General features: G+C 34.9%; 1 protein-coding gene across 1 annotated transcript; it reads left to right on the plus strand.

Annotated features, from left to right (window-relative positions):
• The first annotated feature begins 21,364 nt into the window (after positions 1 to 21,364).
• Positions 21,365 to 24,344, plus strand: LOC131041690 (disease resistance RPP13-like protein 4). The gene has a single exon (XM_057974860.2). The coding sequence runs from the start codon at positions 21,529 to 21,531 to the stop codon at positions 24,265 to 24,267; it is 2,739 nt and encodes a 912-aa protein (XP_057830843.2). The 5' UTR covers positions 21,365 to 21,528; the 3' UTR covers positions 24,268 to 24,344.
• The last annotated feature ends 47,745 nt before the right edge of the window (positions 24,345 to 72,089 follow it).

A 72,089-nucleotide genomic window follows, 5' to 3' on the forward strand; every position in this document is an offset into this window, starting at 1 on the left:
TCCCTTGTTCCTCTCCTCTCCAAGTTCCACATGAGTGTAGCTCTCAGCTTTTAGCACTAGCCATGGATGCCATATGGAGATTCAAGATGGTTGAATATGATAAGCAAATGTTATGCAAGTGTAGATAGTGATGCTATGAAAAAGCTCTATGCTAATACTAGTATAACAACAATACTCTAATGCTTCCTCTTTGCTTGAGGAAAAGGGTTCTATTTATAGAAGAAATGGGGAAATGAAGGGTTAAGATTGAGTAATTTTAACAAGGGTTAGGATTGAAAGATATTCAATCCATGTGAGACTTTCAACTCAATCCCATGTTGACAAGTGTCACCATGAGGAGGCTTGAGAGGAGAGATAAGGAGCATTAAATGCTTTAGGGGACATGATGGTTAACCTAGTCAAAGAAATAAATGCTTTGAAGAGACACATGGGTTACATGAGGGTTAAGTTAGGGGTCAAAGTCCTTAACCATGGGTGCAAGTGGAATTAACCATTAATGGTCATGTAAGAGCCATAAGTGGTTTGGAAGACTTTAGAGGTTAATTTGTTGAACACACAAATCATTAATTGCTTTTCAAAGACTTTGGAGTCTTTGAGAAGTGACTCCAATTTGCTTAGGAATGTGACAATATTTAGGGGATGGATTAGGTTAATTAGGAAAGGTTTAGAAGAATCTAGAAGGGGTTTAGGCATGCAAGTGGATTTTGTAGGAAAATGCAAATGGGAGGAATTTTGGTATTTTCAATTAAAATAAAATCATTTATTTCAATTAAATGGTGTAATTTGCATTTGGATAAATATTCAAATAAATATTAATTTATTTAAATGAGAAAAAAGAAGATAAAGCATTAAAATGCTTGAAGACTTTGAGGGAAACCATTAAAGGCTTGAAGACTTTAAGGGAAGCAATTAAAGTCTTAAGAAGACTTTAAGGGAAGCCATTAAGTTTGAACACTTTAAGGGAAACCATTAAAGGCTTAAGAAGACTATAGAAGGAAGCCATCAAATTTGAAGACTTTAAAGCCATTAAGTTTTGAAGACTTTAAGGGAAACCATTAAAGGTTTCAAATGGGTGAGGATAAATAGGATTTTAAATAAATAATTTATTTAAAATAGTTGTGCAACTTGCATTTGTAGGAAAATTCAAGTGGGTGGAGGATAAATTAATAGGAGAAGAGGGTTAAGATGAATTAATTAAATATATTAATTTAATTAATTATTGATTGATGGTTAAATAATCAAATAAATACTAAATATTCATTTAATTAAATGGACAGATTTATGTGACTACATTTGCCCCTCTTTGAGACGGTGCAGTTTATCGCGTCGTTTCAAAGAAAGAAAAATAGGTGTGAAGAAATGCCCCATAAAATGTAAATTTAATGGGTGGTATGCCCCCTCGAGAGATGGGCTGAATTTTTTTGAAAAATCGGGCGATCTCTCGAAACAGAATGAAAAGTGGAGGGGAGGTAGAATAGAAGAAATTAGAACTAATGATGAAAGAATGGGAGAAAATGGAGTGAATATGAAGAAACAACAAGCCAACGAGTACCCTGAGGTCATGCAAGAGATACATAGCAGATGTAGTGTGCGGTTTGGATTGATGCTATACAATTGATCAAAATTGGTTGGACAATCTGGTGCAATCGGTTTAATTGCTCTGGTCAAGTCAAGGTGTGACAGTTGATGTCAGTTGGTCGCTTGGACATGATAAAGTCTGAGTAAGTGAATCAAAGTGACCTAATGTGACTTAGACAATTGATGTAATTGCCCGATGAAGTCAAGGTATATGAAGCAAAATACAAGTTGAGATGTAGACAATTGATGTAATTGTCCATTAGATTGTGTTTGATTGGTTGATCAATTGATAGTGTGTGTGTGTGATGGATGGTTGTGGGGAATCATGGCAACCCCGTTGAGTCTAGGTCATTATGATAAATGCCTGATGTAGTCTAGGATTACCATGATTGATTACCTGTTGAGACCTGAAGATACTTGATCAGAGTATCTGTTGATAGTCTAGGTGTGTGGGAGTCGATGTATCTGTGTAGATAGAGTAACTGGCTTAATTTTGTGGATGAGTGAGGATGGGAAGTGATGAAGGGATTAGGATGATGTTGATGATCAAGATAGGGAGGGTGAGGGGGGATTCGATGTTAGATAGAAGATATGGAGGACTAGGACCGAGTCCTATGGAAGAAGATGAGTAAAATAGAGTATGCATTATTATGACTGTATGCATGATATGCAGCTATTATGAATGTATGGATGGGTGGAATGCAATGAAATACAATATATACAGATGAGATGAGATGACGATCCATAGGGCTCTATTTTCATCATTGAGATTTAAAATGTTGTAAGAAAATACAAGCAACTTGACATAAAGATTCAAGATGACCAGAGTATTTCTTACATGGATTTGATATAGCAAGTTAATACGAGCAACTTGATATAATGGATCAAGTTGACCTGAGTATTGCTTGCGGAACAGAGAAGGATTATCTCCTTTCATGCATGACTTGGATCACCCTCCTTGATCTTAGGTTGATCATATCCTGAGACAAGTGCATACCGTAATAAGAGATAAAACCTTTATCCAGTTTGGATGAGGTAGGAGGAACCAAAGAAAGAGCATTGTACTTGCAAACAAACAGTATATACATAAAGAATAAAGAATATGGATCCTTGATAATGGTTCATGCTCATATGGTCGAGGTATATGCTGTAGTCAGCAAGCCGTAGTGATCTATGACTGTATTTTTGCCTATGATCACATAGCTTAGTGAACTTCCCACATAGACACCATTAGTACATGCCCCAGAACTTCATCGGAATAATGCACCGAAGATACACAAACAATGCTATAGGAACCTGATATAAATAACTAGCCCATAAATCAACTAAGTATTTGATAGCATAAATAGAATTTTCTTGTCAAATAAAATGTCATCTTGTCTTTGTTTTGGTAAGGAAGGATGCATCCTTGTTGAAGACAGTTTTGAGTGTTGATGTTGATTGTGTGGGCGATTGATAAGTGGTCATTTTGTGGAGTATATCACAATGTTTGTTTGGTATCTGTGCGGATGAGTATGTACAATGTGTTGCCATGTTTTTGATTGATTTTTTATGTTTTCTGATGTTTTTGGATTTTGTTGATTTGATTTCCAATGTTTTTGATATTTTGGTGATTGTTTTGAATGTTTTTTTGGATTTTGAATTGTTTTGAATGTTTTTTGGATTTTGTGAGATAGTTTTAAATGAAGAACTTTAATGAATCACAAGACAATGTAGAATCCACTTCCATCAATAGTTTAAGGGAATGGCCCCCAGTTTAGACATGACTATAAAAAAGCGGGATGCAGGATGCATGTAGTACTTTCTTGGATTTTGTAGATTTATAACAAGCCATGGTTGATAGATGGATGGATGTATGTATGAATTAGATGTGATCACAACAAGTTTGAAAGACAATGGAGCCATTGTCTTTACGAGTGGCGCCTATTTGCCAGGTTTTCACCATCGCACTTACCCAAGGTGCCACCAGAGTGGTTGTTCACTACATTTGGATGCATGATTTTTCTTTACTCTTTTGATGTTTTTGTGTTTTCTTCAGGTCATTTATCTGGATGTTTTTGGTATTTTTGCCAGTATATATGAGAGCCTGATACTCTGTGTAGCTTATGTGTAAAATTGTTTGAGGTGCATGTTGTTGATCGGATCTGCTAATGGTTCTCCTTCTGAAGTAGCCAACTGATATGCCTCGGACCCAAATACAATAGTGACAACATATGGACCCAGCCAATTTGATTCAAACTTTCCTTGATGTTCTCGATTTGGTTGGTTACGAGGATTTTCTCGAAGAATAAGATCACCCACCTCGAAGGTACGAGGCTTAGCTCGATGATTGTAGCTTCGGCTCATGCGCTATTGATAGGTTTTGAGGTGGTTGTATGTAGCTTGTCACTTCTCATCAAGTAGCTCTAAGTCTTGAAGGCGTGAGACTCTGTAAGCTTCATCATCTATCAGATTATGCAAGGAAACCCGTAGTGATGGTATCTCGACCTCAATAGGTAGAATAGCTTTAGCACCATAGACCAATGAGTAGGGAGTTGCACCTGTAGGGGTTCGAATACTAGTTTGATATGCCCATAGTGTTGGATTTAGTTGAACATGCCAATCACGGCCAGCATCATTGACTATCTTTTTTAGGATCCTCAATATGTTCTTGTTTGATGCTTCAGCCTGACCATTGCCTTGTGGGTAATAGGGGGTGGAAAAGCGGTGTTGGATATGAAATTTCTCACAAAGTTCACGGACATCCTGATTTTTGAAAGGAAGACCGTTATCTGTGATGATGGACATGGGTACACCATACCGACAGATGATGTAATTGAGGATGAATGAGGTGATTTGCTTGCCGGTGACTTGGGTAAGTGGAACAGCTTCGATCCACTTTGTGAAATATTCGGTGGCGGTAATAATGAATTTATGGCCATTGGATGAAGATGGATGAATCTTACCCACAAGGTCAAGGCCCCATTGTCAAAAAGGCCATGGTGTTGTGATTGGTTGTAGTTCCTGGGTTGGTGCATGTATTAGGTCACCATGAACTTGACATTTTTTGCATTTTCTGACAAAGTAGTAGGAATCTTTTTCCATAGATGGCCAATAGTATCCATTGCGCAAGAGTTTCTTGACTAGTGACGGACCGCTTGCATGAGTTCCACAAATTCCTTCATGTACTTCTTCTAGGGCCTTTGTTATCTCATCTTGTTCCAGACATCGAAGGAGAGTACCATCAAGACTGCGTCGGTATAGGGTCTCAGCAAAAATGGTATATCGAGTAGTTTGGTGAATGAAGGTTTTACGTTGGTTATTCGATTGGTTGGGAGGAAGGGTGTGATCGCGGAGATAGGTGTAGAACTCACCATACCATGGGGATTTAGAACCGACAAGGTGACATATCATTTCAGATTTGGGGATATCATAAGCGGGGATCTAAAGTTGTTTGACCAAGAACTCATAGCGTGTAGAATTCTGTGGAAGATCTAGGAGAGATGTGATGGTAGCCATAGCATCAGCAGCTCGATTTTGATCTCTTGGTATCTGCTCAAAAGTGATAGTAGTAAATGATGTCTTTAGAGTGTCCACCATTTGCTTATATGGCATGAGTTTATCATCCTTGGTCTGATATTCATCAATTGCTTGTTGAATGACCAGTTGTGAGTCGCCATATACTTGCAGTTCTTGTAATTTCCATTGTACGGCTAGCATGAGTCCTATGATCAAGGCCTCATACTTTGCTATGTTGTTAGTGCATGGAAATGTGAGCCTGTAAGACTTCGGGATGTTGTCACCTTGAGGTGTGATAAATAGAATGCCTGCCCCCGAGCCATGCCTAGTGTATGAACCATCAAAGTATAGTTTCCATGGTTGTGTTGTTGTGATCATGAATATCTCTTCATCTAGAAAATTGGAAATGAGAGGATGCTCATCTATGAGTGGTGCATCGGCCAAATGATCTGCAATGACCTGCCCTTTGATAGCCTTACGGTCCACAAAATCGATGTCAAATTCACTTAGAATCATCACCCATTTGGCCAAGTGGCCTATCAATGCTGCTTTGTTGAGTAAATACTTGAGTGGATCAATCTTTGCAATGAGTTGTACCTTGTGTGTTAATAGATAGTGCCTTAGTTTAGTGGCTGCCAGGATTACTACTAGGCAAGCTCGCTCAATAGGTGTGTAATTGAGTTCATAGCCCACCAGTGTGCGAGAGATGTAGTAAACAGCACACTCTTTTCCTTCTACATTATGTTGTGCCAGTAGTACACCCAATGTTGTAATTGTTGTTGAGATATAGAGTAACAACGGTCTACTTGGATCTGGTGGGATCAGCAATGGTGGATTCATGAGATAGTCTTTAAGCATCTGAAATGCTTGCTGGCATCGGGCATCCCACTGAAAGCAGATGTTCTTGTGTAGCAGGTGTGTGAATGGGTGACACTTATCAGCCAATTGTGCAATGAATCTTCGGATGGATTGAAGTCGCCCTTGTAATGTCCTTAGCTGACTGATATTCTTTGGTGGTGGCATGTCCATGATTGCTTTTACCTTTGCTGGGTCGACCTCAATACCTTTGCTTGAGACAATGTATCCTAGAAGCTTCCCGGAGGTCACTCCAAAGACACATTTATTTGGGTTGAGTCGAACATGATATTGTTCTAGTCTATCAAAGATTCTCTCTAATATGTCCAAATGACCTTCTCTAGTGAGTGATTTTGCTAGTAAGTCATCCACATAATCTTCCATCATAGTATGCATCATGTCATGGAAGATGGTGGTCATTGCTCTTTGATAGGTCGCTCCTGCATTCTTTAGACCGAAAGGCATTACATTCCAGCAATATGTGCCCCATGGACATGTGAAGGTTGTCTTATGTTGATCTTCTAGTGCGATCTTTATCTAATTGTATCCTGAAAAACCATCCATAAGTGAAAGCATGGCATGTCCCGCTGTCAGATCCACTATGATGTCGATATTTGGTAGGGGGAAGTCATCCTTAGGACATGCCTTATTTAGATCTCTGAAGTCAGTACAAATGCGGATGCCTCCTTTTGGTTTGTCGACAGGTACAATGTTGGAGATCCATTCAGCATAATCAATTGGTCTAATGAATCCAACATCTAGGAGTTTCTTGAGTTCTGTTTTGACTAGCATTGCAATTTGAGGATGCATCTTACGAAGCTTCTACTTGACAGGTTTGGCTCCTTCTGCTACGGTGAGGTGATGCATGACTAAATCAGGATCAAGCCCAGGCATGTCTGCATATGACCATGCAAAGTTGATCTGATGTTGTTGAAAGAACTCTATAAATTTAGGTTGTTCCTCTAGAGCGAGAAGAGATGTCAGATGTATGAGATGAGGATTTTCAAGAGTCCCCACATTGTATTCTTTGGTTTCCTTGATGAGAATCGTTGATCGTTCTTGTTGTGTACTAGTAGGGAGGATGTCAAACCCTTCATCCTCAGGCGCCTCAGAGAGGTTTTCACCGTTGGATACGCTCTTTCTTTTTACTTTTGTTGGATCAAATAGTGCCACAGTATGGTTTTCACTAGAAGATCCATGTTTTATTGTTATATTTTTGCAGCTGAAAGGTTTGGCATCCACCTCGAAGTATTTTGCGCTATTAAGTTCAATGGCGAATCCAGCTTTGTGATCCCCACTTGGTAGGTTATCCCTTAATTCCAAAAAGTCAATGATGGCCTCATCGTTTTGGAAGAAGTCAAGACATGGGGGATTTGGTTGGTTCCATTTGATGAGTTTAGGGTGGATAATGGGCATGACTTCATCGATTAGGTTAAGTGCATTAGATGTATCAGTGAGGGTTAAGATGTTATGGTGAAGGTCGTTAATGGTACTCTCCCTATCAGAATCAGGCGTAGGATGAGACATAGGGTCTGTGGAAGATGTTTCCAGTTCAGGAACCCAAGTGGTCTTTATCTGTGCTTCTCCATAAACAGGGATGTCTTTGCGTGGTAGAGGTAGTGATGCATCTTCCTCATCTGAAGTGTTAAGCTGTACAGAATCAAATTCCCACTCATGTGAGTCAGTCTCCGAGTCACTTTCCAACATCAGATTACTATACCATATTGGGATGCTTTTTGAATTAAATATTGCAGGTGTGATTGGTTGATGTACCTTTGTAGTGATTGGTGTTGCAGGAAGGTTGATGGGGATAAAATAATATGGTACGGGGAGTATCGGTAATATTGACTTAGTGGCTTCTGCTGGAACTGCTGGTGCCATAGATGCTGCTGTGGGTTCTGATACAGTTGTTGTTGCTAATGGTGTTGCTGATGGGATTACGGGTTCGTTTGGTGGGATGAGTGGCATTAGTGATGGTTGTGTTGGGATTCTAAGCCTCGGTGGGGCAGTTGTGATGGTGCTTGATGCTGCTTTGATAATGAAAGGTGTCCTTTTTGCAGTAGGCTGACATAATGGTTTGCTGGGTTTTCCTTTGAATTTGAGTTTAGGAAAGATCTCTTTTTCAAAGCCTAGGCCTGTATTACCTTTGGGCTTGAATTCCAGTAGTAGAGGTTCATGTCGTCCTTGTTTGCAATATCCCAAAGCACTCTGACCATCATACCCCATTCTTTGCATAATGAGGAGACCTTTGCCATATTGATCCATAGGAAGCTTAACTTGTGGTATATCAGTGGTGATGGGATCTTTATAGATCCATTCCGCTAAGTCCTCATCTTGGTTTTCTTCTTCTTGACTCTTTCCAAGGATAAAAGGCGTCAAAGCACATGCTGGCGTGATTAGTGGTTGTTGGAGTAAATGTTGTGGTTTACCATGTGTTCTAGGAGAAGTGGGCATTTGTCCTACACAAAAGAGTTGACTCAAGTTGTATTCCCCAGGACCTTCCTCTGCTACTTTCATCTTAAGCTTTTCTTGTTTTGGTATAGTGGTGTTTGAACTGGCAAGAGAGGCGGGACTTATATATGATGTGGAGGAAATGGCTTCTCTATTATTAGGAATGGTAATCTCTGGTTGATGGCTGATATTATGGCAATACGCAAAGGGATTTGCATTGCCCAGGATTGTGATCTCTACACCATTATGTGGGAACTTGATACATTGATGGTAGGTAGATGGAATGACTTGCAAGGCATGTATCCAAGGTCTCCCTAAAAATAGATTGTATGGCAGAAGAAGGTCCAGAACTTGACAGATGATGTGCTTTATCATAGGGCCCACTTGGATTGGGAGTACCACAGCTCCTTTGGATGAACACTCTGCATCGTCATAGGCTTTGATTGTGATCTTCTTGCGAGGATCCACTGATTCTATGGCATATCCCAATGCTGTGACCAACTGTAGTGTACAAATATTCTGGCCTGCTCCATTATCTATCAAGACTCATTTGATCCTATGCTGGTTGATAAAGCCTTCAATGTGTAGTGAAGCGTTATGAGGTTGCTGGAAGGAAGAGTTGTCACTTCCAGAAAAACTGAGACAAGGTGATGACTTTAGACTTCCAACCATGGCTTAAAATTGGTCTGTATTCAGATTTGCAGGAACTGACACCTCTTGGAGTGCTTGATCCAAGATATTTTTATGAGATGGCAATAGGTGCAAAAGCTCTAAAATGGATATAAGTGCAGGCGTTTTATCTAATTGTTCCACAAGATTGTATTGCTTTGGTATGGAGGTGGTGCCTTGTGGAGCTGCCTTTATGGTAACCTTGCCACAATGTGTAACAACATTGCAATTGGAGTAGGGATTTTTTATGGTTATAGTTGTAACTTGTTCATTGGCATCATACAGGTGATTTACAGTATAATTATACACAGCCTGTGTATAATCATTGGTATCAGTGCCTCTCCTAGAAGTGGAAGGACCCCTTTGATCTTGTGATGGAAGTGGATTTTTGAACATCAGATGATCATTATTTGTTGTTTTTGGGTCATGTCCTTCTATTTCAATTTCTCCTCGGTCAATAAGATCCTAAATAAGATCTTTCAATTGATGACAATTACTTGTCTTGTGTCCTCTCCCTTGGTGGAAATCGCAGTGTTCAGTATCTCGTCACCATGCGGGTTTGACCTGAAGTTCATAGTTTGATGTTTTAGGGAGAGTGACCAAATTTTGAGAAATGAGTTGTCGCAATACTGTTTCAATGGGTTCCCCTAAGGGAGTGTATGTGCGTTTTTGTTTTTGCTGACGAGGCCTTGGTTCATCGTGAGATGTGATGCGACCTTGATTAGAAGGAACATTTGTGTTATTCTAAGGTGGAGGATTCTGTCCTACAAACCGAACCACAGGTTGTGCACTTTGTATAGTCCTAGCATCCACAACCCCATCATTGACGATATTCTTGTTTTTGTTCCAAAAGCTTGGTTTATCACTATTGAAGCATGGGCGAGGACCATCCTTTGGTTCATTATAGATTTTGATGAGTCCTTTCTTGATGAGTGCCCGTTCACACTTCAAACCCTTGGTGATCATATCATTAAAAGAGTCTGTGTCTTTAACATCTAGGTGAAATTCCATTTCTTTATTTAAGTTGGAAATGAATATTTCCACTAGTTCTCGTTCAGGTAACTGAAGAGAACGCCTGCTAGACATTTGACACCATCGTTGCAGGAATACTGAGAATAGTTCACTTGGTTTTTGTTTAGTGTTGCATAGATCAGCCATGGTGATGTCGCCTTCAATGTTATGAGAGTAATGAGCTAGGAACTTCTGGATGAGTTCCTCAAATGTTCTAATGCCACCTGGTAGTCAGGAAAACCATGATGTGGTTGTTCCTCCCAAGCTTTGGGGAAAAAGGCACATTAGGTATGTGTCTTCATATGCCACTTCGAGATAAGCGGAATGAAATTCTCTGACATGATCATGAGGATCTCCCTTTCCTCTATATTTTTCAAATTTGGGTGTTTCGAATCCTCGTGGAAAGGGTGGCATATAAAGACTCCTATCAAAAGGATAGGGACAGATGTCATTGAGTGAGAATTGGTTAGTTTTGACACCACTATGAAGTTGTTGGGTGAGATTCGCGACTTGTTGCCACAACATCTCCATTTCATTTGGAGGAGGAGGTGGTGGGTTACCTCGAGGAATGTTATATCTGATGGGATCTCTACCTCTCTCCTCTTCATGGCGACTTTGTCTTTCTGATGCCTGTCTTAATTGGGCAAGATCAAAGTCAGAGGGGAGTTTTGCTCCTTCTTGAGCGAGCTTTAAGAAGTGAGCATCTGCATTGCTCCTGAGTATTTCGTCAAAAAGTCTATTAAAGAGAGGGTTATGCTGGGCCCTTTCTATTGTTGTAGGAGTAGGAGTACTTGGGTTTTTGTCATTTGCATTTCCTCCAAGTGCTTCTTGAAATTCATTGAGATTTTCCTCTTCTTCTTCCATTTCTATTTCTCATTGCCTTGATTGTGATCGGGTTTGGGCCATTTTGTTTACAAGCTTTTATTGAAGTTGTGTGAAAATGATGATGAGTTGTTGATGAAATGAAAGATTGATGGTTGGTGAATGGTTTTGCATGTAAATCTCTAGCACTTTTAAGGTAGATGTAACCGAAATTCCTTTTTTGAATTGCTTGTTTGTTTTTGATAAGGTTGGATGTGATAAGGTGTAGAGAAATCTGAGATGTGTTACAGATTTAACTACCTAGTAATGAGAGGATTCACTCATGAACTAGTTTTAACCTGCGTAGATGTGTCTCTTAGGATGAGCTTATCCTAGATGTAGAAACAATCTAAAAAGTGATGTGATGTGTTTGATTCAAGCAGTATCTAAAAAGAGAACTTGGGACAAGAACCTCTTAATGTTTTGAGAGTTGGAACAGATTGATGATAAAGTGATGATGGATGAATAAGATGATGAATGAAATGTTTTCAACTTCAATAAAAGCTTTGTGTTACAAATGGGACAAACTCTACCTCTTCCCTTTCAGGTGTTGGTGGTATTTCTCGACCTGTGTTGTATGTGATACAAACGTTTGGGAAAAAGTTGGGATTAATCTTACCTCCTTGGTTTTTGTGATAACTCAGAGCTCTATATTGCATAAAAGCTCTGCGGTTCAATGATTCTGAATCAAATTCATTTGTTTTGCCTTGAAGGTAGAGACGCATGTGACACAGAAAAACTCTATGAGAGACAAAGATTTGTCTATTGATATAGAAGAATTTCCTCCTTTTGATCAAAGCCTTTGAGCTTAATGGTCTTCTTTTCAAGTTGATATTCTGACGATGCTTCTTCTTTCGCAAGATGTGAAGAATGGTCATAAAATTTGACTCTTTGTTGTTTTCACTTTGTTTTTTATGTGTTTGGTTGTTTTGAAAAAAATGTTTGGTTGGATGAATACTTTGTTTTTCTTTTGGGAAGTGATTTTTTGATTTTTCTTTGACAAGAAAACAAAGCCAGCACACAAACACAAGAATGTAGCCTCAAAGGCACAAATGAGTATGGGTCTAGATCAACCCAATCCTTGGACTTTTATATGACCCTTCCTTTAGATGTATTTTAAGGTGTATTTCCAAAGCCTGAAGTCGGCTCAATTTGCACTTGGTCTTTAAAATGAACACGCTTCAAACACTTTTTATCCCTAAGGTCAAATGGCCAGTTGTGATAAATTTAGCCCACATCTTGATATTTTTTCAACTTTGGTACTACATACCTTATGAATCCTGCCTTGGCAAGTAAGGATGTGATATACTAAGTCTTGCATGAGCATAACAAATAGATGATCCCTATGATGGGGGAGTCACCAGTTTTATCAAGCCACAAGTGACCTTTCAAAAAGCTATGTTTCTACTCAAGGAAATATGTATGGTGAGTATCTTGGGAGCAAAACCATCTATGCTCTTGCACTGAATTATATCTCAAATATTCTCAATCAATAGAATGGGTGGGCTACTACTTAAAGGTGTTTAGTCATGTTCGATATTTTTGGACATAAGTTCATTCTGCAGTGACTCACTTAAGAGCCTTGTAACCAGTGGTGGGGCCCATTTGTCCTTTCAGTTAGTTACACTATAGGAACAGCTATACCCAAGGCTACAGCTTTCGCTCACACTTGATTTCTATAGCGGCTCAAAGGATTTACCGCTCGAGGTCATTCCCAAGAGTATCGATCCCTTGGTAGGCCTCTTTTAAAAAGATAAAATTTGAGTGTTACTAACACTTTTCTCTTTCACCTAGGACCACGAGAGCCAAGGGAGAGGATAGTGTGTGTTAGAAGTAGGACCACTCGACCAACTCTTTTGCACAAGTGTGCCAAACACAAAATTCACTTGTTCCTTTTAACTTGTCATCACAATGATTTTCTATCTATTTGGAGATGTTGCTCCAACAATCATGGTGTCCTTTTTAATTTTCAAAGGCAATTGTTTGAGTAAACTGGAATTTGAAAATCCTGGTCAACTTAATGAAAAACATGTTTGCATGAAGTAAAATTGCTTTAAAAATGAGACAAGTTGATTGTGAATTTTATTTGCACCAAAAATGGAAGTGAGGATTGTGAGTTTTATCTTGATGCAAGAAATAAAATTTGTCTTGTTGATTTTAAGCACCAAAAGAATTTGTTCCTAACTTTGCAAAAAAAAAAAATTTGTGTGTTTGTTTTTGTGATTCTTTTTAACTTTGAACAAGTGTGATTCTTTTTAGAAATCTAAATGAAAGATGTGGTTCTTTTTAAAACTCCAAATGAATGTGTAGTTGATTTTAACCCAAAAGGAAAATGAATTTATTTTATCCTAACTTGAAAGACGAAGTTAGAAATATGAACAAATTTATTTCCTAAGCTAAAATTGCTAAAAAATCCTATTGTAGGGGTTAGTTAAAACCTGCACAAAAGATAATTAGTTAGAAAAATCCGCATGTTTTGGTAGGCTTCTACAAGCCTAAAATTTTTGGTTTTCAGTTACAAGGAATTTTCTTACAACTCTCTGTTACAATAGCTCTACTTTGTGTGAAAACAGAAGTGCTATTTAACACGAAAGAGCAACAATATAGACAATAGTGCTAAAGTATCAATTTGCAAAGGTGCTAAATTGAGAACAAAAACGCAAGAGAATGACCTGTGTGTCAATTAAAACATTCAAAAGTTAGTAGTCTTCAAAATGATTTCTCTTTGATTCACGTCGGGTTCACCAAATGATGCTCTGCAAAAAGGATTAGAAAATTTGTTTGATGGCAACACACACAAGAGCACAAGAAACAAACGTTAGTGTTAGCAACAAAAGATTATCCTAAACAAGCATATCAAGAGAGATATTACGCATGAAATAGAAAGCATATAAACATAGAATAAAATAGCTAATCAAGGTGCTCATAGTTGCTTCTCCCTTGTTCCTCTCCTCTCCAAGTTCCACATGAGTGTAGCTCTCAGCTTTTAGCACTAGCCATGGATGCCATATGGAGATTCAAGATGGTTGAATATGATAAGCAAATGCTATGCAAGTGTAGATAGTGATGCTATGAAAAAGCTCTATGCTAATACCAGTATAACAACAATACTCTAATGCTTCCTCTTTGCTTGAGGAGAAGGGTTCTATTTATAGAAGAAATGGGGAAATGAAGGGTTAAGATTGAGTAATTTTACCAAGGGTTAGGATTGAAAGATATTCAATCCATGTGAGACTTTCAACCCAATCCCATGCTGACAAGTGTCACCATGAGGAGGCTTGAGAGGAGAGATAAGGAGCATTAAATGCTTGAGGGGACATGATGGTTACCCTAGTCAAAGAAATAAATGCTTTGAATAGACACATGGGTTACATGAGGGTTAAGTTAGGGGTCAAAGTCCTTAACCATGGGTGCAAGTGGAATTAACCATTAATGGTCATGTAAGAGCCATAAGTGGTTTGGAAGACTTTAGAGGTTAATTTGTTGAACACACAAATCATTAATTGTTTTTCAAAGACTTTGGAGTCTTTGAGAAGTGACTCCAATTTGCTTAGGAATGTGACAATATTTAGGGGATGGATTAGGTTAATTAGGAAAGGTTTAGAAGAATCTAGAAGGGGTTTAGGCATGCAAGTGGATTTTGTAGGAAAATGCAAGTGGGAGGAATTTTGGTATTTTCAATTAAAATAAAATCATTTATTTCAATTAAATGGTGTAATTTGCATTTGGATAAATATTCAAATAAATATTAATTTATTTAAATGAGAAAAAGAAAGATAAAGCATTAAAATGCTTGAAGACTTTGAGGGAAACCATTAAAGGCTTGAAGACTTTAAGGGAAGCAATTAAAGTCTTAAGAAGACTTTAAGGGAAGCCATTAAGTTTGAAGACTTTAAGGGAAACCATTAAAGGCTTAAGAAGACTATAGAAAGAAGCCATCAAGTTTGAAGACTTTAAAGCCATTAAGTTTTGAAGACTTTAAGGGAAACCATTAAAGGTTTCAAATGGGTGAGGATAAATAGGATTTTAAATAAATAATTTATTTAAAATAGTTGTGCAACTTGCATTTGTAGGAAAATGCAAGTGGGTGGAGGATAAAGGTGATTTAAATAAATGATTTATTTAAAATAGTTGTGCAACTTGCATTTGTAGGAAAATGTAAGTGGGTAGAGGATAAAGGTGATTTAAATAAATGTTAATTTATTTAAATGTGAGAGAAAATTTAATAAATAAATATGATTTATTTATTTAATTAATGGTCTGAATTTGGTTAAGTGAATTAAATCAAATAAATTGAATAATTTACTTAATTAATAGGAGAAGAGGTTTAAGATGAATTAATTAAATATATTAATTTAATTAATTATTGATTGATGGTTAAATAATCAAATAAATACTAAATATTCATTTAATTAAATGGATAGATTTATGTGACTACAGTTAATGTATATGGGTTCACATTTTCACTTTTATTGATGAGGGTTTGAGGACTTTAGAGTTCACTATTTCAAATGGCTTCAATGGTTTCAATGTAAATTGCATCAAGGGTTTACATTTATACTGTTTGAGAGAATCCAAAACATTGTATCAGTTGGAATCAAGGGTTTACACTTTCACTCTTTAATGGGTTAAGTTGAGCTATTCAAAACATTTCCTTCGCTTTCAAGGGTTTAAATATCAATTTTTTTAGGGATTCACTTTCACTGTCACTCTTTAAGGGTTTCGATATCAATTTTTGTAGGGATTCACTTTCACTATCACTATTTAAGGGTTCATAAATTCACTTTTATTGTTTAAGGGTTTGAGGGCTTCCGAATCACTATTTTAATTGTCATTAACGGTTTCATTTTCATTGTCTATGGGTTTACATTTCTACTCTTTTATGGGACAAGGTTACCTATTCGAATCTACTCCTCAAATTGAAGGATTTCAATTTCAATTGATTGAGGATTTCACTTTCACTATTACGGTTTTAGGGCTTCACAATTTCACTTTTCTCCTTTAAGGGTTTTGAGGGATTCCAAATCACTATTTCAATTGCCATCAACGGTTTCAATTTCATTGCCCAAGGGTTTAGATATACACTGGTTTATATTTGTAGGTGAACAATTTGAATATATTCCTTCGGGGTGAAGGGTCCCAATTTCAATTGTTTGAGGGATTCACTTTTCATTGTTTTTGTTTAAGGGTCCACAAATTTGCCTTTATTATTTAAAATTTGTTTGAGGGCTTGCAACTCACCATTTCAAATAGCATCAAGGGTGTACATTTCACTGCAAATGTGTTATATAAATAGTTCTCATGTTACTTCAATAGTTGTGAAGTGAATGAACTACCAATTACCTTTACTATAATAAAAAGGGTTTAATTCATACTTGGTTTCATTGTTGAACCTCTTTGTTTATAACTTTTATAATTAGTTGCCATGTTTCTTCAATAGTTGTGAACTGAATGATTTGACCAATTTCGTTCATTAGTTGTGAAGTGAATTAACAACCAATTACCTTTAATGTAATGAAAAGGGTTTAATTCATACTTGGTTTCATTGTTGAAGTTCTTTGTTTATTACTTTTATAAGTAGTTTCCATGTTTCTTCAATAGTTGTGAATTGAACGAATGACCAATTTAGCTCAATATTTGTGAAGTGAATGAAGGCCAATTACCTTTAATGTCATGAAAAGGGTTTAATTCATAATTGGTTTCATTGTTGAAGTTCTTTGTTTATTACTTTTATAACTAATTGTCATGTTTCTTCAATAGTTCGTTAACTGAATGAATGACCAATTTAGTTCAATAGTTGTGAAGTGAATGAATGGCCAATTACCTTCAATGTCACAAAAAGGGTTTAATTCATACTTGATTTGATTGTTAAAGTTCTTTGTTTATTACTTCTATAAGTAGTTACCATGTTTCTTCAATAGTTGTGAACTGAATGAACGACCAATTTAATTAAGTAGTTGTGAAGTGAATGAACGGCCAATTACCTTTAATGTCATGAAAAGGGTTTAATTCATACTTGGTTTCATTGTTGAAGTTCTTCGTTTATTACTTTTATAAGTAGTTGCCATGTTTCTTCAATAGTTGTGATCTAAAACAATGACAAATTTCCTTCAATAGTTGTGAGGTGAATGAAAGGCCGATTACCTTTAATGTATTGAAAAGGGTTAAATTGATACTTGGTTTCATTGTTTTGTTTATTAATTTTATAAGTAGTTGTCATGTTTGTTTTATAGTTGTGAACTGAATGAGCATCCAATTTCTTTCAATAGTTGTGAAGTGATTGAACAACCAATTACCTTTAATGTAACAAAAAGGGTTTAATTCACGCATGTGAAATTGAAAACCTTAACCCCTTAAACATTAACAATGAAATTGAAAACATTTACTGTCGAATTGAAATCCTTAAACCCTTAAAAATTAACAGTGAAATTGAAAACATTTACCTTCAAATTGAAATACTTAAACCCTTAAACATTAACAGTGAAATTGAAACCCTTAACACATTTGAGTATACTATTCCTTACATTGGTTTAAGGGTATACAATACACCCTTGTAGTGGCATCAACTACGCATCCCTTCTCTTTAAGTATCACTCCTCCATATAAATGAGGATACAACAATATATGTATACACACACGTGCATGCGTGCGCGTGCTCACACACACACACACACACATGAATGAGATTGAATCCCTTAAACTATGAACTAAAACCCTTAAAGCCAAGTTTGACATATCATGCATATATTTATGGACATGTTTATGCATAAGTGTATGTGCATGTATATGCATATATGTATGCACATGTGTGTGTGTACAATTCTGTATGTACATTTCCATACGTACACGTATGTATGTACATGTATGTTTGTATATAACTCGGTGCTGAAAATGAAACCCTTAAACCCAAGTTTGACATTTCTCAGGTGCATATACATTTCAATATATGTACATATATATATATATGTGTGTGTGTGTGTGTGTGTGTGTGTGTGTGTGTACACACATTTATGCATATACATACATGTATTTCCAAATACATATGTACATGTTTTTCACTATATGTATGTACATTTTGTATATATGTATGTACGTTCATGTATGTATATAGGGTAGAGGAGCCAGAACGTGCACACCCTAACTTTAGGGGTCCATGAGGCAAGCCACATGGATCCACATACCAAGTTTGACAACTGGCCAAGCTGACTGTTGAGTTGCCTACACCAAATCAAAATTATGTATGTGCATATATATCAGGACAACAAAAGTAGTAGAAATAAAAAGTACTTTTAGGGGTGGGGGCCAGAAGTTGAAAGGCACACAAACTAGCTACCACAAAGGTCTATATTCTATTCTTTAGGGGTGAGATTTAGTCCTATTATATATTTGTTGCATGTGATCATATCTTAAAATAAAATATATGATTTTATGTGGAATAGAATTTGTAGTTAAATATTAATATATTTTATATTATAATATAATTTATATATAATATTTATTATATTTTAAATATATCTATCTCTATTTCTTCATATTTTTTCTTTCATCTCATTCCATCTCTGTACTCATATATCTCTTCATTTGTCTACCTCTCTTTATGTATCACTTCCTATCTCTCTGATATCTTTCTATCTATCCATCTCCCATTCTCTTCTCTCTCCTATTATATTTACTCTTCCATCCATTTCTATCCCCCTCTTTATTCTCTCTTTATCTCTATGTCTCCACTCCTCTCCATATCCCTCTCCATCTTTATCTCCATCTCTATCTATACTTTCATCTTTATATCTCCTGGATCATAATCTCTTTACCCCTCTCCTTTTCACTTTTGTCTCCTCTGTCTCTCTCAATTTTTTAGCTCAATTATCTTCCTTATTTAGTCTTTTTATTTCAATTCTATTTGGATCCTTGTAAGTGGATGGAGGCTTAATTATCTTCCTAATTTAATCTTTTTATTTCAATTGTATTTAGATCATTGTAATTGGATGCATGTTTGATTTGAAGTTGTCATTTATCCATTGAAACTTTATTACATAAATATTATTTTTTAAATGACGTACCTATTAACCTCATGTATTGCTAGTTCAGTCGTTCGGTAGATTTCTCGTCTCTTTGGAATCTTGTGAGTTGTCCCATTATACTTCATGCGATTCCCGCCTTTTTGCAACCTCCCTATATTTATTGACACGTAATGTTCGGTACGAAGAAAATATGAAGCAGGAAACATCGACGAAGCCACGTCTGACGTCTAAAATCGCTTTTGCCATGTGAATGTCATTATCACTGTCGGAATACCAAATACAACAATAAGTTAATTCTGACTGGGCTGTCCGTCCAGAATGACTAATTTTTTTATGACAGCTACGGAATAGACTTTATGGTGAAGACCCCATCGAACCGTAGATCCAAAACTACTTAACGGCTCGGATTCAAACGTAGAGGAGACGCAACCAGAAAATTACACCACGAAGATTCTTTTTCCAGTCCCTTTCTAACGAGGGTAGATTTATTTTACTCGCATTGTGTTTTTTTAAATTTAAAGACGAGTTTTATTAAAAGTAGATGTGTTTTTTTTCGGGTCAAAATGACGTGAGTTTGAATTGAATATTGATTTTTTCATACTTTTTTAAATTTATTTTGGTTTTAATTAAAAGGATAGATTTTTCCTTTTTTACAATCATGTAGGATTGAATTGAATTTTGGCTTTTAAATTTATTTTTTCTATTACATTTATAATATCAAATTTTATTATTATTTTTTAATTTAATTTGAGTTGATTAAGATGGGGTTGCATTAAATTTGATTTTAAAAAATTATCATTTCTTTATTAAAAGATAATGTTAAGATGTATTTTTAAAATTAGATGTTTATTTAATTATAATTATACATTTTAATAGTTTGTAATTAAAAATTTCATAAAATGTAATTTTTAAAATTTTGATTATATTTAACAATAAAATTATTTAAATATGGTTATTTGACCATCAAATTTAGGTACTAGATGAGTGGGAGTTATATTAAATTCAAATTGTTTTTACAATGTGTACATTTTAAAAATACAAGTTTAAACAATATCTTTCTCTTGAATTGATTAAAATATATTGTATAAATAAAAGTAACATTAAAATCATAATGAAACAATTAAACCTAAAACATATAAAAAAACATAAAAAATTACCTAAAACAAAAATCATAAAAGAAACAAGAAAAAATTGACTGTACACAACATTAAAATAAAATTTAAGTTCAATATTTGTAACACCTTAACCATTCGCACCACCAAAAGATGAGCCAAAAATAGAAATAAAAGTCAACACTTAAGCTAGCCAAGGGAGGTTAACGTCATATATGAGCTATGGCCAACATACAACCCAACTCAAACCGCCATCTAGCAAACCAAGTCTAATCAAGCACTAGTAATCTTCAAGATACCCTTGGAATATGTGATTGAAGATTTTCTACCAATTTCTTTAGATTAACACAACTTGGACATGAACATTTCTTGAATTGATAAAATATTGTAATAAATTATTTACATCAAACTTTGATATCACCACGGTATCCAATTGATTCAACATACGATGGGCCATTAACGAAGAGCCACATTTATCCTCCTCCTCAAGTTTGAAGACAAGACAACTTTTTTTTAAAAATGAACTTGTATAACATTGTTTCTCCTAATTTCATCAAGAAATCTTCAAAAGGGACTCTTGTACAACTAAATGCTTTCCTATTCGTTCCTTCAGTTTTGATCACTCTCTCTCTCTCAAATGCTTTCATTTTGTTCCCCTCTCCCTTGTTGACTCTCTCTTTGCTTTTTGTTATTAAAAGAGGCATCCTAAATATAATGAACCTAACTTATTTTGTAAAGTTAAAACTGAGAAATAATTTTAAATCCAGAATTATGATACTCGCTGTTAAAAAAAAAGAAAATAATTAAAATGAAAAATGATTTAAATAACTTTTACCCTACCATATAAATTGGAGATTAATTCTCTTTCTATTTTTTTTTTTTATTAATCCAATGCAAAACACTAAAATGAAACTGTAAGAATACAACTAAAATAAAAGCATTTGACCCTTGAAATCTGATAATCCATCCCAACATGTTCTATGTGCACCCATAAATTTACATGTTTACCTGCTGTACTATTGCATTTTAGTTTCTCAGTTGTTAGAAGAGACATCAAATGTTCACATTATAAGAATCCAAGTTATGTCAAGTAATAATCGAGAGTGCCAGTTTTTCACTGGTTAAAAGCTGAGGCATGTGAAAACAATCCATACCAGACACCCGTGACATAAAAGGACAAAGTATACCATCGAAGATGACTCGACATAACAAATCACTCACATTCCAGAAAGCGACCGTCACATGGGGCGGTTAAACACTTTCTTATCAAGAAAGGAATGTACAACTACTCAAATAATTGAAGGAACTGGGAACGCTTCCCAGCAAGTTCTACCCACACTGTGATAAATATACATCTTTCTTTCCCTGGCTTACACACATTCAATGCAGTTTAGGATCTTATTTTTGTTAGTTTGAATTGTTCGGTAGCTGAGAACTAAGCTTTAGTTTCACAGTTCCTCAAAAAATTAGATATGGAATCTGCTATGGTTGCTCTTGTAGTTGAAAAACTTGGCAAGATGGTGATAGAGCAGATAAATAAGGAGGCTTCACTTGTTCTTAGCTTCAGAGAGGACTTTGAATGGCTGAGCAATAAACTTACAAGAATAAGAAGCTATCTAAGAGAAGCAGATCTCCGAAGTGCACACAATGAGTCAGTGAAAAGCTGGCTGCTGGATGTTGCAGAGATTGCTTTGGATGCAGAGGACATACTGGACGAATGTGCTGTTCAATCTGAAGGTACTGATAATGAAAGCGCCCAATCCTCTTGTGTTTGTGCTTTCAGTTATTCTCAATTAGTGTTTCGCTATAAAATGGCACGTCGGATTAAGGACGTGAAAGATAGAATGAGGTCCATTCTGATAGTTGATGCAAAGGAGCTGAAGCTTGTTGGGGATGTAACTCATTCAAACCAACCCTCTACGAGTACAGCACAGAATGTAAACTGGAGGGGTTTCAATATGATAGAGAGGGATTCACATCCAGCTGTGGCTATTGAGTCCAAGGTTGAACAAGTCTCCCGCCTGCTCGATGACCCTGCTGCTCCTGTCATCGCCGTTGTTGGTATGGGCGGCGTTGGGAAGACATTTTTAATGCAAAATGTTTTCAGCAGAATAAAGGATAAGTTTGAGAAGTCAATCTGGCTGGCAATTTCTCAGACTTACTCTCTTAAAAAGTTGCAAGCTGCTTTGGCCAGGGAACTAGATTTGGACGACGTCGTTAATGAGAGGGTAGATGAGGTGAAGGCGCAAGAGCTGATTCATGGCCGTTTAGCAAGCACAAAGTTCCTCATTGTGCTGGATGATGTGTGGAGGGCAACTGAGCAAGAGAACTTGGTATTGGCACTTGGCATTCCAAGGGGGAATAACCCTGAGAGCAAAATTGTGGTCACAACACGAAGCAGACATGTGAGCAGCAACATGAATGCTCGTGTTTATGAGCTGCAAACTTTGTCAAAAGAGGAGAGCTGGAACCTGTTTTGCGCTTTTGCCTTTAAAGGAAATCAGCCAACACATCATCTTGAAGGGATTGCTCGTCAAGTGGAAGGGGAATGCGGGAAATTGCCCTTGGCTGTTAAAATAGTGGCAGCATCTCTGGCGAACACGACACTATCTAGGGAGTGGGAATCTAAATTGCAGCAGCTAAGAGCGGCATCTTCTACCGAGGATCCAATTATGCAGATTCTCAAGCTAAGTTATGATTCTCTCCCTGCTCATCTTAAGCCCTGTTTTGTGTATCTTTCTTTCTTTCCCGAAGATGAGGAAATAGACTACCAATATCTCATAAATCTGTGGGTAGCGGAAGGATATATTCCTCAAGGAGACGACCAACTAGACATTGGATGGAGTTATATATGTCATCTTCAAAGTCTATGTCTGGTCGAGAGAGTACATGCCGGGGTTGGTGAATATGGTTATGGAGTGTGCTACAGAAGGTTCAAATTGCATGATTTATTGCTTGATTTGGCCATGAGCATAGCAAAAGAAAGTCAATGTGCATTTAGTGTGGAGGAAGCCTTCAAGAAAGATCTCACTGTGCAAACAGGCAGGACGTGTCACAGAATTTTAATGGGCAAGAGAAGCATAGGCGATGATGATGTAAAGGTAATGGTAAGAAACAGGGCATATTCTGCATCATATCTTCGCACTATATCCTTTTCAAAAAATTTGGGCATTCAAAATATTCCACCAAATTTGATCAATGGTGCGAGAGTGCTGCGTGTACTTGACTTGAGTGGCACTGGAATCTCGGCATTGCCCAATTGTGTAGGAAATTTGAAGCTCCTTAGAGTTTTGAATTTAAATGAGACAAATATTACCGAGGTACCAGAATGTGTAAAAAGTATTAAGGGTCTTCGCTTCCTTGACATTTCTTTTTGCATGAGTCTAGAACAGTTCCCCAAGTGGATTGGTGAACTTAATTCCCTGGAACATCTGGATATACGCCAATACATTGAGAAATCCATGCCGAAAGGAATATCAAAGCTTGTGTCTTTACAGGTATTGAAATTAACTGATATGAACAAACTATCTGTGGAAGACAATGACTTCTTACAGTTGCAGCATTTTGTCAATTTGGTGAACCTTCGTGAACTGTTAATAAGTATTCATCACGAGGCTGAATTGAAGAGTATAGAAGATGGCATCCTCGCCTCGTTGGTGAAGGTGCGTAATCTGATAATACAGAATGTTACTACTGACAATTGTCCACCTGTATCGGAGAAAATGTTAGCTATGAAGGATCTTGAAAGCCTTTCCCTAATCCGGTTTGCAGTGCCAAATTGGATATGTGGTTTCTCAAATCTGATGGAATTGAAGTTGTCGAATTGTCATTGTGTTGAATATCCAGCACTAGAAATCATGCCCAGCTTAATAACATTGTATTTAAGCGAGAATAGCAATTGCAAGGCATTGCCAAAAGGGTTTGGGAAGCCCGGGGGATTCCCTAAACTACGGGTTTTTGAAATTATTGACTTTGTGGTGTTAGAGGAGTTGCCAGAATTAGAAGATGGAGCGATGCCACGCCTTGAGATACTACAAGTATTGTCATGTGAGAATCTAAAGAAACATCCATGTGGATTAGAGCTCTTGAAAAGTCTGAAAGAGTGTCACTTGTACTACATGAAGGTGACACAAATGTCTGAGAGTGGGGAATTATTGAATAAATTGAAAGCCAATAATCCCAATGTCAAAATTTACGGTCTAGAAAACTGAGGTTGTAGAATGCTGAAAAGCAAAAGGTGTATTTTTTATAATTTCCTTTTATAATGTAAATGATTGTTTCATTGTGTATGATTTATATAAAAAAAATATTTTAAAGATATTTATAAAGTTCAAAATTTGAAGATAAATATATAATAATTTTTTTTGTATAAACATATAATGAATATTTATGAAACAAAAGTACATTCAAAATCACTTGATACTTTTAAAAATAAAATAATATAATTTATAGCATGTTCATCATTCTTACTACTATAAAAATCATAAATATATCTTTTAACAAATATAAAATATCAATCTTAAATTATCAGATTTAATTTAGAGTTGTTATTTTATTTTAAAATTATTTGTTTAAATTTTATTTTAAAGTAATTTTTATTGATTAAAATTTATTTAGCTACTTAAGATTTATTTTATATACTTACAATATAGAGAGTTTTTAAATATATCTTTATATTTTGTTTTTAATTCTTATTTGAATTATTGTTTAACTTTATCATTATTTACATTTACTTTATCTATTTCATAGTTATTATATAGTTTTAGTTTTCTAAAAAACATGTGTTGGTAATGTTTTAGTTTTCATGTATATGTAGATAATGTTGTCTTATTGTTACAACCTTTCAATGTAATGATGAAAATTGTTAGTTTACCTAGTAAGTGTGTTATGTAAATTTAATAATTTATCAATTGTGTTGAGTATTTAATATTTGGCTTGTCTAAGAAAACGGGTCAGTGTAAAAGCCTTTATAAAGTTTATTGAATAATCTCGTCATATAAAATATCCAAACATAATATAGTTTCTATGTACATCCAAATTATCTACAAATTTAATTCTCAATTTTATTTCTAAGTTTGATCTTAGAGCTTACAATAGTATTGGACCTATGGGAGGCCCTAAATTTTTACTGAAGTGTTGCTCCTTTTGATCCTCAATATCCATACCAATTACTATAAGTTGTTAAAATTTCCAAAAGACTTTATGGACAAAAGTGTTTTGGTCAATTTTTTGTGTTTATATGACTTTGTGAGGTTTTGGTGGACTACTAGACTTATTTCTTTTATCTAATGCCTCATTCCTACATCCATTCTCATGTAGAATCTTTGTAAACGCTATTTGGTCTCATTTTCTCTCTACCTTTGTTCATTTACTTATTTGTTAGATTCTAATGTTCAACCAAACATCGAATATTCCCATCTACCTTTGGTTTGCTCCCTTTGTGGACATTTTTGGTTTGCCAAGATATCGTCCTTATTAGGTTTCCTCATCTTGAAATCTCATCCTCTTTCATTCTGAATCCTCATAAATTTTTTAGTCCTTCCTTATTTCACCATTGTCATCTTACAAAGTGAATCTAAACATCTTATTTCTCCTCACATCTGTTACACATATAATTTTATGTTGTCATTGATGTTAAACTTTTTGGTGGTCCAAATTTTGGCTCATAATTGATCTGATTGATCTAATTGGTCTAGATATTTTGTTGAAAGTGATATGATGCAGAGGTGTATGAATGTCTTGCATATTATATGTAGTATGCTGGTAAATATCTATGATGATAAAATAAGGTGCTTTCAAGACTATGTGGATATGCTATTTTTGTCTAGAATGAGCAAGTTATACATCAAATCTGGACATATTGGTTTGTAGAGCAATGATGAGATGACACTATGGTGTAAGTATGTATAGGTGATGTGTGGATGTGTGGAAAGTATGTGAAGGTGTAGTGGATGGAAAATATTGATGGTTTGTTGTGTTTTTGGACGATTGATGACTTTTTGCTTGGTCAAGAAACTCTATAACTATTTCAGGTTACTACTTTGGTGAACAACATCTTTGTCTATGTATTAGATGGATGTGTGGATTGTATTTCATGCCTTTTAGTTTCTAATTTTAGTACGTCTTAATCTAATTTTGGGTTTTCCAACCTTGGATTGTCTAATCGGCGCCTTTTCCATTCTCAATCCCCATAAATTTTTAATTCTATCCTTATTTCACCATTGTCGTCTTACAAAGTGAATCTAAACGTCTTCTTTCTCCTCACATCTATTACTCATATAAGTTTATTTTGTCATCGATGTCAAACTTGCTGGTATTCTAGAGTTTGACCTGGAACTGATCTGATTGAGTTTTGATATTGGCATCAAACTTATTGGTGGTCTAGATATTTTTTCGAAAGCGATATGATGCAAAGGTATATGAATGTTGTGCAGATTATTTGTAGTATGGTAAATATCTATGACGATAAAATAAGGTTCTTTCAAGACTATTTGTATATGTTATTTTTGTTTGGAATGAGGAAGTTGTGAATTGGATCTATGTGTGGACATATTGGCTTATGGAGCAATGGTGAGATGACACTATGGTGTAAGTATGTAAAGATGATGTGTGGAAACTATCTAAAGGTGTTGTGGATGACAAATATTAATGATTTGTTGTGTTTTTGGAAGATTGATAACTTTCTGGGTTGGTTGAGAAATTATATAACTATATCTTGCAGATTATATGTAGTATGATAAATATCTATGACAATAAAATAAGGTGATTTCAAGACTATTTGTATATGTTATTTTTGTCTAGAATGAGGAAGTTGTACATCAGATCTATGTGTGGATATATTGGCTTGTGGAGCAACAGTGAGATGATGCTATGGTACAAGTATGTAAAGATGATGTGTGGATGCGTCGAAACTATCTAAAGGTGTTGTAGATGACAAATATTAATGGTTTGTTGTGTTTTTGGAAGATTGATGACTTTTTGGGTTGGTTGAGACATTGTATAATTATTTCAGGTGACTACTTTGGTGAATAATATCTTTGTCTGTGTATCATATGGATGTGTTGATTGTTTTTCCTTCCTTTTAGTATTTGAGTTTAACACATCTTAATCCAATTTTGGGTTTTCCAACCTTTGATTTCCTAATCAACCTCTTTTCCTAACTTTGGAACCAAGTCCTTTTTCCATTAGTTCTTGAAACATCCGATCGACCAATTCCTTAAAGTGGTAGATGTTAGCAATGTTCAAAAATTATTTTAAGGCCCTAGCCCCCTTTGTAGTTGGCATATCGCAACTCATCAGAATAAAATCACTCACAAGTCTATAGTTCCCGAGTTCTATTTTTCTCTGATTGCCCAACATTCCATTATAGATGAGTCATAGTAGTAAGTAAAAGGCCTTCACTTGTCTATATGTTATTGGCCAATCAAACTATTTAGGAACTTATGCTCACACATTTCAAATGGTTCTATGGTTCCAATCTTTACCGATGGCTCATTAACCAACAACTCTTATTTTTAGGCACATTTTTAGCCGTGACATCAGCAAGCTAAAGCATTAATGAGTCGTAAGTATAAAAATTAAATCAAATTATGGGAAAAGTGTTGACACACTTTACAAAGAGAATGTCAGTTTATTTTGTGAGTTGGATAATATGATATGTCATCGTAAGCATGCAAGTCTTAATGGCTCCATGCATACTATAGAGCTACCATCTTTGGGAAAAACTTTTAAATATTATGTGTTTTGGGTGGAAAATGGAAATTAGTCTAAAAGTCTATATCAATAGTGAATTTTCAAGCACAGGAAAGTAAGGTTTGAGACAAAATTATTCTTTCTTCCCTATTACTTTGGTAATACTTAAAGCTTTGTGAGTGAAATTAGGAGGAAGTCTTCTTTGCTACGCTCATTAGTTCATATCTTTATCTTGCTCTACATTTTTTATCATCAACTTAGTTCCCACTATAGTTACAGAAGCCCTAGCTCGTCTTCTCTCATGTAAGATGAAACCAAATATGTGTGAACCTACTATAGGAAGTGCCTTAGATGAAGTGAGAGACACAGACATGGGGGACACTCATCTCCATGATGTCTTGGGAAGATTACAATATCGTCACGGGTCACACATTACTTAGAAAATCATAGATAGTGATCACTTACAAGCTAGAGGTTTCCCACCAATCTTTGCATGTCTAGACAACAAAAGTAGTAGAAATAAAAAATACTTTTAGGGGTGGGGTCCAGAAGTTGAAAGGCCCACAAACTAATCTCTGAAAAGACTCTTGTTTACTACCTAATGCACTCACATGTAATGTGATGATTGGGCCAAGGTCTCAACAATTGGAACAAGAACCCACAAAGCTTCAACAATTTGAATAAGAACCCACATAGATTTAACAATACATTACAATATGTACAATTACAAGCTTTACATGGATTGTGTATAGAACAGGTGAATGCCACTTTTCCTCACACTGCTATAATCAACCAAGTGTTGTAATGGTTAAAAAATATCCATCATCTTTTGATTACAATTGTCACAATCCTATACCATGAGAACATGCAATCATTTAAGGCCTTTGTACTCATGAGTTATGCTGCACCGAAACATTCAAATCGAATGGTCCGTGGAAGACAATTCACAAGTATAAAGGTCTTCAAATGGTTGTGTGCTCTCGTTGTAGTCAATCATGGAGATAAATACTCATAAGATGAAAATAATGTCTTCAAGTCAGGTGTATTGGATGTTGCAAGCCTCAATAAACACGAGCCCTTAGGTGTATGTAAGGAGAGGTGATGCATAGTTAATGCCACTAAGCTACAAGTTTGAAGGTGGTGAAGGGATATTTTGGTGGAGAAGGTGGTCATTTGAGTGTGCATGTGGCTAATTGCCTTGCGACCACCCCGTTCCATATAGAAGTAAATCATAAAAGGTTTTGGGTCTGCGCCTGGCCATGTTCTAGTTGAAGCATCGAAGTGGCTTAATTTTGACAAGTTGGGGAACTGGTCATGGGACACATGGTCAAAAAACTGACTCAACATCCACAATTTTCATTTGTGGTAGCCAACTCAATTGTGGAAAACTCATGACTTCAAGTAATGAGAACTTGAATCCTTCTAATTGATGCAAAATGAAGCATTTAGTTGTTGACAACTTTTCTAAATCATCCCATTACATGTTATGAATTGCATCTACAAGCAAAACATAGAAAATGCACAACATTGGAAACAAAAAGTAGTCATTTGTTGACATGCTCAAAATTGGAAACAAAAAGTAGTCATTTGTTGACATGCTCAAAATTAGAAACAAAGAGTAGTAATTTGTTGACATGCAAATAATTGGAATAAAAAAGAATGCATTTGTTCATAACTTGCTCAATCATCCCATTACATGTTGTATATTGCATCAACGTACAAAAAGATACCAGAATTCATGTCCAATAATTATCTTTATTACATATATTTGTAGTTCTTATGTGTAACTGTAAATCAGATGGCCAAAAAATAAAATTAGATATGTCTTTTTAGAAGTCAATTAAAAAAAGGAGGCAAATAAATTCTTGGCCTTGCATTTGATGCCCTCGATGCTACCATGTTCTTGTCACCTTTTGTTGCTTCACTAGTACTCAATTTAGTTTGCATTGGGCTACAATATTTGGGGTTGCCACCATATGGTCGCACCCCTGCAATATATTTTGAAGGAGCAGAAAATATATGGGATGGAGAAGTAGGTGGACAATTTAACCCTATTGGAAAGTTCGACATGATTGTGTTCATTAGATCCTGTTTTCTGGGATGTCATTTAGGCAAAGGCATGTATGGTCTAGATTCACTGTTTAACATCCTCTTTCTTGCCAAAATAATTCTCTTCTCCTCAATTGCACTTTCCTTAGCCTCTTGTTTCATCCTTGCTTTCTCTTGTTGTTGTCTTTCATCCTTTTTCCTTCTTTTCTAGTTCTTTTAGCCTCTCATTTTCCTTACATGTTGCAAGGGGCCTTAAGTGGTGCTAAGGGTTCACACATGTGTTGTAACACATGCGTGACCCCTTAGGACCACAAAAGACAACTTGCGACAACATTTGGTCTTATGTTGTCCTAATAGGTCCTAATGGGTGCACATGTGTCACAAGGGGCCTTAAGTGGTCCTAAGAGGATAGGCATGTGTTAGAACACATGTGTGACCCCTTAGGATCACATATGACCCCTTGCGACACCATTTGGTCTTTTGTGGTCTTGATAGGTCCTAACGGGTGCACATGTGTCACAAGGGGCCTTAAGTGGTCCTAAGGGGTCATGCATGTGTTAGAACACATCCGTGACCCTTTAGGACCACATATGACCCCTTGCAATAATATTTGGTCTTTTGTGGTCCTAATAGGTCCTAAGGGGTGCACATGTGTCGCAAGGGGCCTTAAGTGGTCCTAAGGGGTAACGCATGTGTTATAACATAGGCGTGACCCCTTAGGACCACATATAACACATGTGTGACCCTTTAGGACCACATATGACCCCTTGCGACACCATTTGGTCTTATGTGGTCCTAATATGTCATAAGGGGTGCACATGTGTCACAAGGGGCCTTAAGTGCGTGGCCCCTTAGGACCATATATGACCCCTTGTGATACCTATTAAGTTCTGATACTAAATGTAAAGTACTGATGCCAATAGCTAACAAGATGAGAGGGGGGGTGAATCATACAAACTTAATCTTCCATAAAATCAACAGATTCAACCTCAGTAACTTATACTTCAACAATATATCCAAAAAACTGCTAAACATGTAAACTAATAAACACATAATCATCATAACACATATAACACCAGATTTAACGTGGAAAACCAAATAGGGAAAAACCACTATGGGATTTTGGACCCACTAAGAAATATACTCTTCTAGAGTATGCTTGGTTAAAAGCAAATCCTATTAAATATTACAAACACATTGCTAGATGTGACCCGGTTAAGGGATTTCCCTCAGATCTCTTAGGATCTTCACTTTGTTAGAAGTGACCTTGTCAAAGGATTTGAAACACTCATTTAGAATGTTACCTTGCTAGAGGATTTACAAATAAGACTATTAAGTCGACTTGGTTAAGAGATTTTTTGTCACTTACAAAATAACAGTAATAAATATATTTGCAACTTCACATCTAAAATACTAAAGCAGATTCTATTTTGCTCAAAACAATCTTGTCATAGGACTTATTTTGTCCCTCTGCTGGGCTCCTTACTCTGTTATTCAAACAGGTGTTCAAGCTTCTGTGCTTGGTAATCACTATGCAGCATCCCTATGCTTACACTTGCCCGCATACATTGTTTATCAACAATTCCTTATTTATAAACAATTTGCTAACCGCTGAATCTTCTTGATCACATTTCCCATGATCAATCTTAGCCATCAGATCTTCAATCTTAACTGGGTTCAATGCATCCTTCGATTTGAAAAACGTTTTACCTCGCCTAGGGACTTGCAGTCCTTTCTTGGAACTTGCACAAGGTTATTGTGATTCAATCTACGCTGTAGATCTTTCTGCTGATCTTCCATTGCTGTTGATCCTTAACAAACTTCATGCATGACATACCAATCATTTATACATCTCCAGCTAATCATTGTCCTTCATTAAATAATGCTTTTATCCATCCAATGCGCTCTGTCATAACTCGGTTGCGACTCGGTAAATACTAAACTTTACTCGGTAGACATTCCACCTTCATTAACTGATAACGATAACCTTAGGGTTTACCAACTAGGTTCCTTAGGGTTTACCGACTAGGTTCTTTGGGTTTACCGACTAGGTTCTTTGCTCGGTAACATAGTATAGTATTAACCTTACAATTAACAACATATGTAGGATATCAAAACAATCTAAACATCATGATCTCATCATTGTCTAACTCGGTAATAGTTGCCCATTGAATATCTTATTTCTCCCCTTTCTTATCACATTCTTTCTGTGTCACTTACCGACATCTTAATTCTCTTCAAAACAATCTTCTCAAGATATGGCAACATCATACTGAATCAGAAAATCAATTTCTTGACATCAATGACAAAATAATGTTATAAAGATAGTTATCATCCTTTTTCAGTTATATCAATAATCTCCAACAACCTTATCAATATCCTTAATGAATATCAACAATCTCCCTTTGTACTAAAAATGCCAACAATCTCCCCCTTTGGCATTGATGGCAAAACCAAATTTTAAATGGTAATACCAACAAGATATTCAAATTGATTCAGATTCAGATTGCTATTAGACTTCTCTTGTTATCCTTGAGCTGTTAAAATCTCCTGAAGTCTTCTGCCTTTTGTAATCTTCTCCTCCTATCCTTAGTCTTCCATTCTTCTTCATTTAGGATTTTACCATTTAGTCTTCTCCCCCTTTGACAACAATGCCAAAAAGTAAAAGAAATAAATCATGATTTCTTCCTCTGTTTTGTGATTTGCCTTGTTGTGTATCATCTTAGTCTCGGTCAGTGAGTAGAAGATAGGGGTGGGACCCCTAACTTGCTTCTGAGATACTCAAAAGTGTCCCTTGGCAATGGCTTTGTGAAGATGTCTGCTAATTGCTCCTTTGAACTAATATATTCCAGCACAACTTTCTTCTCTTGAACTTCTTCTTTGAGATAATGATACTTTATAGAGATATGCTTTGTCTTAGAGTGCATTAAAGGATTCCTTGAAATGTTAATGGCACTCGTATTATCACAAAATATAGTTATTAGCTCGATAACTTTCTCATTTATACCTTCCAACAATTGTTTTATCCCTGCTATATTTGTGCAATTCAATGCTACAACAACATATCAGCTTCTGTTGTTGACTGTGAGATACATCCCTGTTTCTTGCTAAGCCAACTCACTAGTCTTTCTCCTAAAAAGAAAGCTCCACCACTTGTGCTTTTCCTGTCATCTATGTTGCCTGCCCAATCAGCATCAGTATAAACTTTTAAATCAAAATCATTTGTCTTTTCATATACTAAGCCATAATATTCAGTGCCTCTTAGGTATCTGAAAATTCTCTTGATTGCTGTCATATGGGTTTCCTTGGGATCTGCAAAAAATCTTGCAACAATACCTACTGCATGTGCTATATCCGGTCTACTATGCACAACATATTGCAACTTCCCAATCATAGATCGGTGAAGTGTCTCATCAACAGATGTAGATTCATCATTATTTGATAGTTTACAATTGGTAGTCATAGGAGTACTTACAGGTTTAGAATCCTCCATTCCAAATTTCTTCAAGATTTCCTTTATGTACTTGGATTGAGTAATGAAAATCTCATCTTTCATTTGCAGTATATGTAAACCTATAAAATATTTTATCTCACCGATTAATGACATCTTAAATTCTTTTCTCATTTCATTTCCAAAATTCTTGCATAGAGAGTCATTTCCACAAAATATAATATCATCAACAAATATGGTTGAGGTCAATATTCCATTGTCCTCATCACTCTTCATGTACATGTTGTTGTTTTCACTTGTCCTTATAAAACCAATCTTGATCAAGTAAGAGTACAGTCTCTCATACCATTCTCTAGGTGCTTGTTTTACACCATATAAAGCTTTGTTTAGTTTACATACTTGATCTTTACTCTTGTCTTCAACAAATCCTTCAGGTTGTTCAATGTAAACTTCTTCTTCTAGCATACCATTCAAAAATACATATTTAACATCCATTTGATATACCTTGAAATTTTTGAAAGCAGCATATGCCAACAATGTTCTTACTCCCTCAAGTCTAGCCACAGGTGCAAAGGTCTCACCATAATCTATTCCATCTTCTTGAGCATAACCTTTGCAAACTAGTCTTGCTTTGTTGAGAATGACCTCACCTTTTTCATTTAGCTTGTTTCTGAAAATCCACTTAGTACCGATTACAGTTTTGTCCTTCGATCTTGGGATCAATGTCCATGTGTCATTCTTCTTGATTTGATCAATCTCTTCTGTCATAGCATTTACCCAATCTTCACTGTTAAATGCCTCTTTTACTATTCTCGGTTCAAATTCAGATATCAGACATGTGTTCTGTCTCAGTTTGCTCCTTGTCATCACTGGATCATCCTTGTCTCCTATAATCTGACTTGATGCATGATGTCTTCTGACATATTTGGCTAATATAGGCTCGGTAGGTTCTGTATGATCTGCTTCATCACTTGGTAACTAGACATTATCTTCATTTTCTTCAGCAACTTTCTCGGTAGGACTTCTCGGTTGAACATAAACAAATTCTTCATAATCTTCTGGTTCTTTGGAATTTCCTTCATCATTTCTTTCTACAAATTCATCAATTTTCACATTTGCACTTTCTACTATTTTGTTAGATGATTTGATCAGACATTTAAATGCTTTACTTCTAGAAGAATAACCTAGAAATGTTCCTTCCTCACTTTTCTGATCAAACTTTCCATTTCTGTCATCTTTGTGAACATAGCATCTACTTCCAAAGATTTTAAAATAACTTACATTAGGTTTCTTGTCATACCAAATCTCATATGGTGTCTTCATAGTTCCTTTCTTCAGTTGAACTCGGTTCAGGGTGTAAACTGCAGTGCTTATTGCTTCTCTCCAAAATGTTTGAGGTACCCTTTTTTCTATCATCAGGGTTATGGCACAATCTGCAATTGATCTATTTCTTCTCTCGGCTATCCCATTTTACCGAGGTGTTCTCAATGCAGACACTTGTCTTTTTATACCATGATCATTGCAGTATAAGTTAAATTCATCAGAAGTGAACTCTCCTCGTCTATTAGATCTAAGACATTTCAGTTGTCTTCCTGTTTCATTTTCAACTCTTGCCTTGTACCATTTGAACATTTGAAAAGCTTTTGATTTTTCTTTTAAAAATATAACTGACATCATCCTTGAGTAATCATCCACAAGTAATATGAAATATTTATCACCATAATAACTTTGAACTTTCATGGGACCACAAAGATCAGTGTGTACTAGATCTAAAATTCCTTTAGAAGTGTAGGACTTACTTGTAAAGCTTGATCTTGTCATCTTACCCATCTGGCATCCTCGGCACATAGCATTCTTAGGTTTTTCCAGACTCGGTAAACCTCTTACTCGGTGCTTCTTGCTTATTTTGATCAGATTATCAAAATTTACATGACAAAACCTTTTATGCCATAACCAGGTATCATCTATCTTTGCATAAAGACACTTGTTCCGAGTTGAGTCAAGATGAAATGTATTACCTTTTGTTTGTGTCCCGATAGCAGCTAACTTTCCATGCTTGTCATGAACTTTGACAATTCCTTTCTGAAATTCTATTCGGTATCCTGTATTGTTTAGCTGTGCTACACTCAACAAATTGTATTTCAAACCTTCAACCCAGTATACATCATCACATTTAGCATTGTCAAGAAGTGTTATAGATCCTTTACCTTTCACCGGACATGGTGCATCATTACCAAATCTTACATAGCCTCCATCATAGTCTTCTAAATTAACAAACTTGTGTTTATCACCTGTCATGTGATGTGAGCATCCACTGTCTATGATCCAAGAATCATTATTATTTATGTGAGATATTAGGGCTTTTTCTTCATACCTTTCTTCATCAGATCCATCTTTAATAGCCACATAAACAATTTCCTCATTATCAATTTCATCAGATTTATCATCGTTGGATTCCTCATCAGCTACTAGCCATGTCTTTCTATCTCTCCTTCTGAAGTCTTGGTGTCCTCTGTATTGGTTGTCTTTTTGCCTGTCTTCTCGGTATTCTCTCTTTTCACTAGATTCTTTGTCAGGACAGTTAGAAGTCATATGTCCTATTTTATCACAATTGAAACATTTTAAAGGTAGCTTTCCTTTATACTTACCTTTTCCTCTTGGTAACCTTCTAGCTAATAATGCTTCAAACTCTTCTTGCTTCTTGATTTCCTCATACAGTTTGTGCACTTCTTCCATGTTTTTGTGAAATCTTTCACTTGCTCCACTATGATTCCCTTCAGAGTACTTACTCATTCTATCATTGTAATCATTAGATTCACCAATGTGAAAAGAACTGAATGTAGATTCTCCTTTATTTACCGAAGACCCACTGTTATCAAAATTACTTAACTCAAATGCATGTAGCTTACCAATAGTAGCATCCAAAGAAACTGGCATGTTAGGTAGAGACCTCAATTCATTGATTGCAGACACTCGAATGGCATAAGCAGGTAGACATGTTCTCAACAACTTACTTGTTACATTCTTTTCTTCAATAGTTCCTCCCGCTCCTTTAATTTGATTGACAGTCTCCTTTAACCTTGTACTGTATTGGGTTATGTTCTCACCTTCATTCGTTCTCATGGATTCAAGTTGTCCTCTTAGACTATCTACTTTTTCTTTTTGAACATGTTCATCACTACCATACACAGATATGAGCTTAGTCCACATTGCTTTTTCATCATTACAGCCTTCTAGATCATTAAACTCTGAGTTGGTCAATGCTGATGTTATTTCAATCATAGCTTGAATATGTTTTTGCTTTGCCTTTATCTCTTCCAAGGTCATCAAGTTGGTTCTTGGTGGTATGTAATCATTCTCCAAGTAATATGTTGCATATTCTCCAATTCCTCATAAATGCAGCTTCATCCTTTTCTGCCATGTGGAGAAACTTGACTTGTTCAGCTTTGGTGCATCCCTTTTATACATCTTTGGATCTTTGCCTCAAGTCCCTTTAAACTTTTCTTCCGGAGTCCAAAGCTCTGATACCAATTGTTAAGTTTTGATACTAAATGTAAAGTACTGATGCCAATAGCTAACAAGATGAGAGGGGGGGGGGGGGTGAATCATACAAACTTAATCTTCCATAAAATCAACAGATTCAACCTCAGTAACTTATACTTCAACAATATATCCAAACAATTGCTAAACATGTAAACTCATAAACACATAATCATCATAACACATATAACACCAGATTTAACATGGAAACCCAAATAGGGAAAAACCATTGTGGGATTTCAGACCCACTAAGAAATATACTCTTCTAGAGTATGCTCAGTTAAAAGAAAATCCTGTTAAGGATTACAAACACATTGTAGATGTGACCCGGTTAAGGGATTTCCCTCATATCTGTTAGGATCTTCACTTTGTTAGAAGTGACCTTGTCAAAGGATTTCAAACACTCATTTAGAATGTTACCTTGCTAGAGGATTTACAAATAAGACTGTTAAGTCCACTCGATTAAAATATTTTCTGTCACTTACAAAATAACAGTAATAAATATATCTGCAACTTCACATCTAAAATGCTAAAGCAGATTCTATTTTGCTCAAAACAATCTTGTCATAAGACTTATCTTGTCCCTCTACTGGGCTCCTTACTCTATTATTCAAACAGGTCTTCAAGCTTCTGTGCTCAGTAATCACTATGTAGCATCACTATGCTTACACTTGCCTGCATACATTGTTTATCAACAATTCCTTATTTATAAACAATTTGCTAACAGCCGAATCTTCTTGATCACATTTCCCATGATCAATCTTAGCCATCAGATCTTCAATCTTGACTGGGTTCAATGCATCCTTCAATCTGAAAAATGTTTTACCTCGCCTAGGGACTTGCAGTCCTTTCTTGAAACTTGCACAAGGTTATTGAGGTTCAATCTACATTGTGGATCTTTTTGCCGATCTTCCATTGTCATTGATCCTTAACAAACTTCATGCATGACGTACCAATCATTTATACATCTCCAGCTAATCATTGTCCTTCATTTAATAATGCTTTTATCCATCCAATATGCTCTGTCATAACTCGGTTGCAACTCAATAAATACTAAACTTTACTTGGTAGACATTCCGCCTTCATTAACCGATAACGATAACCTTAGGGTTTACTGACTAGGTTCTTTGCTCGGTAACATAGTATAGTATCAACCTTACAATTAATGACATATGTAGGATATCAAAACAATCTAAACATCATGATCTCATCATTGTCTAACTCGGTAATAGTTGCCCATTGAATATCTTATTTCTCCCCTTTCTTAGCACATTCTTTTTGTGTCACTTACTGACATCTTAATTCTCTTCAAATAAATCTTCTCAAGGTATGGCAACATCATACTGAATCAAAAAATCAATTTCTTGACATCAATGACAAAATAATGTTATAAAGATAGTTATCATCCTTTTTCAGTTATATCAGTAATCTCCAACAACCTTCTCAATATCCTTAATGAATATCAACAATCTCTCTTTCTACTGAAAATGCCAACAATACCATTTGGTGTTATGTGGTCCTAATAGGTCCTAAGGGGTGCACATGTGTCGCAAGGGGCATTAAGTGGTCCTAAGGGGTCACGTATGTGTTAGAACACATGCGTGACCCCTTAGGACCACATATGACCCCTTGCAACAACATTTGGTCTTATGTGGTCCTAATAGGTCCTAAGGGGTGCACATGTGTCGCAAGGGGCCTTTAGTGGTCCTAAGGGGTCACACATGTGGTCTAACACATCCGTGACCCCTTAGGACCACATATGACCCCTTGCGTTACCATTTGGTCTAATGTGGTCCTAATAGGTCCTAAGGGGTGCACATGTGTCGCAAAGGGCCTTAAGTGGTCCTAAGGGGTCATGCATGTGTTAGAAGACATGCATGACCCCTTAGGACCACATATGACACCCTTCGACACAATTTCATCTTTTGTGGTCCTAATAGATCCTAAGGGGTGCATATGTGTCGCAACGGGCCTTAAGTGGTCCTAAGGGGTCACACATGTGTTCTAACACATGTGTGACCCCTTAGGACCACATATGACCCCTTGTGACACCATTTGGTCTTATGCGGTCATAATAGGTCCTAAGGGGTGCACATGTGTAGCAAGGGGCCTTTAGTGGTCGTAATGGGTCGTATAAAATAATTATATATTCCTTAGGATGTATACATACACATACATACATACATACACCTTAGGACATGCTATGAGGGGTCACACCCGAGTGTGACCCCTCAGGACCACACACAACCCCTCATAGCATGTCCTGAGGTGTATGTATGTCCTACGGCATATATAATTATTTTATGTCTATTTATGTATGTATACACGTTTGTATTTATGTATGTGTATGTACATGTATGGGCGTATGTAGACATAGGTATGCACGTGTATGCAGTTTTATGTATGTGTATGTCCTAAGGTTTACATATAATTATTTTATATCTATGTATGTATGTAGGTAGGTAGGTATGTATGTTTGTATGTAGGTTTGTATGTATGTGTATGTTTGTGTATGTATTTACATATGTATGTGTGTATTTATTTTCTAATATTCTAAACTAATATGATAGAATATATACAAAAATAATTATTATTTTTTAAAAACTTAAAAAAAACTAATATTCTATTAAAACTATTTAAGAAAAAACAATATAAATTAATATGTTAAAATAAATACATTGAAAAAAAAAAGGTACTTACCACTGAAACCCTTCCGGCCGGATCTTTGAGACTTTTTGCGCCCTCCTTCTTAACTCCGAGATGCTCAATGCAAAATGACCAGCTTGGGCGGATTTCGGCACTTATATAGGGCAAGGGGCTTTCCGGTCGGAAAGCCCTTGCAACGAGAGTGCAACGTGGTTGCCGAATGGGGCCAAATCGGTCCAGTCGGAACGCTTCCTCTCAGAATAGGCATTGTTAGCCTAAAGTGTGACACAGATCTGTACGATCACCCTACAACAACAAATCACTTCTATGAGTCAATCCAAGTTTAGTGTGCCCATATTTGATGTTGCGAGCCCACTTTATCTTGATATTGTTAGATTTTTCCCTCCTAAACATGTCAAAGTTCCTCAATTGGAACTCTATAATGGAAAAGGTGATCCTTTAGCCCATGTTAAAATATTTCAAACTTTATGTACTGACTTTTCTTATGATCAAAGATTGCTTGCCAGATTGTTTACTGGAACATTAAGAGATAAGGCTTTAAAATGCTATTTCTCTTTGCCTTCTTATTCTATTACATCTTTTCAACAATTAGCAAATTCTTTTATTCAATAATTTCAAAACAACATAGGTCCTAAGATCACTTTGATTGATTTAATGCATTGTAAACAAGGTTTTAAAGAAAAAGTGTCTAATTTCATTGCTAGATATAAGCATTTGTGTTCTCAAATTTCTTTTCTAGTGCCTGATAATGATATTCAAAGAATTTTTATTTTTAATTTGCAAAAATAAATTAGGGACAAACTTCTCCTTTCTGCAGTTGTGCACAACACTTCACAATTATCAATTGACATTGAGTCAACTAGAGCAATCTACTCCTATGGCTCCGAGTGAGAGTTCTCAACAATCATTTGCGAAGTTCAAACCGAATAAAGCCTTCATCAAATTCATTGACACCATCAACAACAACGATGTGAATGCTACAACATGTGTGCCTCCTATTTCTAATTTTTTCAAAAGAGAAATACAATTTACTCATTTGAATGAATCTTTACATAGCATCATGTCTTAGTTGTTACAAAGAAATGTTATCAGACTTCCTCCAATAAAACCAGTTGACCCTTCTAAGACATTCTCACCTTTGATAATAATTCTTTTTGTCAATTTCATCATCAACCTGGTCATGATACTGAGAAATGTTTCACATTAAAAAGTAAGATTTAAGACCTAACTGATAATAATACTATAGTTGTGGCAGGTGTGAATGATGAGGGAAACAAATTAGTAGCTCCTCCTAATCAAAATCTTAAGATTGTTACTGATCCTTTACCCTCACATACCTCTAACGTGATTGGGATTGAATATACCTCTTTCTCTCCTTTTGATTTCACTACCACGACTCAAAATTTTGTGAATATGGTATAGAAACAAGAAACATCTAAGGATCCATGTATCACATTTGACACTAGCGAGACAATTAGAGCACTTGATGGCCCTTTATACATAGTTGTGAAGATTCAAGACAAACCATGTCATGGTGTGCTTATTGATCTGTCTTGCATGGTTAACATCATCACTGAAGAATATCATTATACTTTACATTTGCATTAACCAATCTATGGTGATACTAATGTGGTCGTTAAGTTATTTGATGGATTTTCTCATCTTGCCATTGGTTCTATCACACTCCCTACTGAGGATCACACTAAATCTATGGATGTCAAGTTTGTTATCATTCCTTCATTTGAACAATTTTGTGTGATGTTAGGCTATCCTTGACTATATTCCATGAAGGCTATTGCTTCTCCAATTCCATAAGTATTTTAAATTTTCCCACAATGGAGAAATCATAACTGTTAACCATAGCTTATTTCGACCAACCGAAAGAAGCCCAGGTGTTCCTATTGATTACTTTTGGCCTCAACAATTTCAATCACTTCTATAAAGAAGCAATGTTCTCTTTCAATCTTATAAAAAATGGAAGAAAGATATGATCTTACCCTTAAGCCAACCTCACACTCCAAAACTTGATATTCCCATTATTCTTGAAGATGAAGTTCTTCCCTTGACAAATAGAACTAATCTTCCTCCTAAGGAATATTCCCAACCTATTACTATGGATGAAACTATGACTTCTCTTAAGAAGAACAATAATTTTCCTACTAAGGTTAGACTTATACCTCCTCCTCATGATGGACCTTGTCTTCTTCCTACACCAAATATTCCTCCTTTATATGGTGCAGTTCCACCTCCTTGCTCTTATAGAGAGAAGAAACTTGCCTCTCCTCTTGTCCAACCTAAAATACCTCAACCTAAACCACCAACTACCAAATATGAGAATATCCCTCCTTCGATAAATATTTCTCCTTCTTCTCAGAATTTCACTAAGATTCGACAAAATCGTTGTGTGAGAGAATACCGATGAAAGCATCGTGCTCGAGCTCATGAAGTTGTTACTCAAAATATTCAATCTACCAAAAATCCAACAATGGACATCATTAACTTTTCTCCTAAGAAAGATGTTTAACCTAAATCTCCAAATCATAAGTTGCAAAAAACATATGATGGTTTTACTTCTATTCATGTTCGAGCTCCTCTTTCTATAAATCTTGATGAAGAAATAGGCAAAAATGTTATTCATGATGGCAATAAAACTCCTAATGCTTCTGATAGTGAATATGAATATGTTGATGTTGACAAACATTTATCTACAGAATTTTTGAAAGCCTTAATCCTAGCTCCTAGAAACAAACAAAGTGACTTAGCACATGAGAATAGTCCTTGTTTGGATCTTGTGATAGCTCCATCTGTTGTGCTTGACGTTGGTCCTATGGCATGTTTCCCGTCTTTCCAAAATAGTGATTAGATAGATCGAGAGGTGGATTTCATGCTAGATTAGATACATTAGCATCGTACATCCTCTACCTCTCTCTCTTTTCTTGCTCTTTTGTGACTATTCTTCTATGTGTATCCCTTTTCTTCTATTTTCCCTAGTGATGTCTACTTGAGGACAATGCAATGCATTGAGATCTCTTTTGGTCTCTTTCATGTTGACTCAAAAGACACCTATGTTCCCTTTCTTCTAAGGTAGTTTCCTTTCTTTGGGGAATGACGACTATTCTATGCATATATATACATGAGTTATCATACAACATACTGACCCCGAGTAAAGTGAGACAACCTCTTGCTCTGTGTTTTGTGTTCATTATCCTTGGGTTTATTCCTCGATTGGGGGTTAAATCCTTGCAATAACGTGCTCTTTGTCTCTCTCTTGGGTGTATCCTACCTTAAAGAAATTGCTCCCGATAAGGTGTGTGAGATTGCTTTAACATGGGGGCATACACTCCGCTCATATTTTCCTTCATTAATAGTCAAAGTTACTTAGTGAACTTGGCTTTGTTGCTTTGTAATTTTTGGTATCCTTTCTTTTCATGACTCATAGTGAGGGGAACCTTGCTACTTGCAGTCATGGTTCTCTCCTTCTTGATCTTCCCTTTTACTTTGTCAATCGAAGTTGTTAAATCCTTAGTCCACTGGGGGCTTGGTGTATCTTGCCTCCTTGATGTGGTGAAAGTCTTTCAATCTTGTTTCTTTGTACTTTATTGGTAGTATTGGCGTAAACTTATACTCCCGCTAAAGTGGGGGTTAAATGTAGCATAATAAAATTGTGACCTTGCAATTTTTGACCGCATTTGGGTCTTCACATTGGTGGATGAATCCCTAAGCCTGATTGGAGACCCGAAACATGCTCATACCACTTGAAACTTGCATTTTCTTGCACCCCGCACTACTTTCTCTCACTTCCTATCCTAAATCAGGGTAGGATAGGGATGTGATGGCCATGTCCCTTCCCTATTTTGGGCCCCCTTCATTCAAATTGTGCATTGGGCTTATCAATCATGAGCGGGAAAAAGTCCTCTTATGTTGGCCTAAGATGAAAAATCAGTTAAATACCCCTAATTGGCAACTATATAAGGGGCATTTCCCCTCCTATTTGCATAAGCTCGATAAGGTTAATAAGATAAAGTAAGGTGAACAAGCATTATCATCGTCAAACATTCAAGCATTCAAGCATCCAAGCATCCATTGAGCATTTCAAGTCTCCTTTCAATGCTAGGTGTTGCATTTAAGTCAAGGATTCAACCATTGAAGATGATATCTCTATCAATGTTCAAGACATTCTATTCCACATATCATTTTAAGAAACTCTATTAACATTTCAATTGCATCCTCTCTTGAGGTTAATTCTACTTCAAACATTTCCTTTCATTTACTTGCAAGTATTTTTCATCATTTGGTTAATACCAAACCGGGTTTTGACTTGAAGGAAAACCCCCAATCCCAAAAACATTTCTTCTCTTTTCCGTGTGTAGGTTGCAGGTGTGCAACTATAATTGCAGGTTTAGGCTTCATTTTCAGAGATGAAAAAACCCTTTTTGGCGTGCAAATTTTTTGGAGGACCAAGTACACTTTCAACCTGGTCCCAACAAATTTTGCTCAAATTTGTAGGGGAGCTTCGTCTCAACATTTTACTACTAATTCTAGGTGCACAACTTCATCCCACAACTCTATCTCAAGATATAATCATTTCTTGGTCATCTTCATGCTTAGTTTCAATTCACTTAATTCAGCTTGTCTATTTTAAAATAGGGTCACTTTACTTTTCAAATTCATTTCTAATTCATTTAGAATTCAATCTCTTTCCATTGAGTTTGGATCTAGTGAATTCAACCCCTCTCTTTTAAATGTAATGTGTGTGAGAAGTTGAAGGGAATCCTTTGTGAAACTTTCACTCCTTTCTTTGGTTGTGTCTGCGTCCTTTGGTTGTTAGGTGTCAACCTAGGTCTAGAGTGTCTGTGGGACCTTGTGTCATCTCCTAGCACAGGGGAGGGAGGGTGGGTTCCTTATTGGTTCCACATGGTCAAATAGTTTGATGCCTTCTTCCATTTTGATGTTCTTCATTAGATGCTCTTGTGTGTGGTTGTAGATTCTTTATCTCTTCAGTTTATGGATGGATTCATGGTGCAGATTGTTGTATATCTTAAAGAATGTAATTGTATGTTGTAATATGATTCATGTTACATTTATAATAGTGGGGTAGGAAATTAAGTATCATGAGATAGATGTATTTGTAGATTGAAAAACTATGTATCTTGATGTAAGAAGATATTGTGATCATATGTAATGAGAAATGAAGTGGTAGGTTGTGATCATGATTCTCATAATAGAATATAGTGTTGTAATCCTTGTTGACCCTATGTTGTATCTTGTTTATTCAATATCTATGCATTTAGGGATTAAGGTTTATGGATGAATAACAATGCTATTTGGATTAGGAATATGTGTACCTTATGTGATTGAATTGGAAATTAGGCTTTAGACTTGTGTGGAATCTTGTATTAGGAAATGAGAAACAATTATACTTTAGATTCGATGTTTGGATGTGTATGGATAATTGATGGTTAGGTCATCATGTAATAGATGTAAGATGATATTATAATCTTGTAAGACTTGATGAATAAATTAGAAAGGTTATTTTTATGATTAATGGTTAAAGATCTCGATGATAAATGGAGTTATTCCCTTAATGCTCTTGTTTTAATGAATGTAATCATGTAAATGTTTATGTGGAATTGTAAGGCTATTTCTATTGGAAATGGTATAGATATGTCATAAGTGAATTTAGTCATTTTCATACACTTATAAAAATAATATATCCCCCTTTGTTTTCCAACATGATATATAGCTAAATATTTTTATTTATTTATCTTATGAAGAACCTAAATTCGCTAGTTTTGTACCTAAATTATAATTTTTAAAATCTAAATTTGATAATTAAAAATAAAAATTGCTGCCCATCGTCAAATTTAGACCCTGATATTCCAATATAAAATTATTTTTTCATGAAAATCGAAGCAATTGTAGAGGACCTCCAAAGAATCGATACATTATATATAATAATTACGCCGAGAGGCATTCCTATATAGTCATAGCAGGGGGAGTGAAGGATAGAATAAAAGTGGAATATTCTGTGTAAACCCAAAAGAAACAATTAATATTCTGGCAGTTACGTTTTCAAGAAGTTGGATGGTCATTTGATAGTGATTACTAAAATTGTGTGTAATTGTAAATACAATCTGAAACAATTATGAAGTGGTCTATTGGAGTTCTCCATGCATGCTACAATGCTCAATACACAATATTAAATAGGGAATTCCTTGGCAAGTTCTTTGATTTGCTCACTGTAAGTTTCGGTTTTCAATGCAAGAGATTGATTAGCATTCAACTTGAATAATCATAAATTATTATTTTTTTTATCCAGGTGGTCTGATTCACATTTACCTTGCATAAGTAATGTGTTTCTCATGCGCTCAATAAGGAAGGAGGCATCATGCTTTTTCTCTGTATCATTTTAGTTTTCTATATGCCCTAACTTCTCGTATATACCTCTCTTTTTGTGCTTGATCTATTTATTCTTTGTTTGTGAGTATTGTTGTTTATATTGTGCATTTTTCTGTTTTCTTCATTACTCCTATTGACAGTTTGCAAAACAACTAATAGGTCTTGCAAAAATTTTCAGTAAGGGCATGCATAGAAGAAACTTGGTATTACGTTTCACAGGTATAAACCTGAAATCATATGGTATTACATTTATTTGTTGGCTCATATCCCCAATCATCTCACGCATCACTTGGATTTTATGTTTTTTGCAAGATTGGATTACCTGTGCGATCTCCACATTCTCCAATGCCAAGGTAATCTTGTCCAAGGATTTGTTCTATGTTTTCACAATTTTTCATCACATCAAGAAGGCTTGGTAATAAGATCAAACCCCATGAATTTATGGAGATGCTAAAGTAATTTTTTGTGTTCAATCGCATCTTCAATATTGGAGACTATATTTCTGACATAAGATGATTTAGGGTTTCTGATTTTCTGAAGAATTGACAATTAGTATGAGTTTTAATTTTGATTTACATGCCCCACCTCTATGCGTTAATAAACTAGGGGCATCTATTCATTTTAAATATATTATGTTATCATGGAACTCCATTAAGTTTTCTCTATATTCATTACAATCTGATTCACAAATAAAGAAAAAGTATTGCATTTAGAAAGGACTATATTATACAATTCTTAAATTTATGTTGTCAATTAATTTACAAATGGTTTGAAATGAAAAATGCAAGGAACATGCAAGAAAAAAACAAGTTGCAACTGCAATAATGTAGAGCACAAGTTAAGAGAGGATTGCATGCTTGTTGCCCATGATTTAATTGATTAAATTTGATTGATTAGAATAATAATATATTTTATAATTATATTATTTATTAAAATTAAAAAAATTTAATATATTTTTTTATGTACAAAAGTAAAAAAGGTTCCATTTATATCTAAATTTAGTTTTAAATTTGATGATTTATTTAATGTTTAGAAAAAATAGAATTTACTTAAATTTTATAATTTAAAATGAATTGCATCCAAAAAAAAAAGTAAAATAAAATAGAAATGCTACTTAGGAAAATATAGAAAAATTCTATTTACAATAGAAATGTTGCTTAGGAAAAATATAGAAAGATTCTATTTACATGGGAAAAGCAAAAATAGAATAGATATGTTGCTTACATATCTAAAAAAATTTAGAAAGGTTTTATTCATATCTAGATTTTAGTTTCAAATTTGTTTTTAAATTAATTGTTTATTTATTTATAAATTATAAAAAAATAATTTGATTTTATAATTTAAATTGTTTTGCATATAAAATTTAAAATGAATTGCATGCAAAAAAAAGTAAAATAAATAGAAATGTTACTTCGGAAAAATATAGAAAGATTCTATTTACAATAGAAATTTTGCTTAGGAAAATAATAGAAAGATTCTATTTACATGGGAAAAGAAAAAATAGAATAGATATGTTGCTTACATATCTAAAAAAATTTAGAAAGGTTTTATTCATATCTAGATTTTAGTTTCAAATTTGTTCATAAATTAATTTTTTATTTATTTATAAATTATAAAAAAATAGTTTAATTTTATAATTTAAATTGTTTTGCATGAAAAAATAAATTTATTTTAATTTTATAGTTTAAAATGATTTTCATGCCAAAAAAGGTAAAATAGAATAGAAATTTTAGTTAGGAAAAATATAGAAAGGTTCTTATTTACATGCAAAAAGGAAAAATAGAATAGAAATGTTGCTTATAGATCTAATTCAAATTTAGAAATTTTTTATTCATATCTAGAATTTAGTTTCAAAATTTATTCCTAAATTAATTGTTTAATAATTCATAAATTAGAAACGTAGTTTAAGTTTATAATTTAAAAGGAATAAATTGTTTAATAATTCATAAATTAGAAACATAGTTTAATTTTATAATTTAAATTGATTTGCATGAAAATAAAAAGTATAATTTAACCCTTGTCAAAATCAAACCCTAACCTTGACAATATCTCCAATCTATACCTAATTGAACCCTAACCATAAGTACTGACCATACTTGAAACCTAAACATAACGCAACCCTAAACCCAGTTGTAATCCTAAAATTAAACCTTAACTAGAACTTGAACCCTAACCTAACCATAATTGAACCCTAGCCCTAATTATAGCCTAAGTTGAACCCTAAACAAAATCTTACTATAATTTCAATCTAAGCCTAAAATTAACTCTAATCCTAGAATTAAACCCTACCTATAATTTGAACTATAATCTAACCATAATTGAACCCTAACCATAAACTAAGCCCTAACCCTAATTGAACCATAATTCTAATCATATTCTAGCCTAGACCATAACCCTCATTTAACTATAATCCTAATTTAACCTTAACCCTAATGTAATTGAATCATAACCCTAATTCTAATGTTGATTGAACTCTAATACTAACCCCAACTATAGTTAAACACTTACCATAATCAAATGCTAGCCTTGATATTATCCCTAATCTAAATTAAATTTAATCCTAACCCTAATTGAACGTTTGGGTTAACATAACCATAACCCTAATTAAACCTTAATTCTAACCTTAAAATCAATCTTTATTGAAGGATCCTAATCCAAACACCATGCTTCATACTTAGACACTGACTACATTTGAATCCTAAGACTTACTCGAAGGGTAATAAAACCCTAATTAATTGAACCCTAACCATAAATGAAAAATTATGTGTATAACCTTATTGAATATTAATCCTAATCTTAACATTGATCTAACTGATCACCCACCCTAACCCCACACATTAACCTAGAATAGTAACCTTAATCATAACCTAACCTTAACACTAACCTCAATATAGCCTTATCTCTGGCCCTAATATAACCCTAATTGAACCCTAATGATAACTCAACCCTAAACTTATCCTTAATCTTAACCCTAACACTAATCATGATGTAAACCTAACCCTAAACACAATCATAACAATAACAATATCCCTAATCCTAATCCTAACCCTAACTTAACAGTAAACTTGAGCCCTATCCATAGAAATAATCCTTTGTCCTAACCCTAAAGATTAACTCTAACCCTAGTAATAATCCTTTGTCCAAAACCAAAAGCCTAACCCTAGCCATAGCCCTAACCATAACCCAAAACCTATCCCTATCCCTATCCATAACCCTAAACCTTTATCTTAAATCTAAACTAATATCTTAGCCCTAAACCCTAACCCTAACCCTAAAAATAATATAAACCTAAGTCAACCATATACCTAAGCATAATCCTTAGCCTCAACCCTAGATGCTAACCCTAACCCTAACTACTACATTAAATCCTATCCTTAACCATAACCAAAATGCTAAATGTAACCCTAACCCTAACCATGATGTAAATGGTAACCCTAACCCTAACTACTATGTAAACTATAACCCTAAAATTAACCCTAACCCATGCCCTAAACCATAATTCTAACCCTAAACATGTGTGTAACCCAAAAACTAAACATAACCCTAATCCTAATCCTTGACCCTAAACATAATCCATAAACCATAACCATAACCATAACCCTCATCATAATCCTAACAATAACCCAAACCAACCAAAACCTAACTTTAACTCTCAAATTATTGCTAAATATGACATAAACCCTAACCCTAATCAAAACCATATTTCTAACTATGATCCTACCATGATCCTAACCTTGACCCCAACCCTAACCATGATGTAAATATTGACCCTACCCATTATTTAAATCTTAACCATAACTTATCCTTAACCCTAACCATAATCATAACCCTAACCCTTATCATAATCCTAACCCTAAACTTCATCTTAGTATAATTGAAACCTAACTATAACCTAACCTTAAACTCTACTCTAATCCTAGAATTAAACCATATTAAACTATATTCCTAAACTTAACCCTAACCCTAATTGAAATGTAATTTTAATTGAACTCTAACCCTTGACTAATATTAACCCTAATCCAGCCAAAACCCTAACTATAAACTTAACCCCAACCATAACCCTAACCATAATCCTAAACCTAAAGAAAAAGCGAACCTTGATGCTAACCCTACCCATTATCTTAACCCTAACCCTAGCCCTAATAATGATGTAAGCCTTAACCCTAGCCATAATACTAACCTTAACTCTAACACTAAACCCTAACTTTACATTAAATAATCATAAATCAAGTCATAATCCTAACCCAACCCCAGTTATAATCATAACCCTAACCCTAACTATAATTATGGTTACCCTAACCCTAAATTTGATATAAACTCTAAACATAATTGAAACACTAACAATAAACCCTAACCCTAACCATAAACTTAACCCTAACATGGAAACCTAACCATAACCATAACCCTAATTGGAATCCTTAACTCTAACTCTAACCATAATCTAAAAGCTAAACAAAACCTTAACCTTCATCCCAACCCTAACCATAATATAAACCCTAACCATTATCATCACCTTGACTTTGAAACCTAACCTTCATCACAACCCTTACCCTAACCCTAACCCTAACCCTTACCCTAACCCTAACCCTAACAATGATGTAAACCATATCCTTGACCATAATAGTAACCTTGACCCTAACCCTAACCCTAACCATAAACTTAACCCTAACACTAAGCCTAACCCTAATCCTAACAGTAATCCTAAATCCTAACCCTAAACATAAATCTAAACCTACACCAAACCCTAACCTCGATGTGAACCCTAACCACAACCCTAACAATTATGTAATCCTTAATCCTTAACTCTAACCCTATCTGTAACCATAATAGTGAGCATTAAATAATGTTTTATACTATCATTAAATAAAAGTCTAATAAATATCTTACTATTTTGCATATCAGATATATTAATTTTGTATATGCTTTAATATTGTAACACATAAATATTTATTAAAAATAGTCTATATGGATATATACAATTTCATATATCTCCACATAATAATATAATAATATTATAATACTATAATATAATTCAATTCAAGAAAAAAATACTATATAATTATGTATTGCATTTATTTTATGTTTTTCATGTCATGTCGCCCAACTGCTACTAGCTTATATACCTTAAATTTTAATTTAATCTATATAAAGTATGCCCAAAGATATCCTTCTAGAGGCGCCTATTTTTTTTATCAATTTTACACCCTAAAGTCAAATAGGTGTCTAGAGAAGGATATCTCTCGATGTACTTTATATAGATTAAATTAAAATTTAACGTATATAAGCTAGTAATAATTATTATTATCACTTTGGAATCCTTATCTCTTTGGAATCTTTTGAGTTGTCTAATAACCCACGTCTACATAACTGTAGATCCAAAACTACTTAACAGCTCGAATTCACAGACGACTGATTCATTTCCCAGTTCCTTTCATTTTCACTCTGGTCAAAAGGTTTTTCACTTTAAGAAATTTAATTTTGAAAATGACATTCACCTAGAAAATCATGTTTAAATAATTTAAACTTAATGTTCGCTTTCTTTTTTACAGTGGTAGATTTTATATTTTTACTCGCGGTGATTTCTTTTTAGATTTAAAGTAAATCTAAAGACTATTTTTATTAAAAGTAGTTTTCTTTTGTTGAAATCCTGATTTAAATTTTGATTATTGTTTTTAGAGTTAGGGAAAACTTTATTAGCGGAATAGGTTTGTGTTTTTTCCAAAATCGTGTGGGGTTGAATGAAGTTATTACCATTTTCTTTTCAAATTGAATTTTTAAAATTTTTTTTTAAAAGAATAGATTTTATTTATTTATTTCAAAATCATGTGAGATTAGATTGAATTTTTTATTTATTTTGCATTTACGATGTCAAATTTTATTCAATGTTATTTTCTTGGATTCAAGGATCGTATTAAATTTGGTTACATTAATAGTTTACAACATAAAATTTTCATGTTATATATTTTTTTAACATTTTGTTCAACATAAAATTTTTATGTTATGTATTTTTTTAATATTTTGTTTAGATTTTATAACAGTTTCTTTTAAAATACGGATAAATGAACATCAAATTTAGGCATTAGATATGTGGGAGCGGATATTATCAAATTCAAATTCCTCTTTTACAATCTATTGATACGAGAGATACAATTTTAAATGAATACCATTTTAGTTAACTATCAAAAACTAATTTGACATAATTTTGGATATCATATGATTATTTAGATTATTCAATACCACTTAAACTTTGTATTATTAAAAATTATGTGATATTTGAACATTTAGGTTGTATTATTGATTATGTAATCAAAATAAGTGTTTTTAAATAATATTTAAGTGGTTGTTTATAAAAACCGCCACCCTTGAGTTGATTGAAATATAATATTCCAAAAAAAGTGGTACTAAAGACATAATAAAGTATTATAAGGATGACATTTCACATACCATGATCCATTTTGACTATTTCATTATATTAGAAACATTTTAACAAAAAATTGCATATTAAACATATGATGGTAATATCATAATCCTGTGCCAATCATTCCAGTTAATCATTATACTCATTGCCAACAACTAATCAAAATAATACAAGCTTTGGTAGTTAATAAATCTCGAGTTAACACCTGAAAGAGCATGAATTGACATTAGAAGCATTGATCATTAGGGTCTCCCATTTATTGTAATATCATAGGTGTATCCTTTGATAGATCTACATATTATTCTAAGGTTAAGATATAATGATATTCCCATATACAAGATATTGCATGTCTCCTTTTACAAGAAGGAAAGGGTTTTTTTACATACAATATTGACTTCAAATTACTAAATGATTCAATCAATAATGCACACCACCCCTTGAAACTATACACTATGTAGAACAACTTCCATTACTACAAATAAATACCTACATTTCTTTGTAATATTGTAATTAATTAAAAGGCATTCATTGCAAATACCTATTAGTGTGCTCATTGTACATATTGTATGATTGCTAGTTATTAGCATTATCCAACAAATAGCACAAGTCTTAAATTGGTACATAAGTAATATATTTGGAAATAAAGTTTTAGTTGTAGTTTGATGATACATATTATATGATTTATAGTTATTAGCATTATCCAACAAATAGCACAAGCCTTAAATTGGCATCAAGTAATATATTTACGTAGAAATTTTTTTTTATTTGGAAATAAACTTTTAGTTGTAGTTTTGATAAATTCAATAGCATTAGATTTAGTTTCGTTAGTGGCTTAAGTGGGTACTACATAGACCTAGGTCTCAATTATCGGTCCTTACAAAAATGATATTAAATAAATTCTTACATATTTTTATTAGATCATTATTAATTAATTGTTGCATATTATTAGCTTAAGTATAATTTTCATTCAATGAATAAGATTATAAAAATTAGATTAAATAATCGCTCATACCAAATTCTATTATTTCCACATGCATATGTGAATAGGCTAACCTTGTATAATGGCTATAATGGAGCTTCTTAAGAGGTTCCAAAAATGTGACAATAGAAGAAGAATCTCCAAATCTCCCATTGACAATTTTTTTTAATTAAATTTTTTTTATTTACATTATGGTGGTGTTTTTGTAATGTATTAAATTACATAGTGTTTTAATAGGTTGTAATTACATATTTTGGAGTCAATATTTCTCCATTAATATTTTATGAGTAGTGGTTCACAATAATTTATCTTTCATGAATATAAATGGTTTATTTATCATGTATTTCATTTAGATTATGCTCATTGAGGTGAATCAACCATCCTAGTACTACTTTGATTTGAAATCACTTCACCATGTAGTTTTCCCAAAATCGAGGCCACATTACTTGCTAGGGTTATCCATTCTTGTCGAAGAAGTATTAGGATAGGTGAACTCCCAAAAAATCTCAATGCTTCACCTATGAATACAATGGGTGTTAAGTAGACTACTCATTCTTATGAAAGAAAAATTCATATAAACTAATACTTACAAAATATAAATTAATAAAAATTAACTCACAATTACATAAATACACTAACTGTATGTCATAAAAATGTTTTTGACATCGAAACCATTTTAGAAATTGAAACTTCTAATTAAAATTTTAAAAGTAAAAAAAAAGCTAAATAAATTAATCAAATATAAAAATAATTTAAGAAAGTTCATGCAATTTGATAAAAAAATTTAGATGAAATCATTAAAATGCATTTTTATTATTAAAAAAAGCATAATAATTAAAATTTTTAAGATTATAGAAACTTTTCAAAGAATAAAATAAAATTAATCTTTCTTTAAATAAAATGTCTAAAACAAATATTTATGATGTAAAAATAATTAAACAAATAAAGATTAAAGAAGCTTTTAAAAGAAAACACCTAAATTAAGGCTTCTGAAAAATTATAAACAAATCTCTATGCTGGAATAAGAGAAACTTTAAAGATTAAAAAGCCTTTCAAAGAATAAAGTTAAATTAAGCTTTATAGAAAGTTATAACCACATCTCTATTGTGGGAAATGAGAAGCTTATTGGTGTCTATCGATGAAACTTCTTTGAAATAAAGTTATCCGAAGCTGACACATTTCCAAGAAAAGTCTTTGAATCATTTACCACGCATGAAAACAACAATGAGTAGGGGAAGAGAACCAGTAGTTGAGCATGTACCAATTGTTGTGAGGGTTGTTGATACCTTTTGTTCCAAAAATTGAACAAATAAAACCTATTGTTTGAAATAAAAAATATCAATTTTTGTTAGGAAATGTACCAATAGTTGTTAGGAAATGTACCAATAGTTGTTAAGAAATGTACTAATATTGTAAAAAGTAACCAATCAGATTATGCCATATCAGCTACACAACTATTGGGGTATCTTTTGCACGCCTATTGGTCTCACTTTTTTTTTGGGTTGTTTTAGACACCTTGGAAAAAAGCATGCTGATGTGGCATCATATTTGATGTTGTGGCCCTGAAACCTTATTTATAAGTAGGGGACTTGCCAAGTAAGTGGATGTAAAAAAATCAGAGTGATTTGAAATTTCCAAGTAGGATTTTGAGAAGCACGAAGTTAGGGTGCACAACTACTGGGTCATTTCCTCTATATCTTCCCACATACTGAAAGGAAATTTACATTGAACTTTGTGATTCATGAATAATATAGTCTTTTCATCATTGTTTAAATGAAACAACGGACCCAAAGTTCACGCTTTCTATAAATCCATCGCTACCTTGAAGTTCACATGACTCTATACTAGCAATTGCACCTTGGTGTGCAATGGGTACGTTGAAAAGGTGTGGAAGGTCAATTATGCTAAATTTTAGTTTATTTTTTCATACATTTGTGTAGTCCATGATTTCAATTGATAGGTCATATAATAAATCATGTTTCTTGTGCAAAGAGGTCTGAATGGAGAAGTGATAGCTTTCAAACAACTATGCATCCTTTAATAAGTATCCAAAATAACTAAAACAAAACCTATGAATTATGAAGATAATCGAGATCCATCAGTAGAATTGTATTTTATTTGCAATAGGGGGAAAGGGAGATATAGGGATAGAAAAAGGGAGAGGTAGAGTGGGATAATGAGAGAGAGGGGGGTAAGGAGATGTGTGTGTGTGTGTGTGTGTGTGTGTGTGAGAGAGAGAGAGAGAGAGAGAGAGAGAGAGAGAGAGAGAGAGAGAGAGAGAGAGAGAGAGAGACATAGAGAGGAACAAATAGGGAAATATAGAGGGAGAGGGGGAGAGGGAGAGAGAGTTATAGAGATATAAAGATATAAGGAGATATAGAGAGAGGGAGAGGGGGGAGAGAGAGATAGAGAGATAAAAATTGAGAGAAGTATATATAGACAATTAGATGTTGAGAGAGGGAGAGAGAAAAGAGGGAGGTAGAGAGGAAGAGGTAGAGGGATATATATATATATATATATATATATATATATATATATATATATATATATATATATATATATATATAAGAGAAAGAGATAGACATAGTGATACATGATAAGGGAAAGGGAGAAAGAGGTAGAGATAGAGATAGAAATATAGATAGGAGGATAGAGAGGGAGCAAGAGTGGGAAATATGGGGAGAGATAGAGATATGGTAGGAGAAAAAGGGGTATAGATAGGCAGATGAGAAAGAGAGAAGAGGAGAAGAGAGGGAGGGAGATAGCTAGAGAAAGGAAAGGTGGAGAGAGGGAGAGATAGCTTAATATGTAGAGAGGGAGATGGAGAGGTGCATATAGATGATGGTATAAAGACATAGAGAAGGATGCAGAAATAGATAGGGAGAGAAAGGGGAAGAAATGTCGATAAAAAGAGAGAGATAGTAACAAAGGTGAAGATGGAGATATAGGAAGATAAAGATTTAGAAAGTGATAAATAGTTCAATAGAGAGAGACAATAGGAGAGATGCAGGGATAAATAGAGTGAATAAGAGACCAATGTATATAATGAAATGTAGACAAAAAGGAAGAGATTGGGAAAATTAATGTAGAAGAGTCAAGAGTGAGAGGTAAAGGATATGATAAAGACAAGTAATAGAGAGAGGGAGAAAGAGATGGATAGGGGGGAGAGATCATAAAGAGATGAAGATGGTGATGGGCAAAGAGAGAGAGAGAGAAAGACTCTAAATCAAAATATTAAACAAAATAATCTAAAATAAAAATATATAAAAATTTAAATATTAATATAAATAATAATTCAAACTTGCTTATATATTCATCTTAATGATGAAGTACAAGCAAAACCTTAGAAGAAAAAGTAATAATATAATAATAATTTTTTTTATCAATTTATATGAAGAATAATATTTATCAAACTATTGAAATATTTTTATTCTAACAAATTAACAATTAAAATTTAAATGCAAATAAAATACATATGCAGATTATTTATTTAATCATAATGTTTACTAATTATAACAATAGAAATTACCTCTATTTAAAAATCCTAACATAACTAAATTATTTTTATAAAAAAAATTATATATTTAGAAAATAATATATTAAACTTATTAAAAAATAAGTTAAATACATCTCTCTAAAACTCATTGAGCATAAAGCCAAATCTCTTTATGTATTTTGATGGATGTATTTCTTTAAGAATTATTTTAAATTTTTTTTTTAATTATTTTATAATTAATTAATTTAGTATAGAGTTGTTTTAAAATTTCTTTTATAATATATTAACCTTTCGATTAATTAAAAAATAAATCTTATTTATTTATTTATTTATAAAATATTTATAAATATATTTTGATTATATATTTATTTAAATTTAGAATAAATAATTTAGTATACAAAATTTGAAAAACTAAAATTATATCAATTTTTCTAATTTCTAGTGGTTATAATTGCATCTATTTATGTTATCTTAATTTCTTAAACATATTATAACTAATTTTATTCTTTAATTTACATTTGCCATCAATGATTTTGTTAAAAAAGATTTAAATTAATTTTTGTTTAGAGTTAAATTTTAAATAAGAAAAGTCAAAAAATTCTCACACAATCAAAATCAGAAATAGCAATCTAAGCATAATGGATTGTAGAAATCTAATGTCATTAAGAAAAGTCAAATTAACACACTAAATTTGATCTAAGATTAAAAATATTAATCTGTAAGTTAAAAATTACCTAATCATGAGATATGTTTTGCTTTAAAAAAAGAGAGAGAGAATTAAGATTATTAAAAATGTCAAACCAATCAAAATATCTTTATAGTAAAAAGAAAAAAATTAATATAATTAAAATTTATTAAAATCAATTATTTATATATTGTAATATAATAATTATTAAAATAATTATAAATAAAACTTTTAAAGTTTTAAATATATAATTTATTATTTATATATTTTAAATCTTAAAATTATAAATTATACCAATTTTTTAATTTTGATTTAATGGAAAATTAAATAAATATCTATTGTATTTTAATTATTAATTAATTAAAAAATATGTTAATGATACAATATAGGTGGTGTGTAGACAGAGGTGAGAAAACAAGCACTCCCCTTCCTCCGTGCACGTCAGTATGGAGGACAAACTTGTCTGTTTGTCGGAGCATGAGACTAGTGAAAAAATAAATTAGTAAAATCACAATATATCTAATCAGTAAAATTAGTAAAAATGTTTGCCTACTAATACCTGAAACTTGCATCTCTATCTTCCTTGGGGTTAGATTTGAGAAGGGATTAGGTTAGTTTTGACGAGAAATATCTTAGTCCTCAAAAGAGTAATAAGCCCTACTAGTGATGTTCATATATTCTACATTGTGTAAAATTTTATAGTGGACAAGGCTCACCACATTATCTAAAATTATAGTCCTTGTGTAATGAAACGACTAAAGTATTGAGACCTTACTTTACCAGTAATATATTATAGTTATCAATTAAAGAGTTGACATACCCAGTGTTTTTGTTGTTACGTTTAGATCTGCTGACTAAAATTGTCTTTACCAAGGTAATTATCTTAACTCCTATCTATGTGCTTCTAAACACTATTCTATGTTATCTAGAAAGACTACTATATATTAACACATCAAAACCACTAATTTCAAGTGAATGTCACCTTTCTTACCTCAACCCTGAAACCTCTATGGAATAAACGAATTGTTTCTTTATTGTATCACCAACATATTAGATTTTATTAGGCTATCTCTTACCAAAAAAAATGTCTTACCCAAAGAAACATAAGCCTTTCATTTTGGAACATGATTAGGTCTAGTTGTAGGTTGAATAGGAAATAAAGTTGTCTCAAATTTCATTATTTTAGACTTATTAGTATCAATTAATGATATCAAATTTCCACAATCCATGTTATAAATCAATTAAGGCATATCAAGAGAGATATTAAGCATGAAATAGAAAGCATATAAACATAGAATAAAATAGCTAATCAAGATGCTCATAGTTGCTCCTCCCTTGTTCCTCTCCTCTCCAAGTTCCACACGAGTGTAGCTCTTAGCTTTTAGCACTAGCCATGGATGCCATATGGAGATTCAAGATGGTTGAATATGATAAGCAAATGCTATGCAAGTGTAGATAGTGATGCTATGAAAAAGCTCTATGCTAATACTAGTATAACAACAATACTCTAATGCTTCCTCTTTGCTTGAGGAAAAGGGTTCTATTTATAGAAGAAATGGGGAAATGAAGGGTTAAGATTGAGTAATTTTAACAAGGGTTAGGATTGAAAGATATTCAATCCATGTGAGACTTTCAACTCAATCCCATGTTGACAAGTGTCACCATGAGGAGGCTTGAGAGGAGAGATAAGGAGCATTAAATGCTTGAGGGGACATGATGGTTAACCTAGTCAAAGAAATAAATGCTTTGAAGAGACACATGGGTTACATGAGGGTTAAGTTAGGGGTCAAAGTCCTTAACCATGGGTGCAAGTGGAATTAACCATTAATGGTCATGTAAGAGCCATAAGTAGTTTGGAAGACTTTAGAGGTTAATTTGTTGAACACACAAATCACTAATTGCTTTTCAAAGACTTTGGAGTCTTTGAGAAGTGACTCCAATTTGCTTAGGAATGTGACAATATTTAGGGGATGGATTAGGTTAATTAGGAAAGGTTTAGAAGAATCTAGAAGGGGTTTAGGCATGCAAGTGGATTTTGTAGGAAAATGCAAATGGGAGGAATTTTGGTATTTTCAATTAAAATAAAATCATTTATTTCAATTAAATGGTGTAATTTGCATTTGGATAAATATTCAAATAAATATTAATTTATTTAAATGAGAAAAAAGAAGATAAAGCATTAAAATGCTTGAAGACTTTGAGGGAAACCATTAAAGGCTTGAAGACTTTAAGGGAAGCAATTAAAGTCTTAAGAAGACTTTAAGGGAAGCCATTAAGTTTGAACACTTTAAGGGAAACCATTAAAGGCTTAAGAAGACTATAGAAGGAAGCCATCAAATTTGAAGACTTTAAAGCCATTAAGTTTTGAAGACTTTAAGGGAAACCATTAAAGGTTTCAAATGGGTGAGGATAAATAGGATTTTAAATAAATAATTTATTTAAAATAGTTGTGCAACTTGCATTTGTAGGAAAATGCAAGTGGGTGGAGGATAAATTAATAGGAGAAGAGGGTTAAGATGAATTAATTAAATATATTAATTTAATTAATTATTGATTGATGGTTAAATAATCAAATAAATACTAAATATTCATTTAATTAAATGGACAGATTTATGTGACTACATGTGCCCCTCTTTGAGACGGTGCAGTTTATCGCGTCGTTTCAAAGAAAGAAAAATAGGTGTGAAGAAATGCCCCATAAAATGTAAATTTAATGGGTGGTATGCCCCCTTGAGAGATGGGCCGAATTTTTTTGAAAAATCGAGCGATCTCTCGAAAAAGAATGAAAAGTGGAGGGGAGGTAGAATAGAAGAAATTAGAACTAATGATGAAAGAATGGGAGAAAATGGAGTGAATATGAAGAAACAACAAGCCAGCGAGTACCCTGAGGTCATGCAAGAGATACATAGCAGATGTAGTGTGCGGTTTCGATTGATGCTATACAATTGATCAAAATTGGTTGGACAATCTGGTGCAATCGGTTTAATTGCTCTGGTCAAGTCAAAGCATGACAGTTGATGTCAGTTGGTCGCTTGGACATGATAAAGTCTTAGGAAGTGAATCAAAGTGACCTGATGTGACTTAGACAATTGATGTAATTGCCTGATGAAGTCAAGGTATATGAAGCAAAATACAAGTTGAGATGTAGACAATTGATGTAATTGTCCATTAGATTGTGTTTGATTGGTTGATCAATTGATAGTGTGTGTGTGTGTGATGGATGGTTGTGGGGAATCATGGCAACCCCATTGAGACTAGGTCATTATGATAAATGCCTGATGTAGTCTAGGATTACCATGATCGATTACCTGTTGAGACCTGAAGATACTTGATCAGAGTATCTGTTGATAGTCTAGGTGTGTGGGAGTCGATGTTAGATAGAAGATATGGAGGACTAGGACCAAGTCCTATGGAAGAAGATGAGTAAAATAGAGTATGCATTATTATGACTATGTATGCATGATATGCAGCTATTATGAATGTATGGATGGGTGGAATGCAATGAAATACAATATATACAGATGAGATGAGATGACGATCTATAGGGCTCTATTTTCATCATTGAGCTTTAAAATGTTGTAAGAAAATACAAGCAACTTGATATAAAGATTCAAGATGACCAGAGTATTTCTTACATGGATTTGATATAGCAAGTTAATACAAGCAACTTGATATAATGGATCAAGTTGACCTGATTATTGCTTGCGGAACAGACAAGGATTATCTCCTTTCATGCATGACTTGGATCACCCTCCTTGATCTTAGGTTGATCATATCCTGAGACAAGTGCATACCATAATAAGATATAAAACCTTTATCCAGTTTGGATGAGGTAGGAGGAACCAAAGAAAGAGCATTGTACCTGCAAACAAACAGTATATACATAAAGAATAAAGAATATGGATCCTTGGTAATGGTTCATGCTCATATGGTCGAGGTATATGCTGTAGTCAGCAAGCTATAGTGATCTATGACTGTATTTTTGCCTATGATCACATAGCTTAGTGAACTTCCGACGTAGACACCATTAGTACATGCCCCAGAACTTCATCGGAATAATGCACCGAAGATACACAAACAATGCTATAGGAACCTGATATAAATAACTAGCCCATAAATCAACTAAGTATTTGATAGCATAAACAGAATTTTCTTGTCAAATAAAATGTCATCTTGTCTTTGTTTTGGTTAGGAAGGATGCATCCTTGTTGAAGACAGTTTTGAGTGTTGATGTTGATTGTGTGGGCAATTGATAAGTGGTCATTTTGTGGAGTATATCACAATGTTTGTTTGGTATCTGTGCGGATGAGTATGTACAATGTGTTGCCATGTTTTTGATTGATTTTTTATGTTTTCTGATGTTTTTGGATTTTGTTGATTTGATTTCCAATGTTTTTGATATTTTGGTGATTGTTTTGAATGTTTTTTTGGATTTTGAATTGTTTTGAATGTTTTTTGGATTTTGTGAGATAGTTTTAAATGAAGAACTTTAATGAATCACAAGACAATGTAGAATCCACTTCCATCAATAGTTTAAGGGAATGGCCCCCAGTTTAGACATGACTATAAAAAAGCGGGATGCAGGATGCATGTAGTACTTTCTTGGATTTTGTAGATTTATAACAAGCCATGGTTGATAGATGGATGGATGTATGTATGAATTAGATGTGATCACAACAAGTTTGAAAGACAATGGAGCCATTGTCTTTACGAGTGGCGCCTGTTTGCCAGGTTTTCACCATCGCACTTACCCAAGGTGCCACCGGAGTGGTTGTTCACTACATTTGGATGCATGATTTTTCTTTACTCTTTTGATGTTTTTGTGTTTTCTTCAGGTCATTTATCTGGATGTTTTTGGTATTTTTGCCAGTATATATGAGAGCCTGATACTCTGTGCAACTTATGTGTAAAATTGTTTGAGGTGCATGTTGTTGATCGGATCTGCTAATGGTTCTCCTTCTGAAGTAGCCAACTGATATGCCTCGGACCCAAATATAATAGTGACAACATATGGACCCAGCCAATTTGATTCAAACTTTCCTTGATGTTCTTGATTTGGTTGGTTACGAGGATTTTCTCAAAGAACAAGATCACCCACCTCGAAGGTACGAGGCTTAACTCGATGATTGTAGCTTCGGCTCATGCGCTATTGATAGGTTTTGAGGTGGTTGTATGCAGCTTGTCGCTTCTCATCAAGTAGCTCTAAGTCTTGAAGGCGTGAGACTCTGTAAGCTTCATCATCTATCAGATTATGCAAGGAAACCCGTAGTGATGGTATCTCGACCTCAATAGGTAGAATAGCTTTAGCACCATAGAGCAATGAGTAGGGAGTTGCACCTGTAGGGGTTCGAATGCTAGTTTGATATGCCCATAGTGCTGGATTTAGTTGAACATGCCAATCACGGCCAGCATCATTGACTATCTTTTTTAGGATCCTCAATATGTTCTTGTTTGATGCTTCAGCCTGACCATTGCCTTGTGGGTAATAGGGGGTGGAAAAGGGGGTGGACATCCTGATTTTTGAAAGGAAGACCGTTATCTGTGATGATGGACATGGGTACACCATACTGGCAGATGATGTAATTGAGGATGAATGAGGTGATTTGCTTGCTGGTGACTTGGGTAAGTGGAACAGCTTCGATCCACTTTGTGAAATATTCGGTGGCGGTAATAATGAATTTATGGCCATTGGATGAAGATGGATGAATCTTACCCACAAGGTCAAGGCCCCATTGTCAAAAAGGCCATGGTGTTGTGATTGGTTGTAGTTCCTGGGTTGGTGCATGTATTAGGTCACCATGAACTTGACATTTTTTGCATTTTCTGACAAAGTAGTAGGAATCTTTTTCCATAGATGGCCAATAGCATCCATTGCACAAGAGTTTCTTGGCTAGTGACGGACCGCTTGCATGAGTTCCACAAATTCCTTCATGTACTTCTTCTAGGGCCTTTGTTATCTCATCTTGTTCCAGACATCGAAGGAGAGTACCATCAAGACTGCATCGGTATAGGGTCTTAGCAAAAATGGTATATCGAGCAGTTTGGCGAATGAAGGTTTTACGTTGGTTATTCGATTGGTTGGGAGGAAGGGTGTGATCGCGGAGATAGGTGTAGAACTCACCATACCATGGGGATTTAGAACCGACAAGGCGACATATCATTTCAGATTCGGGGATATCATAAGCGGGGATCCAAAGTTGTTTGACCAAGAACTCGTAGCATGTAGAATTCTGTGGAAGATCTAGGAGAGATGTGATGGTAGCCATAGCGTCAGCAGCTCGATTCTGATCTCTTGGTATCTGCTCAAAAGTGATAGTAGTAAATGATATCTTTAGAGTGTCCACCATTTGCTTATATGGCATGAGTTTATCATCCTTGGTTTGATATTCATCAGTTGCTTGTCGAATGACCAGTTGTGAGTCGCCATATACTTGCAGTTCTTGTAATTTCCATTGTACGGCTAGCATGAGTCCTGTGATCAAGGCCTCATACTCTGCTATGTTGTTAGTGCATGGAAATGTGAGCCTGTAAGACTTCGGGATGTTGTCACCTTAAGGTGTGATAAATAGAATGCCTGCCCCCGAGCCATTCCTAGTGTATGAACCATCAAAGTATAGTTTTCATGGTTGTGTTGTTGTGATCATGAATATCTCTTCATCTAGAAAATTGGAAATGAGAGGATGCTCATCTATGAGTGGTGCATCGGCCAACTGATTTGCAATGACCTGCCCTTTGATAGCCTTACGGTCCACAAAATCGATGTCAAATTCACTTAGAATCATCACCCATTTGGCCAAGCGGCCTATCAATGCTGCTTTGTTGAGTAAATACTTGAGTGAATCAATCTTTGCAATGAGTTGTACCTTGTGTGTTAATAGATAGTGCCTTAGTTTAGTGGCTGCCAGGATTACTACTAGGAAAGCTCGCTCAATAGGTGTGTAATTGAGTTCATAGCCCACCAGTGTGTGAGCGATGTAGTAAACAACACACTCTTTTCCTTCTGCATTATGTTGTGCCAGTAGTACACCCAATGCTGTACTTGTTGTTGAGATATAGAGTAACAACGGTCTACTTGGATCTGGTGGGATCAGCAATGGTGGATTCATGAGATAGTCTTTAAGCATCTGAAATGCTTGCTAGCATCGGGCATCCCACTGAAAGCAGATGTTCTTGTGTAGTAGGTGTGTGAATGGGTGACGCTTATCAGCCAATTGTGCAATGAATCTTCGGATGGATTGAAGTCGCCCTTGTAATGTCCTTAGCTGACTGATATTCTTTGGTGGTGGCATGTCCATGATTGCTTTTACCTTTGCTTGAGACAATGTATCCTAGAAGCTTCCCGGAGGTCACTCCAAAGACACATTTATTTGGGTTGAGTCGAACATGATATTGTTCCAGTCTATCAAAGATTCTCTCTAATATGTCCAAATGACCTTCTCTAGTGAGTGATTTTGCTAGTAAGTCATCCACATAATCTTCCATCATAGTATGCATCATGTCATGGAAGATGGTGGTCATTGCTCTTTGATAGGTCGCTCCTACATTCTTTAGACCGAAAGGCATTACATTCCAGCAATATGTGCCCCATGGACATGTGAAGGCTGTCTTATGTTGATCTTCTGGTGCGATCTTTATCTAATTGTATCCTGAAAAACCATCCATAAGTGAAAGCATGGCATGTCCCGCTGTCAGATCCACTATGATGTCGATATTTGGTAGGGGGAAGTCATCCTTAAGACATGCCTTATTCAGATCTTTGAAGTCAGTACAAATGCGGATGCCGCCTTTTGGTTTGTCGACAGGCACAATGTTGGAGATCCATTCTGCATAATCAATTGGTCTAATGAATCCAACATCTAGGAGTTTCTTGAGTTCTGTTTTGACTAGCACTGCAATTTGAGGATGCATCTTACGAAGCTTCTACTTGATAGGTTTGGCTCCTTCTGCTACGGTGAGGTGATGCATGACTAAATCAGGATCAAGCCCAGACATGTCTGCATATGACCATGCAAAGTTGATTTGATGTTGTTGAAAGAACTCTATAAATTTAGGTTGTTCCTTTGGAGTGAGAAGAGATGTCAGATGTATGAGATGAGGATTTTCAAGAGTCCCCACATTGTATTCTTTGGTTTCCTTGATGAGAATCGTTGATCGTTCTTGTTGTGTACTAGTAGGGAGGATGTCAAACCCTTCATCCTCAGGTACCTCAGAGAGGTTTTCACCGTTGGATACGCTCTTTCTTTTTACTTTTGTTGGATCAAACAGTGCCACAGTATGGTTTTCACTGGAAGATCCATGTTTTATTGTTATATTTTTGCAGCTGAAAGGTTTGGCATCCACCTCGAAGTATGTTGCGCTATTAAGTTCAATGGCGAGTCCAGCTTTGTGATCCCCGCTTGGTAGGTTATCCCTTAATTCCAAAAAGTCAATGATGGCCTCATCATTTTGGAAGAAGTCAAGACATGGGGGATTTGGTTGGTTCCATTTGATGAGTTCAGGGTGGATAATGGGCATGACTTCATCGATTAGGTTAAGTGCGTTAGATGTATCAGTGAGGGTTAAGATGTTATGGTGAAGGTCGTTAATGGTACTCTCCCTATCAGAATCAGGCGTAGGATGAGACGTAGGGTCTATGGAAGATGTTTCCAGTTCAGAAACCCAAGTGGTCTTTATCTGTGCTTCTCCATAAACAGGGATGTCTTTGTGTGGTGGAGGTAGTGATGCATCTTCCTCATCTGAAGTGTTAAGTTGTACAAAGTCAAATTCCCACTCATGTGAGTCAGTCTCCAAGTCACTTTCCAACATCAGATTACTATACCATACTGGGATGCCTTTTGAATTAAATATTGCAGGCGTGATTGGTTGATGTACCTTTGTAGTGATTGGTGTTGCAGGAAGGTTGATGGGGATAAAATAATATGGTATGGGGAGTATCGGTAATATTGACTCAGTGGCTTCTGCTGGAATTGCTGGTGCCATAGATGCTGCTATGGGTTCTGATACAGTTGCTGCTGCTAATGGTGTTGCTGATGGGATTATGGGTTTGTTTGGTGGGATGAGTGGCATTAGTGATGGTTGTGTTGGGATTCTGAGCCTCGGTGGGGCAGTTGTGATGGTGCTTGATGCTGCTTTGATAATGAAAGGTGTCCTTTTTGCAGTAGGCTGACATAATGGTTTGCTGGGTTTTCCTTTGAATTTGAGTTTAGGAAAGATCTCTTTTTCAAAGCCTAGGCCTGTATTACCTTTGGGCTTGAATTCTGGTAGTAGAGGTTCATGTCGTCCTTGTTTGCAATATCCCAAAGCACTCTGACCATCATACCCCATTCTTTGCATAATGAGGAGACCTTTGCCATATTGATCCATAGGAAGCTTAACTTGTGGTATATCAGTGGTGATGGGATCTTTATAGATCCATTCCACTAAGTCCTCATCTTGGTTTTCTTCTTCTTGACTCTTTCCAAGGATGAAAGGCGTCAAAGCACATGCTGGCATGATTAGTGGTTGCTGGAGTAAATGCTGTGGTTTACCATGTGTTCTAGGAGAAGTGGGCATTTGTCCTACACAAAAGAGTTGACTCAAGTTGTATTCCCTAGGACCTTCCTTTGCTACTTTCATCTTAATCTTTTCTTGCTTTGGTATAGTGGTGTTTGAACTGGCAAGAGAGGCGGGACTTATATATGATGTGGAGGAAATGGCTTCTCTATTATTAGGAACGGTAATCTCTGGTTGATGGCTGATATTATGGCAATACGCAAAGGGATTTGCATTGCCCAGGATTGTGATCTCTACACCATTATGTGGGAACTTGATACATTGATGGTAGGTAGATGGAATGACTTGCAAGGCATGTATCCAAGGTCTCCCTAATAATAGATTGTATGGCAGAGGAAGGTCCAGAACCTGACAGATGATGTGCTTTATCATAGGGCCCACTTGGATTGGGAGTACCACAGCTCCTTTGGATGAACGCTTTGCATCGTCATAGGATTTGATTGTGATCTTCTTGCGAGGATCCACTGATTCTATGGCATATCCCAATGCTGTGACAAACTGTAGTGTACAAATATTCTGGCCTGCTCCATTATCTATCAAGACTCGTTTGGTCCTATGTTGGTTGATAAAGCCTTCATTGTGTAGTGAAGCGTTATGAGGTTGCTAGAAGGAAGAGTTGTCACTTCCGGAAAAAGTGAGACAAGGTGATGACTTTAGACTTCCAACCATGGCTTGAAATTGGTCTGTATTCAGATTTGCAGGGACTAACGCCTCTTGGAGTGCTTGATCCAAGATGTTTTTATGAGATGGTGATAGGCGCAAAAGCTCTAAAATGGATATAAGTGCAGGCGTTTTATCTAATTGTTCCACAAGATTGTATTGCTTTGGTATGGAGGTGGTGCCTTGTGGAGCTGCCTTTATGGTAACCTTGCCACAACATGTAACAACATTGCAATTGGAGTAGGGATTTTTCATGGTTATAGTTGCAACTTGTTCATTGGCATCATACAGGTGATTTACAGTATAATTATACATAGCCTGTGTATAATCATTGGTATTAGTGCCTCTATTGGAAGTGGAAGGACCCCTTTGATCTTGTGATGGAAGTGGATTTTTGAACATCAGATGATCATTATTTGTTGTTTTTGGGTCATGTCCTTCTATTTCAATTTCTCCTCGGTCAATAAGATCCTGAATAAGATCTTTCAATCGATAACAATTACTTGTCTTGTGTCCTCTCCCTTGGTGGAAATCACAGTGTTTAGTATCTCGCCACCATGCGGGTTTGACCTGAGGTTCATAGTTTGATGTTTTAGGGAGAGTGACCAAATTTTGAGAAATGAGTTGTCGCAATACTGTTTCAATGGGTTCCCCTAAGGGAGTGTATGTGCGTTTTTGTTTTTGCTGACGAGGCCTTGGTTCATCGTGAGATGTGATGCGACCTTGATTAGAAGGAACATTTGTGTTATTCTGAGGTGGAGGATTCTATCCTACAAACCGAACCACAGGTTGTGCACTTTGTATAGTCCTAGCATCCACAACCCCATCGTTGACGATATTCTTGTTTTTGTTCCAGAAGCTTGGTTTATCACTATTGAAGCGTGGGCGAGGACCATCCTTTAGTTCATTATAGATTTTGATGAGTCCTTTCTTGATGAGTGCCCGTTCACACTTCAAACCCTTGGTGATCATATCATTAAAAGAGTCTGTGTCTTTAACATCCAGGTGAAATTCCATTTCTTTATTTAAGTTGGAAATAAATATTTCCACTAGTTCTCGTTCAGGTAACTGAAGAGAACGCCTGCTAGACATTTGACACCATCATTGCAGGAATACTGAGAATAGTTCACTTGGTTTTTGTTTAGTGTTGCACAGATCAGCCATGGTGATGTCGCCTTCAATGTTATGAGAGTAATGAGCTAGGAACTTCTGGATGAGTTCCTCAAATGTTCTAATGCCACCTGGTAGTCGGGAAAACCATGATGTGGTTGTTCCTCCCAAGCTTTGGGGAAAAAGGCGCATTAGGTATGTGTCTTCATATGCCACTTCGAGATAAGCGGAATGAAATTCTCTGACATGATCATGAGGATCTCCCTTTCCTCTATATTTTTCAAATTTGGGTGTTTCGAATCCTCGTGGAAAGGGTGGCATATAAAGACTCCTATCAAAAGGATAGGGACAGATGTCATTGAGTGAGAATTGGTTAGTTTTGACACCACTATGAAGTTGTTGGGTGAGATTCGCGACTTGTTGCCACAACATCTCCATTTCATTTGGAGGAGGAGGTGGTGGGTTACCTCGAGGAATGTTATATCTGATGGGATCTCTACCTCTCTCCTCTTCATGGCGACTTTGTCTTTCTAATGCCTGTCTTAATTGGGCAAGATCAAAGTCAGAGGGGAGTTTTGCTCCTTCTTGAGCGAGCTTTAAGAAGTGAGCATCCGCATTGCTCCTGAGTATTTCGTCAAAAAGTCTATTAAAGAGAGGGTTATGCTGGGCCCTTTCTATTGTTGCAGGAGTAGGAGTACTTGGGTTTTTGTCATTTGCATTTCCTCCAAGTGCTTCTTGAAATTCATTGAGATTTTCCTCTTCTTCTTCCATTTCTATTTCTCATTGCCTTGATTGTGATCGGGTTTGGGCCATTTTGTTTACAAGCTTTTATTGAAGTTGTGTGAAAATGATGATGAGTTGTTGATGAAATGAAAGATTGATGGTTGGTGAATGGTTTTGCATGTAAATCTCTAGCACTTTTAAGGTAGATGTAACCGAAATTCCTTTTTTGAATTGCTTGTTTGTTTTTGATAAGGTTGGATGTGATAAGGTGTAGAGAAATCTGAGATGTGTTACAGATTTAACTACCTAGTAATGAGAGGATTCACTCATGAACTAGTTTTAACCTGCGTAGATGTGTCTCTTAGGATGAGCTTATCCTAGATGTAGAAACAATCTAAAAAGTGATGTGATGTGTTTGATTCAAGCAATATCTAAAAAGAGAACTTGGGACAAGAACCTCTTAATGTTTTGAGAGTTGGAACAGATTGATGATAAAGTGATGATGGATGAATAAGATGATGAATGAAATGTTTTCAACTTCAATAAAAGCTTTGTGTTACAAATGGGACAAACTCTACCTCTTCCCTTTCAGGTGTTGGTGGTATTTCTCGAGCTGTGTTGTATGTGATACAAACGTTTGGGAAAAAGTTGGGATTAATCTTACCTCCATGGTTTTTGTGATAACTCAGAGCTCTATATTGCATAAAAGCTCTGCAGTTAAATGATTCTGAATCAAATTCATTTGTTTTGCCTTGAAGGTAGAGACGCATGTGACGTAGAAAAACTCTATGAGAGACAAAGATTTGTCTATTGATATAGAAGAATTTCCTCCTTTTGATCAAAGCCTTTGAGCTTAATGGTCTTCTTTTCAAGTTGATATTCTGACGATGCTTCTTCTTTCGCAAGATGTGAAGAATGGTCATAAAATTTGACTCTTTGTTGTTTTCACTTTGTTTTTTATGTGTTTGGTTGTTTTGAAAAAAATGTTTGGTTGGATGAATACTTTGTTTTTCTTTTGGGAAGTGATTTTTTGATTTTTCTTTGACAAGAAAACAAAGCAAGCACACAAACACAAGAATGTAGCCTCAAAGGCACAAATGAGTATGGGTCTAGATCAACCCAATCCTTGGACTTTTATGTGACCCTTCCTTTAGATGTATTTTAAGGTGTATTTCCAAAGCCTGAAGTCGGCTCAATTTGCACTTGGTCTTTAAAACGAACACACTTCAAACACTTTTTATCCCTAAGGTCAAATGGCCAGTTGTGATAAATTTAGCCCACATCTTGATATTTCTTCAACTTTGGTACTACATACCTTATGAATCCCGCCTTGGCAAGTAAGGATGTGATATACTAAGTCTTGCATGAGCATAACAAATAGATGATCCCTATGATGGGGGAGTCACCAGTTTTATCAAGCCACAAGTGACCTTTCAAAAAGCTATGTTTCTACTCAAGGAAATATGTATGGTGAGTATCTTGGGAGCAAAACCATCTATGCTCTTGCACTGAATTATATCTCAAATATTCTCAATCAATAGAATGGGTGGGCTACTACTTAAAGGTGTTTAGTCATGTTCGATATTTTTGGACATAAGTTCATTCTGCAGTGACTCACTTAAGAGCCTTGTAACCAGTGGTGGGGCCCATTTGTCCTTTCAGTCAGTTACACTATAGGAACAGCTATACCCAAGGCTACAACTTTCACTCACACCTGATTTCTATAGCGGCTCGAAGGATTTACCACTCGAGGTCATTCCCAAGAGTATCGATCCCTTGGTAGGCCTCTTTTAAAAAGATAAAATTTGAGTGTTACTAACACTTTTCTCTTTCACCTAGGACCACAAGAGCCAAGGGAGAGGATAGTGTGTGTTAGAAGTAGGACCACTCAACCAACTCTTTTGCACAAGTGTGCCAAACACAAAATTCACTTGTTCCTTTTAACTTGTCATCGCAATGATTTTCTATCTATTTGGAGATGTTGCTCCAACAATCATGGTGTCCCTTTTAATTTTCAAAGGCAATTGTTTGAGTAAACTGGAATTTGAAAATCCTGGTCAACTTAATGAAAAACATGTTTGCATGAAGTAAAATTGCTTTAAAAATGAGACAAGTTGATTGTGAATTTTATTTGCACCAAAAATGGAAGTGTGGATTGTGAGTTTTATCTTGATGCAAGAAATAAAATTTGTCTTGTTGATTTTAAGCACCAAAAGAATTTGTTCCTAACTTTGCAAAAAAAATAAATTTGCGTGTTTGTTTTTGTGATTCTTTTTAACTTTGAACAAGTGTGATTCTTTTTAGAACTCTAAATGAAAGATGTGGTTCTTTTTAAAACTCCAAATGAATGTGTAGTTGATTTTAACCGAAAAGGAAAATGAATTTATTTTATCCTAACTTGAAAGACGAAGTTAGAAATATGAAAAAATTTATTTCCCAAGCTAAAATTGCTAAAAAATCCTATTGTAGGGGTTAGTTAAAACCCGCACAAAAGATAATTAGTTAGAAAAATCCGCATGTTTTGGTGGGCTTCTACAAGCCTAAAATTTTTGGTTTTTGGTTACAAGGAATTTTCTTACAACTCTCTGTTACAATAGCTCTACTCTGTGTGA

The sequence above is a fragment of the Cryptomeria japonica genome, chromosome 4, assembly GCF_030272615.1.
Source record: "Cryptomeria japonica chromosome 4, Sugi_1.0, whole genome shotgun sequence".
NCBI lineage: Eukaryota > Viridiplantae > Streptophyta > Pinopsida > Cupressales > Cupressaceae > Cryptomeria > Cryptomeria japonica.

Bases quoted from the DNA above. Each gene is read 5' to 3' on its own strand.
- LOC131041690 (XM_057974860.2), top strand. From the start codon at position 21,529: ATGGAATCTGCTATGGTTGCTCTTGTAGTTGAAAAACTTGGCAAGATG.